This window comes from Mobula birostris, chromosome 20 (genome assembly GCF_030028105.1).
Source record: "Mobula birostris isolate sMobBir1 chromosome 20, sMobBir1.hap1, whole genome shotgun sequence".
In the NCBI taxonomy this organism is placed as follows: Eukaryota; Metazoa; Chordata; class Chondrichthyes; order Myliobatiformes; family Myliobatidae; genus Mobula; species Mobula birostris.
The window spans coordinates 59,702,444-59,774,532 of record NC_092389.1 but is presented as its reverse complement, the minus strand read 5'-3'; the positions used below and the strand labels follow the sequence as shown (position 1 = coordinate 59,774,532).

Sequence of the window (72,089 nt, the reverse complement as noted above, 5' to 3'; positions counted from 1 at the left end):
AAAAGCGTGGTTGGGACAGGTTGTTCTTTGGCAAGGATGCGATCGGTAAGTGGGAAGCCTTCAGAGGAGAAATTTTGAGAGTGCAGAGCTTGTAAGCTCCTGTCGGGATTAATGGCAAGGTGAATAGGAATAAGGAACCTTGGTTCTCAAGGGATATTGCAACTCTGATAAAGAAGAAGGGAGAGTTGTATGACATGTATAGGAAACACGGTGTAAATAAGGTGCTTGTGAAGTATAAAGAGTGCAAGAAAATACTTAAGAAGGATATCAGGAGGGCTAAAAGATGACGAGAGGTTGGCTTGGCAGTCAAAATCAAGTATAATCCAAAGAGCTTTTACAATTATATTAAGGGTAAAAGGATTGTAATGGATAAAATTGTTCCTCTCGAAGATCAGAGTCGTCGGCTATGTGTGGAACCAAAAAAAATGGGCGCGGTCGTAAACGTTTTTTTTTTGGCGTCTATGTTTACTAGGGAAGCAGGCATAAAGTCTATGGAATTAAGGGAAACAAGTAGTGAGATCATGGAAACTACAGATTGAAAAGGTGAGGTGCTTGCTATGTTGAGGCAAACTAAAGTTGATAAATCCCCAGGACCTGACAGGGTATTCCCTCGGACACTGAAGGAGACTAGTATTGAAATTGCAGGGGCCCTGGCAGATATATTTAAAATGTCGGTGTCTACAGGTGAGGTGCCGGAGGATTGGAGAGTGGCTCATGTTGTTCCGTTGTTTAAAAAAGGATCGAAAAGTAATCCGGGAAATCATATCCTGGTAAGTCTAACGTCTGTAGTAGATAAGTTATTGGAGGGGTACTAAGAGATAGAATCTACAAGCACTTGGACTTATTAGGGAGAGTCAACATGGCTTTGTGCGTGGTAGGTCATGTTCGACCAAACTATTGGAGTTTTTCGAGGAGGTTACCAGGAAAGTGGATGAAGGGAAGGCAGTGGATATTGTCTACATGGAGATCAGTAAGGCCTTTGACAAGGTCCCGCATGTGAGGTTATTTAGGAAAATTCAGTCGCTCGGTATACATGGAGAGGTGGTAAATTGGATTGGACATTGACTCAATGGATCAAGCCAAAGAGTGGTAGTAGAGGATTGCTTCTCAGAGTGGAGGCCTGTGACTGCTGGTGTGCAACAGGGATCAGTGCTGGGTCCATTGTTATTTGTCATCTATATCAATGATTTGGATGATAACGTGGTAAATTGGATCAGCAAATTTGCTGATGATACAAAGATTGGAGGCGTAGTGGACAGTGAGGAAGGTTTTCAGAGCCTGCAGAGGGATTTGGACCAGCTGGAAAAGTGTGCTGAAAGGTGGCAGCTGGAGTTTAATACTGACAATTGTGAGGTATTGCACGTTGGAAGGACAAACCAAGGTAGAACATACAGGGTTAATGGTAAGGCACTGAGGAGTGCAGTGGAACAGAGGGATCTGGGAATACAGATACAAAATTCCCTAAAAGTGGCTTCGCAGGTAGATAGGGTCGTAAAGAGAGCTTTTGCTAAATTCGCCTTTGTTAATCAAAGTACTGAGTATACGAGCTGGAATGTTATGATGAGGTTTTATAAGGCATTGGTGAGGCCGAATCTGGAGTATTGTGCTCAGTTTTGGTCACCAAATTGCAGGAAGTAGAAAATAAGGTTGAAAGAGTGCAGAGAAGGTTTACAAGGATGTTGCCAGGACTTGAGAAACTCAGTTACAGGGAAAGGTTGAATCGGTTAGGACTTTATTCCCCGGAGTGTGGAAGAATGAGGGGAGATTTCATAGAGGTGTATAAAATTATGATGGGTATAGATAGAGTGAATGCAAGCAGCCTTTTTGCGCTGAGGCAAGGGGAGAAAAAAAAACAGAGGACATGGATTAAGGGTGAAGGGGAAAGTTTAAAGGGAACATTGGCGGGGGCTTCTTCACACAGAGAGTGGTGGGGGTGTGGAATGAGTTGCCAGACGATGTGGTAAATGCGGGTTCTTTTTTAACATTGAAGAATAAATTGGACTGAAACATGGATGGGAGGTGTATGCAGGGATACGGTGCCTGTCCATGTCAGTGGGATCAGGCAGAAAATGGTTCAGCACAGCCAAGAAGGGCCAACAGGCCTGTTTCTGTGCTGTAGTTTCTCTATGGTTTCTATGTTTTCTAACAGTGTCACTTCACTCTTGAAGAAGTGAGGGAGGCAGAGGAAAGCAAACTAAAGGCCAGTTGGTCTGACTGCAATGTTTGGGAAGATGTTAGTTTCGATTATTAAGGATGAGGTTTCAGGGTACTTTGGGCAAATGATAAAACGGGCCGTAGTCAGCGTGGTTTATTGACAAATCTGTTGAAATTCACTGAAGAAATAACAAGCAGGATACACAAAGGACAATCAGTTGACATTGTGTATTTTGAATTTAAGGCCTTTGAAAAGGTGGCACACGTGCGGCTGCTTAACAAGCTACGAACCCACGATATTACAGAAAAGAGTTTAGCACAGATGAAGCAGTCGCTGATTGACAGGAGGCAGAACGTGTGAATAAAGGGAACCATTTCTGTCTGGCTGCAGATGTCCAGTGATGTTCCACAGGGGTCTGTGATGGGACCGATTATTCTATGCTATATGGCAGTGACTTGGATGATTTATTTGATGGCTCAGTTGCAAAATCTGCAGAGGACATGAACAGAGATGGGGGGAAAGGGAGATCCGAGGAAGTAGAGAGGCTACAGAAGGAGCTAGACAGATTGGGATTGGAAATGGCAAATGGAGTACACTGTCGGGAAGTGTATGGTCATGAAATTTGGAAAAAGAAATGAATGGTTGTCAATGTTCAGAACGGAGAGAAAATTATGTAGCCCCCGTGCCTGCCTCAGGGTCGCTCAGCTCGCTGTCGTCTGGGGAAACAGCCCTCGGCCCGGCCAAACTGGGTAATAGTTTGTGTGGATGCTGTGTGATGTACCACACCCCGCCCAAATAACAGACAATACACCAGAAACGATTAAATGATTTACAGTTTATAGATATTACTGGAACTGTATAATTAATAGAGAATAAAATATAAAAAGGAAAGTAAAAGGCGCCACGCTTATCAAAGTTCTGTCTCTTTGTGCACAAACAGTTGGCGCTCAGGACCCTCCTTCTTCACCCTGCGATCCCCTCGGACCACCTCAAAAAGCCGCCTGGGTCAACAACGTTTGTCGACCAGACTCTCCACAAGTGTCCGTCACAGTCTCCTCTCCTCGCCGAACTCCCTGAACCTCGGACTCCTGATCGGGGTCCGACCCCGTTAGCCGACTCACAGCACCTTGTCCATCCTCACTCTCTCCCTTGCGCCTTCTGCCCCCAAACCCAGGCATCACAATAACTTACAAACATACAGAAAGAATAACATCTATCCCAATTGTTCATAACAGCCTCTTATCAATAACATAATCCAAACAATCTGCTAGCGGTAGGACTTTCACAGCAGTTAACATAACAAAGGAGCCATTTCAGTTATAACATAACAAAGAAGCAATTTTAATTAGCCTACGCAGTAACATAAAAGAAGAAACTTCTTACACTCTCCCCCCACCAAATAAAGTCATGTTCTCATGACTTCTAAATAACTCGCCAACCAATACTACAGACACAAAAACCCAACCAGATACACAGAGTGACATTGCTCCCCGAACAGTAGACCTTCCGCCCGTCCACGGGCACGACATAGGCCAACATATCTGGGAGCTTCCTGATCCTCCGAGACCTCTCTACACCCTCACCTAAACCCTAACGGCTCGGACACTACTGGGGATACCTCGGGTCTGCTTGTCAACTCCTCTCTCAATCATGCTACCACTACAGCTCTGAGACCCCTGTCCCGTGTCCGGGGCCCCGCTTCTTTCCCCCCCCCCCTTTCTCTTTCTTTCCTCACTTCTCCTTACGCTCTTCCAATCTCCTTCCCACGATCTCAATTCTCCTCCACAGTCCCTCTCTCTCTCCACCCCACTTCCTCCTTCCCTTTCTCTCTCTCTGTCTCCCCTATCTCTCTTATCTTTCTCTGTCTATACACATACATTTCCTCAATTTCTCTATCTCCTCTCTTTTCCTCATCCGTTCACTTTCACACTCTCCCACTCTTTCCTCCATTCTTCCCTACACAGTCACTGCCCTGCATCTTTCCCTTATTGTCTCTTACTCCATTATGCCCAACCTTTTGCTCGCCTCTCGCCTTCTCCCCAATTCCCCCTTTCCTGTAGCTTGCTGTCTCCGCCACCCACCCGTCCAAACCAGCACCGCTCCCCCACCCCGCACCGTGATGACTGTTTCACACGCTCAGTGGATTGCAGATGTCGTATAATTTCTCGCTGGATGGAAAGATTCAATGTTTTCTCAGAAGATAAAGGCTTGTGGTATCAGGGAGAGGCCTGTTTGTTTCCGTTTAGTGTGCTACCGAATAGGCGGGGGAAGGGAGAGGGGGTGGGGAGGGGAGAGGAGGGGAGAGGGGGGGAGAGGGGGGGAGAGGGGGGAGAGGGGGGAGAGGGGGGGAGAGGGGGGGAGAGGGGGGGAGAGGGGGGAGAGGGGGGAGAGGAGGGGATAGGATAAATTGGGACATTTGCTTTCAGTGAATCAAGGCACAGTGATAACTTTAGATTCACATCCCCTCCATAAAGATCAATTCATCACCTCGAGACTGGGAGTGCGGTTTCGTGAAATGTAGGGGGACAATTAATTAAATTAACAAATCATACAGACCAATTAATCACAACACTGTGTGAGGTAGATTGTGAAGTTAGTTGTCCATCTCTCAGGAAGTCAGAATGTTCAACGTGTGTGGGGTCTTTGATAATTTGGACTGTTTTATTGAGGCAGAGAGATGTGTAAACAGTGTCCATGGTTTGCATGATGCACTGAACTTGTTCACAACTCTCTGCAGCGTTTCCGTTGGCTGCCTTAACCACACGACTAGTTTCTGCACAGAATGTATTCTGTTAAAACAGCCGATGGTGCTCACATCTACTGTGAAGTGCTTTGAGGAGTTGGTCATGGCTGTAATCAACTCCTACCTCTGCATGGACCTGGACCCACTGCAATTTGCCGATCGCCGATCGTCTCCACTCAGCCTCAGATCAGCAGGACAATAGCAATACACAAGTCAGGCTGCTGATTACAGCTCAACGTTCAACACAATCAGACACTCAATTGTAATCAACAAGCTCCAAACCCTGGGCCTCTGCAACTCCTTCTGCAACTGGATCCTCACCAGGAGACCACAGTCCGTGTGGATCAGAAGTAACATTTTCTCCTTGCTGACAATCAACACTGACACACCTCAACGATGCGTGCTCAGCCCACTGCTCTGCTCTCTCTACACCACGTCTGTGTGGCCAGGCTCATCTATAAACTTGCCGACGACACAACTATTGTTGGTGGAATTTCAGATGGTGACGAGGAGGAGGACAGGAGTGAAATGGCTCACCCTTTCCATTGCTGATCTCTGGACAAGGCCTGGTCTGTCTTCCCTCGACTTCCCCTTCCTTAACTCTCAAACAGTTCTTTGGTCCTGCTGACGTTCACTGCAATGGTTATTGTTGTTACACCACTCAACCAACTGATCTATCTTGTTCCTGTACATCTCCCTGTCACCATCTGAAATTTTGCCAACCGTACATTGAGTTACTGGCAACTTTATATATGGCACTTAAGTTGTGCTTAGCCACGTAGTCATGTGCGGAGAGAGTAGAGCAGTGGGCTAAGGATGCATCCTTGAGGTGCGTCGGTCTTGCCTCTCAGCACTGACTTCTCTGAATTCTACATGGACCATATCTCAGCCCTCACAAAGCAGACTTTTTCCACTTTCGAGAACAGAATGATCCTCCAGAGAATGCACCGTATAGAGTCAAAAAGATCAAACAATAAAGGATGAAGTGGAGAAATCAAGACAATGCTGAATATTGAGCTCATAATTCAGATTTGACGAGGAGGAGGACAGGAGTGAGATAGATCAGCAAGTTGAGTGGTGCCACAGCAACAACCTTGCACTCAATATCATTAAGACAAAGGAATTGATTGTGGATTCAGAAAGGGGAAGTCGAGGGAACACACACCAGTCCTCACCGTGGGATCAGAAGTGAAAAGGGTGAGCAGTTTCTATTTCCTGCCTGTCAACATCTCTGAGGAACTATCCTGAGCCCAACATATTGATGCAGTTACAATGAAGGCACAACATCGGCTATATTTCATTCAGAGATTGAGGGGAATCGGTCTGTCACTAAAAACACTTGCAAATGTCTACAGATGTATGGTGGAGAGCATTCTAACTGGCTGCATCACTCCCTGGTGTGGAGAGGCCACTGCACAGGGTCGGAAAATGCTGCAGAAAGTTGTAAACTCAGCCAGCTCCTTCATGGACACTGGACTCCACAGCATCCAGGATACAGTCAAAAAATGATGCCACAAAAAGATGGCGTCCATCATTAAGGACCCATCACCCAGGACAGGCCGTCTTCTCATTGATAACATCAAGGAGGATGTACAGGACCCTGGAGACACACTAAACGTTTCAGGAACAGCTTCTTCCCCACCATCAGATTTCTGAACGGACAATGAAACCATGAACACTTCCTCAGTATTTCCCCTCTCTTTTTGCACTACATTTTATATATAATTTTATACATACTTATTGTAATTTGTAGTTTTTATTACTGGATGTTGCAATGCACTGCTGACAGAAAACAGCAAATTTCACCACATATGCCGGTGATATTAAACCTGATTCTGATACACAAACACACACAGCTGGGCTCAGACACACAACACTCCCACATTCCTCCCTTTGTGACTCCCTGCTTGCTCCGTGGCCCCCGGTATGAAGCTCAAACTGTTGCAACACCTGCGTTTTAAATTCATGGCTGAGGGTGTGTTGGATCTGTTCGCTGTTTGCGATCCATATTAAGGATCTCAGATTAAAGATCTCCTCTGAAGGTATATGGGGTCCTGGTGAGAGCGTACATGGAACACTGTGCACAGGTCTGGTCTCCCTCCCAGAGTCAGCCTGTGGGATGAAGGGAATGAAGAGAAGGTTTCCCAGATTGATTTGGGGGGTCAGGTAGCATCCTCAGAGAGATTACACTGACTGGGCCTGTCTCAAAATTAGGAAAATAAAAGGTGGTCTGACTGAGACAGACAGAGTCTCACAGGTTATTGATAGGGTAGAGGCAGGAATGATGTTTCCTCTGGCTAGGCTGAGGAACCAGGGGTCACAAAATCTGAGGTCAGCTTAGCAGGACTGAGATGAGGAGAAATTTCCTCGCCCAGAGTGCAGTGAATCTTTGGAATTTGCTCCACAAGGTTTCTAAATTCAAAAAGTCAGTCGGATTGCACAGCGGAGCGCTGAGAGCACCGGAGATCCATCGGCAGCCGCTGCGGGGCAGCTCCCGTCTCCCAGCAGCAGGGATCGGGTCTGGGAAGCAGCTCCGGACAACAGGCCCCGATCCACGGCGGGAACGGCCGGGAACCCTCTGTGTGGCTGAGGCATCTCACTGAATCCCCGCCAGTCTGTTCACCTCTGCCATCAGAAGGGTTCAAGGCCCCGGCCGGTGTTGCAGCCTTTACCCGAGCTGCCGCTCCCGATCTCCGGCTTCTCCCCAGTCTGCTCTGAGCGCACACCGTCCCGCCCACTGACACTCCTCAGCCAATGGGAGCAACATTCCCCCAGCGAGACTCGCTGATTGGCTATTGGTGTGTCTGAGGGCGGGCTGCTGCGGTGAGCTGGAGCTGTCAGTCACAGTTTGTTCACAGAATCAGTGGAAGTTCCCCGAAGCTCAAAGTTAAAAGTAAATTTAATTATCAGAGTACATATAAATCACCACATATAACCCCACTAATTTTTGCTTCCTTGTACGATGTTTCTTTTGCTTTAACCTCTCTCGTTAGCCACATTTGTGCCATTTTTTCCATTCATGATTTTCTTTTTTCTTGGAATATATTTTCCCTGCATTTTCCTCATTTCTTGTAGGAATTTCATCCAATTCTGTTCTGCCGTCCCTCCGTTTAGCTGATTTTTCCAATCGACCTGGGCCAGTTTCTCTCTCATACCACTGTAATTTCCCCTGTTCCACTGAAATATCGATACACCTGATACCAGCTTCTCCTTTTCAAATTTGAAACTGAACTCAAGCATATTATGATCACTACTTCCAAGGGGTTCCTTTACCTCCATAATACTATCATTCCTTTATAATACTATCATGAAACTTAGGAAAGCTCCATTCGATACGATTAGGACTGACTGGGAAAAGGAATTGAGCCTTACTATCCCGGCTGATGACCGGGCTCATATTTTACAACTTGTTAATGCTTCCTCTATCTGTCCCAAACACTCCTTAATTCAATTTAAAGTTGTCCATAGAGCACACATGTCTAAAGATAAATTAGCTCGTTTTTACTCTCATATTAACCCTCTTTGTGATAGATGTCATGGGGAGATAGCTTCCTTGACCCACTTGTTTTGGTCTTGTTCTACCCTGGAAACGTTTTGGAAAGACATTTTTAATATTATCTCAAAGGTTTTGAATCGTTATATTTCTCCCCATCCTATTACTGCTATCTTTGGATTACCTAAAACCTCTAGTAATTTACCCACCTCAGCTCGTAGAATGATTGCATTTCTTACTGTAATGGCGAAAAGATTTATTCTACAACATTGGAAGGAGATTAATGCCCCAACTACGTTTTTTTTTCAGTTCTCTCAAACGATACTGTGTTTAAATTTGAAAATAAAAGTAATCTTTATGATACTTCAGTTAAATTTGAACAGACCTGGAGAACTTTTATTCAATATTTTCATTTAATGTAACTTTTGTTTTCTCTCTGATCATACACACATCCCCTTCGTGGATTCGGGTTTGAGGACGTGATTGTTTAATTTGTTCAAGTCTACTCTTTACCTAGTTAGCCCATTGCTTTGCTTTGTAGGTTAGTTGCAAGGTAGTTTTTTTTTGGCTTTTTTTGTTTTTTTCCTCGTTCTATTGATATATATGGAAAATTAGTGTACAACGATATTACCTTGTTATTGTATAACTAACAGGTTGTTTACATTTTTTGTATTAATATTACTTGTATATTTATATCTTAACAATGTATTGGTTGCTATATGTTTTACCCTTTGTGTACTAATTCAATAAAAAAGATTTAAAAAGAAAGAAAGAAAGAAATTGGTCAAAAACTATTTTCATGTAACGCTCCAGAATACCCACAGAGATAACTGAGAGTATTTAATGTTTCTTTATATTTCTCAATTATTTTCTGATCCGGTGCTTCCATGTCAAGTTATTATCCATCCACATACCTGGATATCTTACCACAAACGTATTTTAAGGAGTTTGACCATATCATTTCAAATCAAGTGGAGGTCCATTCATCCTGTTTGTTAAACACATAAATTGTCTTGTAGCTACCGAAAACTTAAATCCCATCTATTTGCTGACTTTTAAACCTTATTAGTTGCTAATGCATCCTATATACAGTAAAATTGAAATTGCTACCTCGAATCCATAAACCTCCATCATCTGCATATAGTGATTTACGCACTCTAAACCTATCTCATAAAAAATATTATTAATTGAAACATGAAATAATAAATGCTGCCTTGTGGGATCCCAATTTCTATCTCATAACAACCTGAATATAACTTTCCCACCCATACCTGACACAAGACATACAATCAAAAAAAAACTTAGAAAAAGTTAGATAATCCTCATTTCCACAATTTCATAAAAAGTCTTTCCTTCCATAAATACCATTTTCCTTTTGAATAGTAAAAATACAGCTGCTACATCATCTATATTTAACTGTGCTTTCCTAATATCATCTTCCAAACATAAAAACAAATTCAATGTCGTACTTGCCCACCCATACCTTTACAAGTCTATCAGAGGTTACAGCAGGACATTGATAAGATGTAAAACTGGGCTGAGAAGTGGAAGATGGAGTTGAACTCAGATAAGTGTGAGGTGGTTCATTTTGGTAGGTCAAATATGATGGCAGAATATAGTATTCATAGTCAGACTCTTGGCAGTGTGGAGGATCATTGGGATCTTGGAGTCCGAATCCATAGGACACACAAGGCAGCTGCGCAGGTTCATTCTGTTGTTAAGAAGGTATACGGTGTATTCTCCTTCATCAACAGAATTTAGGAGCCGAGAGGTAATGTTGCAGCTCTATAGGACACTGGTCAGACCCCACTTGGAGTACAGTGCTCAGTTCTGGTCGCCTCACTACAGAAGGGATGTGGAAACCATAGAAAGGTTGCGGAGTAGATTTACAAGGATGTTGCCTGCATTGGGGAGCGTGCCTCATGAAAACAGGTTAAGTGAACTCGGCCTTTTCTCGGAGTGATGGAGGATGAGAAGTGACCTGATAGAGGTGTGTAAGATGATGAGAGGCATTGATCGTGTGGCTAGACAGAGGCTTTTTCCCAGGGCTAAAATTGCTGCCACAAGAGGGCACAGGTTTAATGTGCTGGGGAGTAGGTACAGAGGAGATGTTGGGGGTAAGTTTTTTACGCAGAGAATGGCGAGTGCGTGGAATGGGCTGCCGGCAACGGTGCTGGATGCGGATACGATAGGGTCTTTTAAGAGACTTTTGGATAGGTACATGGAGTTTAGAGAAATAGAGGGCTATGAGGAAGTCTAGTAATTTCTGAGGTAGGGACTTGTTCGGCATAAATCTGTGGGCTGAAGGGCCTGTATTGTGCTGTAGGTTTTCTGTGTTTCTATGTAAGACGTCCAAATAAAAATTATTAGAAAAAAATGTACAATAGCCCCCTGAATTGCATTTCCAAATATTAATCAAAAGTCCATCCTTCAATAAATATCATTTTTTTCAAGATTAAAAAATATTGCTGTTACAACACCTTTATTTAACTGAGCTTGCCTAATGTGATCTTCCAAACCTAAAACTGATTCCAGTGTTATTCTACCCTTCCGAATTCCCCTCTGATAAAATGTGAAATCACCTCTTTTATCAAAAATATAATGGTACATGGAGCTTAGAAAAATAGAGGGCTATGGGTAAGCCTGGTAATTTCTAAGGTAGGGACATGTTCAGCACAACTTTGAGGGTGGAAAGGCGTGTATTGTGCTGTAGGTTTTCTATGTTTCTATGTTTTTAAACACTCGATTACCATACATTCCACACGTTTACATAAAGGAGACGTTATTGATATTGGCCTATAACAAGGAAGATCAGACGGGGAGCTCCAGGTATTAGAATGGGCACTACTACAACCATTTTCCATGAGGAAAGTCGATGGCCAAACCTCAAAATACGATTCAAAATGTTAATATTTTTTAAAAAAAAGGAAATCTGATACATACCTGTTGAATCAAGAATTTCTTCTACAAGTTCCTCACACATTTTGTTCCCATTCACAACTCTATACCCTGCCCTTTTCCTTATAAAACTAGCAACATCACCCCTCTGCCAACTAACCTGTCAAGCCGAACGACAATCTAATCCTACACAGGAATGAAAAAACTGAAAATGTGCAGGTTTCCTGAATAGATATAACATTGGAAAAATTTGACAAATGAGAAGTAAACTTCTTAAAGTCTTGACCACTATAAATCAGAGTTCTCACATTTCATTGCAACATTTTAATCCTATTATGCATGTTCACAGGTAGACTGGGATACAGACACCCCACCTAACAAAACTTCATTTAAAGCTTCCCACAAAACATCAGTTACACCAAGATACCTTTCTGCAGCTTTCACAATAATTTTAATTTACTCAGTAGGATGAGATGCCTGAGCAGTACAATTCACCACATCGGTTATAAACATCACAAACTTCATTTTATCCGGCAGTAAAGTATCTTTGCTGGGAGAACTGTGATGCTGGCATATCCACTGACATCACAGTCTGTGCTCTGACTGGGAACACTTTATCCAGTTTACCTGCTCTGCTTGCTGTACTTGTCCATAACAGGCCCTTCTGCTCCTTGTGTTGTTCTGAACCAACTGAACCGGACATTTCATGCGTTATCAAACCAATCTCTCTGCCTACACAAGGAACACATCCACTCTGTCTGTGCCTCCCACGATCCTGCAAAAGTCTGTCAGACCTCCCTCAGCCTCTGCCGGAGATTACCTGAGATTGTCCAGTCTCACTTTATCCGAGCAGCATCCTGTTTAGCCTCTTCCACTCACCATACAAAACCTCTGCATTATTCCTACATTGGAATGCAATTCTCCAGATGCAACATAACTGCCTGACACTGGAACCAGTATCTGGAGTAGTGAGCTCGGATTCCAAGCTCCCTCTGTAGATCGATACTGTCCAATCCTGCCCCATGAATATAACCGCAAGGGGATAATGCTGAGCCTTTATGAGACGCTAGTCAGGTCACACTAGGAGTATTGTCAACAGTGTTGGGCCCCATATCTCGGACAGGATGAGTTGTCATTGGAGAGAGTACAAAGGAGGTTCAGAAGGATGATTTAGGGAATGAAGGAGTTAACATATGAGGAACATTTGTCAACTTTGAGCACGTACACCCTGGAATTCTGAAGAATGCAGAGGGAATCTCATAGAAACCTGCTGAATGCTGAAAGAACCAGATAAGGTGGATGCGGAGAGGATATTTCCAATAATGGGGCTATCAAGATCTAGAGGGCACATCCACAAAGTTGAGGGGCCACCTTTTTAAACAGAAGTAAGGAGGATTATTTTTTTTATTAGCCAGGGAGTATTGGATGTTTGGAATGCTCCGTGAAAGACTGCGGTAGAGGCCAAGTCTGTGGGTATATTTAAGGCAGAAGTTGATTGTTTCCTGATCGGTCAGGGCATCAAAGGATATGGTGAGAGGTCAGGTGTATGGAATTGAGTGCGATCCGGGATCAGCCATGACAGAAAGTCAGCAGACTCGATGGGCTGAATGGCCTAATTCTGCTCTTATGATTTATGGTCTTATGGACACAAACCCCCTCGATCGTGATGAATCTCCTCTACAGTCTTCCAGCACAAAACACCCTTTGTACAGAATGCTAAGCAGAACTGAATGCAACTTTTCAAGAATTTTGGCAAGTCCGGCAGCATCTATTGAATGGAATAGAGTCGATGTTTGGGACAGAGCCCCTCCCTTACGGCCTGACACAGGCCCTTCGGCCCAACTTTTCCATGCTGTCCTGGTGTCCATTTAAACTAATCCCTCTGCCTGCCTTTGACACAGAACATAGAAATCTACAGCACATTACAGTCCCTTCAGCCCACAATGTTGTGTCCATCATGTAACCTACTCTAGAAACTGTCTAGGATTTCCCTATCGTATGGCCGTCTATTTTTCTAAGCTCCATGTACCTATCTAAGAGTCTCTTACAATATCCCATTGTATCTGTGTCTACCACAGTCACTGGCAGTGCATTCCACACACCGTCCAATCTCTGTGTGAAAAACTTACCCCTGACATCCCCCTTGTACCGATTTCCAAGCGCCTTAAAACTATGTCCCCTCGTGTTAGTCATTTCACTCCCTCTTTCATATCCACATTCTTTTTGTAGTGAGGTGACCAGAGTTGAACACAGTACTGCAAGTGGGGACTAAATGTCTCCTAATATAGCTTCAACATTCCCTCACAGCTCTTCAACTCAGTCCCACGGTTGATGAATCCATCACACCAGACGCCTTCTTAACAACACTGCCAACCTGTACAGCAGCTTTGAGTGTCGTATGGACACGGACCCCAAGATCTCTCTGACCCTGCACGCTGCCTAAGTGTCTTACCATTAATATTATAATCTGTGTTCAAAATTGACCTGTCGAAATGAACCACTTCACACGTATCTGTGTTGAACTCCATCTGCCACTTCTCAGCCCAGTTCTGCATCCTATCTATTTCCCGCTGTGATCTCTGACAACGCTGCAGACTACCCACAACACCTCCGATTTCTGTGTCATCAGCGGGGTCTTCTGGGAGTTGTAGTCATAGGCCTTCCTCCCCGCTAACTCCCTGCATTTTGTTTCTCAGCCACCACAGACATCACCGGAATGGACTCACCGAGGCGTCGGAGGAGAACCGCACCCGTCCCTGTGGGTGCCGAGACCGGCGACCACCGACCGCAGCGACTCGCTTAACTCCGCCATGGCGATGGAGAGGAGCAGCAGGGGCTGAACATGGGGCAGATTTTCACCAGCCTATCGTAGGTCAGACCCGCCTCTGAGCCCCTCTGTCATTGGTTGTAATGCGTGTCGGTCAAATGAGAACTCACACGGTGATTAGTTAATATGAACGTCAGTCAGCCTTCCTGTCTTTATGAGCTTGAGTTTGGATTTATATCGGGGATGAGATGCCACTTGTGGGAGGTGGAATATTTGGTAAAGCAAATTGGGAGAAATGTAAGTTTTTAATGTGATGATGCATCTGTCTCCAAGTGACATTATTAAGAAAAAAAGGGTGCAGGTCTTGGTGAGGAAGGATGTGATTTACTGGAGGTCATATTGACATAATATTTGAAGGGATATTTAACTTGGAGTTGTTTGGGGTATGATTTAGAAAATGGGGGGATTTAAAATGATATTAATATTTCAGGATTGATTAATGAGGGCAAAATGATTTTTATTGAAACAGGGAAGGTTGTGTTACTCTCTGGGTCATCTGCTGTCATTCTTAATCAAGATAATTTAAGTGAAGTTAAACAACGTTAGGATATGTTTCTAAGTGAATACCCTGATGTGTTGGAAGTCAGTTGTATCAATGATAGTATCATTGACGTAGAGTTTTCTTTGTACAAATTTTAAAAGTATTATTAATGCAAGTCAGACATCCCCAGGAAAGGGTGATATATGTAATTGTAGCTGTATGTAACTCTCTTTTGTGAAAATATTAACATTTTTGAATCGTGTTTAGAGATTGGGCCATCTCCCTCCCTCATGGAATATGGCAGCAGGATTGCCTGTACTGAAACCTGGCAGATCCCAGTTTGATCTTTCTAGTTATGGCCTATATTGTTAATGCCTCATTTATGTAAACTGATGGAATGTCTGGTAATCGAGCGCTTCAGTTCTATTTTGGAAAGAGAGATGATATAGTGTTTTATTGGAGTGGATTTTGGAAGGATAGAATGACATTGGAATGAGTTTTAGGTTTGGAAGATGATTATAGGAAAGCACGGCTAAATAAAGATGTTGTAATAGCAGTATGTTAATATTGTAAATACATATGATATGTTATGGAAGGATTTTTGATTGAAATTTGGAAATTAGGAGTGAGGGGAGATTGCATAATTTATCTGAGTTTATTTGGACGGACTGAGCGGGTACAGGTGGGCATGTTATGTTTGTGTTTCTATGAGATGGAAAATTTGACCCCATTAAGCAGTATTTTAGCCCTTCATTATTTAATATTATGATTAATGGCATTTTCTCTGAGATGGGTATGCTGGGTTAATCACTTTATACAGATGATATAGCTTTATAGATTAGAGGTAGCATTTCAATTTTACTGCAAATAGGATGAAATTTACAATTAATAGGTCAAACAGTGGGCAAATAGATGAAGATTTAAAGTTTACAGTCACTAAAACACGTTATGTGTCTTACAAACAGGATTAATAGACCTGCACTTGATTTGAAATTATATGGTCAAACTCCTGAAAATATGTCAGTGGTGAGATTTCCAGGCATGTGGGTGGATACTAAGCTGACATGGAAGCACCATATCAGTAAAATAATTGATAAATGTAAAGGAGCATTAAATATCCTCAGGCATCTGTGTGGGTATTCTTGGAGCGCAACATTAAAATCTTTGTTGACCATTTATATTTGTTTAATTCAATCTGTTCTTGATTCTGGCTGTGTGGCTTATGGATCAGTTTCATATTCAACTTTAAAATACTTGGGTGTGATATGAGCACAGGCTTTAAGATTTTGCTGTGGTGCAGTAAAGTCGTCCCTTGTTTCGGCTTTACTGGCTGAAATGGGACAATTGCCCTTCCAGCGACAGAGGTTGAAGCTGATGTTAACAAATTGGATTAATTTGAGAGTGCAAAGAAATTATCATCCTGTGCTAGAGGACATTTGGTTTTCAGTTTTAGGTGGCTGGGTTCATATCACGCTGGGAACATGGGTGTATTGTTGGGTGTACTGTACTCAGGTGTAACCTTGAATACACGGCGACGGTAGGAAACTTTGTCGCATGGTGTGAGCAGAATTATCTGCCGCTTAATGTGAAAAAGACTAAGGAGCTGGTGGTAGACCTGAGGAGAGCTAAGATACCGGTGACCCCTGTTTCCATCCAGGGGTCAGTGCGGACATGGTGGAGGATTACAAATACCTGGGGATACGAATTGACAATAAACTGGACTGGTCAAAGAACACTGAGGCAGTCTACAAGAAGGGTCAGAGCCGTCTCTATTTCCTGAGGAAACTGAGGTCCTTTAACATCTGCCGGACTATGCTGAGGATGTTCTACAAGTCCGTGGTGGCCAGTGCGATCATGTTTGCTGTTGTGTGCTGGGGCAGCAGGCTGAGGGTAGCAGACACCAGCAGAATCAACAAACTTATTCGTAAGGCCAGTGATGTTGTGGGGATGGAACTGGACTCTCTCATGGTGGTGTCTGAAAAGAGGATGTTGTCCAAGTTGCATGCCCTCTTGGACAATGTCTCCCATCCACTACATAACGTACTGGGTGGGCACAGGAGTACATTCAGCCAGAGACTCATTCCACCGAGATGCAACACAGAGCGTCATAGGAAGTCATTCCTGCCTGTGGCCATCAAACTTTACAACTCCTCCTCTGGAGGGTCAGACACCCTGAGCCAATAGGCTGGTCCTGGACTTACTTCATAATTTACTGGCATAATTTACATATTACTATTTAACTATTTATGGTTTTATTAATATTTATTATTTATGGTGCAACTGTAACGAAAACCAATTTCCCCCCGGATCAATAAAGTATGACTATGACTATTGGATGATACAATATGTCCCACTGTAGCTTTCTCCTTAACCCCATTTTGTGTTATCTTTTTTCAATGACTGTAGTTAATTTTAGGTTACACAAGTGGATTCTGTTCTGCCTGAGAGTCTGTTAGTCCATGAGTTTATTAATGACAGTTACTATCATACAGTAACCATTTTTACAGATGGATTGAAACATAATTTAACTTGGAATGTTAGTGTGACTGTTTTCTTTTTTCTGTGTGTCTGAATTGCAGGTAATGATAAAAAAAATCACTTACCAGCCATTTATGGGTATATGAAGCAGAATTCTTTGTCATCATTACAGTGGGTGGCGGAAATTGGTCCTTACAATCTTGTAATTTGTTCAGAATCCTTTTCGGGTTTGTGGTCTTTGCAATATCTTCAGGTCAGACATTTTTTACAAGTATATTTAAGTAATTTTCCATATATACAGGATTCTGACCTTATTTTAAAAACGAACCCTTTAGTGAAAGGCTTTATTGGGAAAATTTATAATTTACTGTTACAACAGGACAATTCTCCTTTCCTTAACATCAAGCAAGATTGGGAAAGAGAGCTTAATATGACCTTGATATCAGAGGATTGGTTGTGAATTTTGTGCCAGTCATTATCTAACTTAATTTAAAATTGTACATCATTATTATTTGACGAAGGAGAGATTGTCTAAAATTTTTCCTAATGTAAATAATCAGTGTGATAGATGCAAAACTGAGATAGCTACATTGACACATATGTTTTGGTCGTGTTCTGTATTGAAACAATTTTGGAAATCCATTTTTTCTATAATCTCTAAAGCTTTAAGAATCAATTTACAACCTAATAAATTGACGGTTTTGTTTGGTATAATTCCTCAACATATTCACGGTATTTCTATATCTGACCAGTATTGTCACATTATTGGCTAGAAGGGCTATTTTATTAAAATGGAATGATGCCTCTGCTCCCACTTTGATACAATGGTTCTTTCAGGTGATTTTATGTCTTAGTTTGGAAAAAATTAGAAGTGGAACTTTTGATCGTAAATTTGACTTTGAGAAAAGGTGTGGCTCTTTTGCCCGTTATTATCATTTGACTTGAGTTAATTAAGATGGTCCTTTTCTGATGCTTGGTTATATGAATTTGGTTGGTAGTTTGATGTCTTCTTTATGGAAGCTTGTATGGCGCAAAGCTCCGGGGTTGTGCTCCAAATGGGTTCCCCCCCCCTTTTTTTTTAGTTATTAGGGGTTTTCTCCGTTTTAGTTAGTAGGGGTTCCTTTTTATTCCTTCTTGCCTTTTTTCCATAAAAAAAAGCTTTAATACTTTGTTTTTTTGATTATTATTGTTTTTCTGTTTAGCCTGGTTGATAATTTAACTCTTACTCTATATATGGATATAGAAACATAGAAAATAGGTGCAGGAGTAGGCTATTCGGCCCTTCGAGCCTGCACCGTCATTTATTATGATTATGGCTGATCATCCAACTTAGATATGTTATCTTGATTATTTTGATGTATTTTTCTCTGTAGTTGATTTTCAATAATAATTAATAAAAAGATTTAAAAAGCAAGAAAAGGGTTTGATGAGCCTTAAAACATGTCATTCTAGCAGTAGGTCAGATTGACTGTTGGGACCTCGTCAAGCAGTATTTCATATGCAAATTTGGTTTATGTGTCTGCACCTTATGGGCCCTGCACATCGCACTGGTGAGGGAAATGATGGGGTTGACTGTTTAGCAACACAACACGTTAAAAGTTCAACTGTGGATATAGACTTTCCACTTAGCAAATCTTAGCTTAGGGGTTAGTAGTGTTAAGAGTTAGGGACTTATGGCAAGACTTGTAGGATACAGGACAGGCACCTTCACAGAATACATAAACCAATCGGGTTTATGGAAGAAGGGCCAAAAATAAGAATGGAAGAAATGATATTGACACGACTTAGAAATGCCCACACGATGTTTAATTATGCCTTGTATCTAACTGGAAAACATCATTCTGTGTCGTGTACATTTTATCATTATGAAACTGGTAAACACATACTATTTCAGTGTGAAGCAGATATGGCTGAAAAAAAATCAAATGCAGTCTCCAGTACAATCTTTGGTGGGGTTGGTTGTTTTCAGATAAAAACTTATTAAGTTAAGGGACTGGCTTTAAATTAATTCACAGTATGGAACGGACAAAGGCCTATAATAACGGTAGCGTCACAATTATATCGGGGACATCAATATGCAAAGGGTTGGGAAAATCAGGTTGTTGTTAGATCACGATAGGGCGTTTGTTGAATGCCTATGAGACGGCTTTTTAAAGCAGCTTGTGTTTGGGCTACTCGGGGAAAGTCCATCTAGGATTGGGTGTTGTGTAATAACCCTGATCATCTCCAGGAGCTGAAAGTAAAGGAACCCGTCAGAGGCAGTGATGATAATATAATTGAATTCATACTGCATTTTCATAGGGAGAAGCCCAAGTCACATGTATCAGTCTCGCAATGGAATAAAGGGAATTACAGAGGCATGAGAGAGGAGCTTGCCCAGGTCAATTGTAGAGGGATACTGTGGGGACGATGGCTGAACGGAGGTGGCTGACGTATCTGGGAATAGATTACAAGGCGCAGGAGAGACATGTCCCACAGAAGAATTTCTCAGATGGCAGCGGTGGGAATCCATGGCTGACAAGGGAAGTTAAGGACTGCGTGTTACCTAAGGAAATGGCATATAAGGGAGCAAAGGTGAGTGGGATGTTGGATTATTGGGATGCTCTTAAAATCCAACAAAAGGCAACGAAAAAAAAAGCCATAAGACTGCTAAAGATGAAATATGAAGCAAACTAGCTAATAATATAAAGCAGGACACTAAAAGTTCATTTTCAGTTACATGAAGAGTGAAAGGGAGATGAGAGTTGATATTGGATTGGAAAATGATGCTGGTGAGGTAGTGATGGGGACAAAGAAATGTCAGATGAACTTAATGAGCACATTGTATCAATCTTCACTGTCTTTTCCTGTCAGCACCGCCCCACTTGTCCCATTTAACCTGTCTCAGTGCTGGTGGACTTTAGGACCCGGGGGAGCTCAGGACCCGCCGCCCCGCGGCTGCGGCTGAATCCGCGGTGTTTCTGTTCTGTTGTCGGATGCGGTGAACGAGTTAAAATTAACGGATCGATAATTCTCATCTCGTGTTTATTTCACTCTCCGCACATTTATATTTACAGAGACTTTACTCCTGACGCCGGCCCCGGGACCCGACCCGTTTACAGACCCGGAGCGGAACCGGAGCAGATTCTCAGCCACTGGTTTTCATCCCAGGCCACGAAGAAAGGATAAAGTTTCCCCGTGAATTTATTCCCGGTGAAGGTGTGGAGATGGGACTTGGTCTCCGCGTTGTAAAATGAAACTGTCCCGGACTGGTAACTGAGATAAACTCCCACCCTCCCGGGGATGGGACCGTCAGGGAGACGGGGCTCGTCATCGAACACGTCACAATCCCGATGTAACACGTCACCAACCCGCCCGATGACCCAGAATCCGGTCTCCGGTCTCAGTCCGACCCGTGTCTTCCTCTCCACAGACTCTGCGGCGACTCCCAGACACCAGACCCGAATCCCCGTCACCTCCACCTCCCAGTAATGTCTCCCCGATGTGAATCCCTCCGATCCCAGCACACAAGCCCAGAATGTGAATCTCTTCCCGGTGTCAGGGAGATTCCTCCGGGTCACAGTGAATCTCACACTCTTCCGATCCTCAGACACCTCGAGATACGGACTCGCCGTTTCCACATCCAGGGTGACAGAGACTGGGGGGAGAAGCAGAGAATTAGAGAGTCCCCGGGGATCGGGGGGAGACTCGGGCAGCGCGGCCCCCGGGATCTGGGGGAGACTCGGGCAGCGCGGCCCCGGGGACCGGGGGAGACTCGGGCAGCGCGGCCCCGGGGATCGGGGGAGACTCGGGCACGCTGTCCAGGTGACCGGGGGGAGACTCGGGCAGCGCGGCCCCGGGGATCGGGGCAGACTCGGGCAGCGCGGCCCCGGGGATCGGGGTAAAGGCTGCTCGGCCTCAGGCGCAGTCGGGTGGCAGACACGGACTTTTCTCGTGGTTTGACTCGATGAAAGCGGATGGACAATTAATGTCTCCCCAAGGGTTTTGCGCAGGACGGAGAGCAGAAATTTCCCCATCAAACAGACACAAAATGCTGGAGGAGCCGAGCGGGTCAGATAGGAGGTGTGGAGAGAGATGGACAGTCTACGTTTCAGGTCGACATCTTCCCTCAAGAACGGAAATAGACAGCGAACGAGTGCTGGAAAGGAGTGGATTAAGATGGGAAGGGGGTGAGTGAATGTATTTAAACAGATCCACGTCCCTGCCAAGATGAATTTAGAAACATTGTGACTGTACCCACTTCTACAGTTGATCAAGGGCCCGGTGTAAACAGAGATAACCCTCTTTGCTGTCCACTGTACCATGAATTTTAGTGTCACCCACAAATCTACCAACTATGCCACCGACATTCGCACCCAAATCACTGAATGGATAAGAACCCCCAAACCCCCCCTCCCCGTACGGGTGCTGAGAATTCCAAACAGACAGTGACCCCTGACCCTTGACTCCTCAGACAGGAGAAACATCCTCCCTGTATCCTGCCTGTTGACCCCAGAAGAATTTTTTGTTTCCCTGAGATCTCCTCTCTTTCTTCTGAACAGGGAACAGAGAACATAGAATAGTACAGCACAGGAACAGGCCCTTCATTCAATGTTAACATTCATCACCCGCAGCCCCTCATTTGGACGGGGGATGAATTTCCAGGGACCCTGAAACAACACAGGTCCTGATGCAGGATTTCAGCCTGAACCATCAACAGTTCACTCTTTTCCATAGATGCTTCCTGGCCTGCTGAGTTCCTCCAGCATTTTGTGTGTGTGGCTTCACCTTAAATATACTCAATGAAATATATTCCCTGTGGCAGATTCACTCTCCTGTGGATAAAGGAATTACTCCTCATCTCTGTTCTAAATGGACATCCTCTGGCCGGAGGCTGTGCCTTGTGTTCTCGACCCACCCACTATATAGGAAACATCCTTCCGATATCCACTCTCTCCGGGTAGGATTCAGTGAGATCAGGCAAAGACCCTTCATCAGGACCTGTGTTGCTTGGATTACCAGCATCTGCAGATTTTCTCGTGTGTGATTTTTAAAGCAGCAGTTGATATGTAAACTTCTTGATTAGTCAGGGTGTCAAATGTTATGGGGAGGAGGCGGGAGAGTAGAGTTGAGAGGGATAATAAATCAGCCATTCTTCTAAACTCCCATGAGTACAGCCCAAAACCATCAAACACTCCTCATATGTTAACTCTTTCATTCCTGAAATCATTCTTGTGAACCTCCTGGACCCTTTCCAATGCCAGCACATCTTTTCCGATATAAGGGACCCAAAACTGCTCACAATACTCTGAATGTGGTCTGACCAATGCCTTATAAAACCTCACAATTACATACTATTTGAATCCTCTCGAAATGAATGCTAATATTGAGCTTGCCGATCTTAACACTGACACAAACTGCAATTAACCATTAGGGAATCCTGCACAAGGACACCCAAGTCCCTTCTGCGCCTCTGATTTTTGAATTTTCTCACTGTTTACAAAATCGTCTATGCCTTTATTCCGTCTACCAAATTGCATGCACGACTTCCCTACTCGATAATCCATCTATCACATCTTTGTCCATTTTCGAATCTGTCTCTGTCCTTCCCCAGGCTCTGAGCTTCTGCACCACTACCTTCCCCTTCACCTAACTTCATATCATCTGCAGACTTGGCCACAAAGGCAACAACTCTGTCATCCAAATCATTCTTTGTCTATCTTGGCTTTGTGTTCCTCGAAGAATTCCAGCAGATTTGTCGGGCAAGATTTCCCCTTCAGGGAAGACACGCTGTCTTTGCCCTATTTTATCCTGTGCCTCCATGTACCCAAAAGCAGTTCCATTAATACTGGACTCCAGCATCTTTCCAAGCACACCACATCCAGACTAACTCACCTGTAATTTTCTTTCCACAGCTGCTCTCCCGTCATAAAGAGTGAAGTGACCTTTGCAATTTCCATTCGTCTTGAATGTCCAATTATCTAGTGATTCCTGAATGATCATTACTAATGCCCCCATATTCTCTTCAGCTAACTCTTTCTGAACACTGGGGTGTAGTCCATCTGGTCCAGGTACCTTCAGACTTTCAATCTTCCCACGCACTTTCTCCTCAGTAACATCAACAACACTCAATTCTGTCCCCAGACACTCTCACATTTCTGACATACAGCTGGTATCTTCCACAGTGAGGGTTGACACAAAATATTAAATAAGTACTTCGACAATGTCTTTTGTCACATGTCTCCTCTCCAGTGTCACTTCCTTGGGGTCCAATATCCACTCTTGCCTCTCTTTTACTCTTTAGAGTTTTGTGTCCTCTTGAGTATTGTAGGCAAGCTTTCCCTCATATCTCATTTTCTCTCCTTCGGGCTTTGTAATTGCTTTCTGTTGATTATCAAAATCTCCTCAACACTTCAACATCCTGCTAATTTTTGCTCTATTGTATGCCCTCTCTTTCACTTTTATGCTGTCTTTGACTTCCCTTCTTAAACAAGGTTGCCACATCCTCCGTGGATAATACTCCTCCGTCTTTGGGATTTATCTATCCAAATTGCCCCCTGAAATTCCAGTCTTTGGTGTTCTGCTATCATCCCTGCTGGTGTCCCCTCTCTTATCTACTTTGGTCAGCTCCTCCCTCATGCCTCTGTAACTAACTTTACTCCACTCTAATACCGATACATCTGACTTTATCTCCCTCTCAAACTCTGGGGTGAATTCTATCATTTTATGATCACTGCTTCCTAAAGATTCTTTTCCCTTAGTCTCCCAAATCATATCTGGTTCGTTATACAAACCTCACTCCAGAGTTGCCTTTATTCCATTGGGCTCAACCACAAGTGGTTCTAAAAAGCCATCTTGGGGACATTCTACAAATTCCCTCTCTTGGGATGCAGCACCAACATGATTTTCCCAATCTACCTCCTTGTTGAAATCCCCAATTCCGACTGTCACATTGCATTTTTTTTTCCATTTCCTTGTGTAAGTTGTATCCCATTTCGATCCTGGCTACTATTTGGAGGTCTGTATATAATTACCATCAGTGTCTTTTTACCCTTGTAGCTTCTTAACTCTACCCACAATGATTCGACACCTTCCAATCCTATGTCACCTCTCTCTAAGGATTTTATTTCATTTTTTACAACAGAGCCTCCCCATCCCCTCTGCCTACCTGCCTGTCCTTTGAACACAAGGTGTATCCTTGGATGTTGGGCTTCAAGCCAGCATCTCCTTTCAGCCACAACTCAGTGACGCCAACAACGTTATACCTGCCAATCTCTACCTGTGCTACAACATCATCTACCTTATTCCGTATACTGGAGCAATCAAATATAACACCTTCAGTCCTGTATTCATCAGCCTATTCGACACTGTCCACATGAACTTAAGCAAGGTCTATGATATCAATGATAGACTACAGTTCGGGTATTGTCTGCATTTCCACGTCCCCGAATATAGTGAAACATAGAAACACAGAAAACATAGAACACAATACAGGCCCTTCGGCCCACAAAGCTGTGTTGAACATGTCCCTACCTTAGAACTACCTAGGCCTTACCCATGGCCCTCTATTTTTATAAGCTCCATGTAGCCATTCATGAGTTTCTTAAAAGACCCTGTCGTTTCCGGCTGCAGCACCACCACCAGCAGCCCGTTCCGCGCACTCACCATTCTCTGCATAAAAAACATACCTCCGACATCTCTGTATCTCCTTCCAAGCACCTTCAAACTATGCCCTCTCATGCTAGCCATTTCAGCCCTGGGAAAAAGCCTCTGACTATCCATAAGACCATAAGACCAGAAGACAAAGGAGCAGAAGTAGGCCATTCGGCCCATCGAGTCTGCTCCGCCATTTTATCATGAGCTGATCCATTTTATCCTATTTAGTCCCACTCCCCCGCCTTCTCACCATAACCCTTGATGCCCTGGCTACTCAGATACCTATAAATCTCTGCCTTAAATACACCCAATGACTTGGTCTCCACTGCTGCCCTTGGCAACAAATTCCATAGATTCACCACCCTCTGACTAAAAAAATTTCTTCACATTTCTGTTCTGAATGGGCGCCCTTCAATCCTTAAGTCATGCTCTCTCGTACTAGACTCCCCCATCATGGGAAACAACTTTGCCACATCCACTTTGTCCATGCCTTTTAACATTCAAAATGTTTCTATGAGGTCTCCCTTCATTCTTCTAAACTCCAAGGAATACAGTCCAAGAGCGGACAAATGCTCCTCATATGTTAACCCTCTCATTCCCAGAATCATTCTAGTGAATCTTCTCTGTACCCTCTCCAACGTCAGGACATCCTTTCTTAAATAAGGAGACCAAAACTGCCCACAGTACTCCAAGCGAGGTCTCACCAGCGCCTTATAGAGCCTCAACATCACATCCCTGCTCCTATACTCTTGTCCTCTAGAACTGAATGCCAACATTGCATTCGCCTTCTTCACTACTGACTCAACCTGGAGGTTAACTTTAAGGGTATCCTGTACGAGGACTCCCAAGTCCCATTGCATCTCAGAACTTTGAATTCTTTCCCCATTTAATATCCACACGATCATTTCCCCATATCCACGCGATCAATGCCTCTCATTATCTTGTACACCTCTATCAGGTCACCTGTTATCCTCAGTCGCTCCAAGGAGAAAAGGCCGAGTTCACTTCACCTGTTCTCATAAGGCATACCTCCCCCCCCCCCCACCACCCCGCCGGCAAAAACAGGCGACATCCTTGTAAATCTCCTCTGCACCCTTTCTATGGTTTCCACGTCCTTCCTGTAGTTGTAGTGAAGTGACCAGAATTGAGCACAGTACTCCAAGTGGGGTCTGACCAGTGTCCTATATAGCTGCAACATTACCTCTCGGCTCTTAAACTCAGTCCCACGATTGATGAAGACCAATGCACCGTCTGGCTTCTGAACCACAGTAAACCTGTGTAGGGCATCATTACACTGGACAGGAAGGTTCAGGAGGATGTTACCCGGACTGGGGGGCTTGGATTAAATGTAGAGAGTGGATAAGCTTGGGCTATTTAGCTGTAGTGTAGGATGTTGAGGGATGACCCCTTATCGAAATAAATACATTCACAATGGGCTGAGATAAAGTGAGTCTTTTTCTGAGAAATGGGAGTACAGAACCAGAGGGCTCAGATTGAAAGTGAGAGGGGAAGTTTTTATGAGGGATCTGTGGGGTAACATTCTCACAGAGAGGGAGGTGGGTGTACGGCATTTGTTGTCACATGCTGTAGAAACAGGTAAAATTAAAATATTTTAAGATGAAGTTACACAGGTACATAGATAGGAAATGGTTAGAGGGATGTGGGACAAATACACACAAACGGGACACGCTCAGGAAGACATCTCAGTCTTGCAGATGGATGAAGTGGGCCGTGGGTTCAACATCCGTCAAACCCTCCCAGATCATCCTCCTGAGGAATCTCACCCTGGAGTCTGTCTGTGAACTGTTGATGTGACGTCGCATCAGAGGGCAGCTCAGTGTGCAGAACAGACTGGGTAAGGACGGCAGATTTCATTCCTAAGTCAGAACGAACGTGGGCCTATTTCTTTGGCCATGTGTCACACTTAGATATTATGTGTGTGTGTTTGTGTGTGTGTGTGTGTGCGTGTGTTGATTGTGGTAAATATCAGTGTGTCTGTGCACATTGAAGTACTTGTGTGTTACAGTGTGTCATCACATGTCTGGTGTGTGCTGACAATGTGTGACACGTGTGAGTTGTTTAAGCAAATAAATTACCGTGTCTGAAGAGAATAGTTTCTAGGTTACTGAAGGAAATATCAACGTACATTGCTGCGTCTCTGACAACAATCTGCCAATCCTTCTTGTGTATATGTGTGTCGGGCTGTTTTGCCAGTCTGGTTATGCTGTGTGTGCTTCTCCTGAGATGAAATCCTGAATGATGTCAATGCTGGCTGGGTTGTCTGGGCTCATTCCCACAATGCTTCAATGTTGTGGTCTGATAACCACAAGACCCTAACGCATAGGAGCAGAATTTGGCCATTTGGCCCACTGTGACTGCTCCGCCATTCAATCATGGCTGATCCTTTTCTTCTCCTCCTCAGCCCCACTCCCCGGCCTTCTTGCCACAACCTCTGATACTGTGTGCAATCTAGAACCTGTCAAGCTCGGCCTTAAATATGCCCAACGACCTGGCCTCCACGGCTGCCTGTGGTAACAAGTTCTGCAAATTCACCACCCTCTGGCTGAAGAAATTTCTCTGCGTTTCTGTTTTTAAATAAGACGCCCCTGTATCTTGAGACTGTGCCCTCTTGTCCCAGACTCCCCCACTATGGGAAACATCCTTCCCACATCTACTCTGTCTTGGCCTTTCAACATTCAAAAGGTTTCAATGAGATTCCCCCATAATCTTTCTAAATTTCCAGTGAGTACAGGCACAGAGCTATCAAACGTTTCAAGTCTCATAACCCTTTCATTCCCGGAATCATCCTTGTGAACTTCCTCTGAACCCTCTAGGATGCCAGCACATCTTTTCTCAGATGAGGAGCCCAAAACTGTTCACAATACTCAAGGTAATGCCTCACCATTGCCTTATAAATCCTCAACATCACATCCCTGCTCCTGTACACTAAACTCCTGGAACTGAATGCTAACATTGCATTTACCTTCCTCACAACTGACTCTACCTGCAAGTTAACCTTCAGGGGGTTCTGCAGAAGGATTCCCACATCCATCTGAATCTCAGATTTTTGAATTGTCTCCCCATTTTAAATAATCTGCATATTATATCTCCTACCACAATGCATGACCATGAATTTCCCAGCATTGTGTATCATTTGCCACTTTCTTGCCCAGTCTCCTCATCCAAGTCCTTCCTCAGCCTACCCGTTTCCTCAACACTACCGGCCCCTCCACCAATCTTATTATACGCCAACGTGTCCTATCTTGTCCAGTATCACCAAGTATTCCATAACCTCATACTTAACAATTGACACTAATGTCTTCCCACCCACAGAGGTGAGGCTAACTGGTCTATAACTTCATTTCTGCTGCCTTCCTCATGACTAAGTGTTGGGTGACATTTGTAATTTCCAGTCCTCTGGCACCACACCAGAGTCCAATAACTTTTGAAAGATCATTTCAAATGCCTCCACAATGTCTACCGTTACCTCTTTCAGAACACTAGGGTGCAGTTCATCTGCTCCGGGTGACTTATGTCCTTTTCTGAGCACCTTCTCCCTTGTAACAGTAACTGCACTCACTTCTCTTCCCTCGCACTCTTCAGCACCTGGCACAGTGCCAGTGTCTTCCACAGTGAAGACTGATGAAAATACTCATTTAGTTCATCTGTCATCTCTTTGTCCCCTGTTATTACATATCCGGCCTCATTTTCTAGTGGCCCTATATCCACTCTCATCTCTATTTTTTTTTCACAATACTTGAAAATCAATTTGATATTGTTTGTTTCTTTGACCTGCTGCGTTCGCCAGCAACTTTGATGTGTGTTGCTTGATATTGTTTGCTTACTTGTTTTATAAAGGCAGGTGTGTAAAAAGGGCCTGAAGTATCATTGGAGACCCAGGTCACCCCAACAACAAACTGTACCAGTCGCTACCATACAGGAACTGGTACCACAGCATAAAAGCCAGAACCAACAGGGTCCGGGGACAGCTTCTTCCACCAGGCCATCAGACTGCTTAACTTGTGCTGAGACAACTGCATTTCTATGTTATATTGACTGGAATGTTATACATATTATTTATCATAAATTACTATAAACTGCACATTTAGTCGGAAGATTTTTCCTGCTCGTTTATAGAAAGGATGTAAGGATATATAAGTATTTTTCCTGCTCGTTTATAGAAAGAATAGAAAGGTGCTGAGGAAGAGGATTTCTTGGAATGTATGCGGGATGGTTTCTTGAACCAACATGTCGAGGAACCAACTAGAGAGCAGGCTATTCTAGACTGGGTTTTGAGCAATGAGGAAGGGTTAATTAGCAATCTTGTCGTGAGAGGCCCCTTGGGTAAGAGTGACCATAATATGGTGGAATTCTTCATTAAGATGGAGAGTGACATAGTTAATTCAGAAACAAAGGTTCTGAACTTAAAGAGGGGTAACTTTGAAGGTATGAGACGTGAATTAGCTGAGATAGACTGGCAAATGACACTTAAAGGATTGACGGTGGATATGCAATGGCAAGTATTTAAGGATTGCATGGATAAACTACAACAATTGTTCATCCCAGTTTGGCAAAAGAATAAATCAAGGAAGGTAGTGCACCCGTGGCTGACAAGAGAAATTAGGGATAGTATCAATTCCAAAGAAGAAGCATACAAATTAGCCAGAAAAAGTGGCTCACCTGAGGACTGGGAGAAATTCAGAGTTCAGCAGAGGAGGACAAAGGGCTTAATTAGGAAGGGGGAAAAAAAGATTATGAGAGAAAACTGGCAGGGAACATAAAAACTGACTGTAAAAGCTTTTATAGATATGTAAAAAGGAAAAGACTGGTAAAGACAAATGTAGGTCCCTTACTGACAGAAACAGGTGAATTGATTATGGGGAGCAAGGACATGGCAGACCAATTGAATAATTACTTTAGTTCTATCTTCACTAAGGAGGACATAAATAATCTTCCAGAAATAGTAGGGGACAGAGGGTCCAGTGAGATGGAGGAACTGAGCGAAATACATGTTAGTAGGGAAGTGGTGTTGGGTAAATTGAAGGGATTAAAGGCAGATAAATCCCCAGGGCCAGATGTTCTGCATCCTAGAGTGCTTAAGGAAGTAGCCCAAGAAATAGTGGATGCATTAGTGATAATTTTTCAAAACTGGTTAGATTCTGGACTAGTTCCTGCGGATTAGAGGGTGGCTAATGTAACCCCACTTTTTAAAAAAGGAGGGAGAGAGAAACCAGGGAATTATAGAACGGTTAGCCTAACATCGGTGGTGGGGAAACTGCTGGAGTCAGTTATCAAAGATGTGATAACAGCACATTTGGAAAGCGGTGAAATCATTGGACAAAGTCAGCATGGATTTGTGAAAGGAAAGTCATGTCTGACGAATCTCATAGAATTTTTTGAGGATATAACTAGTAGAGTGGATAGGGGAGAACCAGTGGATGTGGTATATTTGGATTTTCAAAAGGCTTTTGACAAGGTCCCACACAGGAGATTAGTGTGCAAACTTAAAGCACACGGTATTGGGGGTAAGGTATTGATGTGGATAGAGAATTGGTTAGCAGACAGGAAGCAAAGAGTGGGAATAAACGGGACCTTTTCAGAATGGCAGGCAGTGACTAGTGGGGTACCGCAAGGCTCAGTGCTGGGACCCCAGTTGTTTACAATATATATTAATGACTTGGATGAGGGAATTAAATGCAGCATCTCCAAGTTTGCGGATTACACGAAGCTGGGCGGCAGTGTTAGCTGTGAGGAGGATGCTAAGAGATGCAGGGTGACTTGGATAGGTTGGGTGAGTGGGCAAATTCATGGCAGATGCAGTTTAATGTGGATAAATGTGAAGTTATCCACTTTGGTGGCAAAAATAGGAAAACAGATTATTATCTGAATGGTGGTCGATTAGGAAAAGGGGAGTTGCAACGAGACCTGGGTGTCATTGTACACCAGTCATTGAAAGTGGGCATGCAGGTACAGCAGGCGGTGAAAAAGGCAAATAGTATGCTGGCAGTTATAGCGAGAGGATTCGAGTACAGGAGCAGGAAGGTACTACTACAGTTGTACAAGGCCTTGGTGAGACCACACCTGGAGTATTGTGTGCAATTTTGGTCCCCTAATCTGAGGAAAGACATCCTTGCCATAGAGGAAGTACAAAGAAGGTTCACCAGATTGATTCCTGGGATGGCAGGACTTTCATATGAAGAAAGACTGGATGAACTGGGCTTGTACTCCTTGGAATTTAAAAGATTGAGGGGGGATCTGATTGAAACGTGTAAAATCCTAAAGGGATTGGACGGGCCAGATGCAGGAAGATTGTTCCCGATGTTGGAGAAGTCCAGAACGAGGGGTCACAGTTTGTGGATAAAGGGGAAGCCTTTTAGGACCGAGATTAGGAAAAACTTCTTCACACAGAGAGTGGTGAATCTGTGGAATTCTCTGCCACAGGAAACAGTTGAGGCCAGTTCATTGGCTATATTTAAGAGGGAGTTAGATATGGCCCTTGTGGCTACGGGGGTCAGGGGGTATGGAGGGAAGGCTGGGGCGGGGTTCTGAGTTGGATGATCAGCCATGATCATAATAAATGTCGGTGCAGGTTCGAAGTGCCGAATGGCCTATTCCTGCACCTATTTTCTATGTTTCTAATAAAGTCAATTCAATTCAATTCCATATTTCATTTTTCCCCTCCCAATCATTTTTTTCAGTTCCTCTCTGTAGGTATTTAAAAGCCTCCCAATACTCTGTCTCCTATTAATTTTCACTTTGTTGTATGCCCACTCTTTGGCATTTACATTAGCTTGTCTTCCCTTATCAGCCACGATTGTACTATTTTGCCATTTGAGTATTTATTTATTTTTGGAATACATCTATCCTTCACCTTCCTCATTTTCCCAGAATCTGATACCATTTCTGCTCTGCTGTCATCCCAGACAACATCTCCCTCCAATTTACTTTGGCCAACTCCTCTTTCAGACCACTGTAATTTCTTTTACTCCTCTGGAATACTACAACGTCAGACTTTACTTTTTCCTTATCTGAACGCAGTCATGTTGTGAGCACGGCCTCCTCGGGTTTTTTTTTTTCTCTAAGATATCACCTCCAGTTCAATACATAACACCCAATCCAGTAGAGCTGTTCCCCGAGTTGGCTCAATGACAAACTGCTCTAAAAGGTTATCACATGGCATTCAACAAATTCACTCTCTTGAGATCCATTACCAACCTGATTTTCCCAATTGACCTGCATGTTGAAATCTCCCATGACTATCGTAACATTATCTGTTTCATTGGCCTTCTCTATTTCCAGTTGTAATCTGTGGTCCACATCCAGCTACTGTTGGGATCCTGTATGTGACTGTCATCAGTGTCATTTTCACTTCTGAATTTCCTTAACTCAACCCACAAGGAATCAACATCTTCCAATCCTATGTCACATCTTTCTATTGATTTACCAGGAGAGCCATGTCACCCCCTCTGCCTACCTTCCTATACCACCGATACAATGTGTAACCTTGGACATTCATCTCCCAACTACAACCATCCTTCAGCCATGATTCCCTGATGGCCACAGCATCATACCTGACAATCTGTAATCGAGCAACAAGATCATCCACCTTATTCTTTATACTCCATGCATTGAGAAATAACACTTTGTGCACCATACCTGCTACCTTTTTCATTCTGCATCCCTAATGCACTGATACTCACCCTGCTGGCTGCAGTTTTGTCCTCGTATCTGGCTGCCCCATCTGACTGTCTGACTGCACACTATCTTTGCATTTTTACCATCAATCCTACCCCTTCACTCGTTCCTAACCACCCCACCCCACCCCCAAAAAATTGGTTTAAACCCTCCCCAACAGCTCTATCAAACCTCTCTGTGAGAATATTGTTCTCCCTCGGGTCCAGGTGCAACCCATCCCTTTTCAGGAGGTCATTTCTCCACCAAAAAAGATCCCAATGATCCAAAAACCTGAAGCCCTGCCCCCTGCACCAGCTTCTCTGGCATGCTTTAATCTGCCAAATTATCCTGCTCCTACCCTCACCAGCACGTCGCACAGGCAGCAATCCGGAAATTATAAACCTGAAGGTACTGCTTCTGAGCTTTCCACCAAGCTCTCCAAATTCTATTTTCAGGACCTCTTTGTTTTTACTTCCAATGTCATTGGTCCCAAAATATACCAACATATCCAGCTGTTTTCTCTCACTCTCTAAAATGCTGCAGACACGATCCGAGGCATCCCTGATTCTAGCACCTAGGAGGCAACATACCATTCGGGTGTCCCGCTCACATCCACAGATTCTCCTGTCTGTTCCCGACTGAGTCCTCAATCACTTCCGCTCCCCTCTTTTCCCTCGATCAACAGTGAGACTTGCAGGTCCAGAAGGGGGAAGACCTGCGTCAATCAGAGTCTGCACTCACAGCGCATGAAGGACTTGTGTATGTTTCTGACAAGCCCGGTGACCACAGCCCACTTTTATTCCCTGCAATATCATCAAGTCAGTATTAATTTCCCAGCTCCTGTGGTAGGATTCAAACTCATGTCTTGGTGTGTAAGTGCAGTGGTCTGGGATCGGGACACAGTGGTTCATCGGCCAGTCCCGTGTATTGGTTGTATTGTGGCTCTGTGCTGGTGTGTTCAGGGGTCTGACTTCTCCAGCTGACCATGTGAGAGTGACGCCCCCCCCCCCCCAGTCGGTGAGGTTGATGTGGAATAAACTTCAGTTCCACTTCAACCCAATATTACAGCAATCTTTGTCTCAAATTTGAACTTAATTGTGATCTCACAAACAAGAAGAAATGAATCTTTGTAAGATTTACCTCGATTAATGGCATCAAGTGTTTCTCTCAGCACTGTGTTCAGCAAATAGAGGTGATCGAATTGTTCCACCGCTAGGGCCTCATCTGTCACTGACAATTCCGGGACATCATCATTAATCCTGTAAATAGTAAACTGATGGTGATAAACTGCTATTCTAAACTATTTTACAAATCCATACAGGGTTTCAGTAAAGAGCATGTCCTACCTCCTGTTCTGACGAGCTTCCTCCTGAAATAAATAAAACACAAATCTGAATAGACTGAGACTCTCGACATCTTGAATTTCATCCAAACCATTACAAGGTGTTGAAAATTCCCACTCCTGCAGTCACTCACACACACACACAATACAGAACCAGGGGTTGAAAATTCCCACTCCTGCAGTCACTCACACACACAGACAATACAGAACCAGGGGTTGAAAATTCCCACTCCTGCAGTCACTCACACACACAGACAATACAGAACCAGGGGTTGAAAATTCCCACTCCTGCAGTCACTCACACAGACAGACAATACAGAACCAGGGGTTGAAAATTCCCACTCCTGCAGTCACTCACTCACACACACAGACAATACAGAACCAGGGGTTGAAAATTCCCACTCCTGCAGTCACTCACACACACACACAATACAGAACCAGGGGTTGAAAATTCCCACTCCTGCAGTCACTCACACACACAGACAATACAGAACCAGGGGTTGAAAATTCCCACTCCTGCAGTCACTCACACACACAGACAATACAGAACCAGGGGTTGAAAATTCCCACTCCTGCAGTCACTCACACAGACAGACAATACAGAACCAGGGGTTGAAAATTCCCACTCCTGCAGTCACTCACTCACACACACAGACAATACAGAACCAGGGGTTGAAAATTCCCACTCCTGCAGTCACTCACACACACAGACAATGCAGAACCAGGGGTTGAAAATTCCCACTCCTGCAGTCACTCACACAGACAGACAATACAGAACCAGGGGTTGAAAATCCCCACTCCTGCAGTCACTCACTCACACACACAGACAATACAGAACCAGGGGTTGAAAATTCCCACTCCTGCAGTCACTCACACAGACAGACAATACAGAACCAGGGGTTGAAAATTCCCACTCCTGCAGTCACTCACTCACTCACACACACAATACAGAACCAGGGGTTGAAAATTCCCACTCCTGCAGCCACTCACACACACAGACAATACAGAACCAGGGGTTGAAAATTCCCACTCCTGCAGTCACTCACACACACAGACAATACAGAACCAGGGGTTGAAAATTCCCACTCCTGCAGTCACTCACACACACAGACAATACAGAACCCGGTGTTGAAAATTCCCACTCCTGCAGTCACTCACACACACAGACAATGCAGAACCAGGGGTTAAATTACAGGGTATTTCTCTGAAAGCTGGGCCATTACTGAGAGGATGAAACTTGCAAGGAAGACAGGACACGTCATGCATTTTCATCTGGATGAAGCGTTAGAATGATGAGATGGGCGAACTCAAATCAGTGATGGATTTGATAATGAATCCGATAAGAAATTTAGTGAAGAGGATGTGGAACTCACTGGCACAGGAGTGGTTGAAGTGGAACAGCAGAGATTGAATATCATGGGTAACCTAGAGAAATAGATGAGGGACCGTGGAGATCAGAGCACTGTCGCTGGGTGTGGTGTGTAGGTTGGTGGAGGTTTGTGAAGCAGTGAAATTGATAGCAGAATATGGACCGAATGGCCTGTTTATGATGGAGAATGGGATATAATCCCGTGTGAAACTTATCTGAAGATGTAGAATCGGTGAATGTTTCCATAATCTGGCGGAAACCGGATATTGCGGATAAATCTGATTTGTGGGTCACATTCTTTGTTCTCAGTGATTGACAGAGAGACCCTCACACCCACCGCACCAGACACACTCACAGCCCCTGACTGGAACTGTGTGTCAATGTGAGATTTAGAGAATATTTAATGTGATAATCAAAGACACAATCAGCAGCTCTGCGTTATAATCAGAGTAAATCATTTCAGAGAAGATTGGATTCTGTCCTGCGATGTACAGAAGTTGAAGAAGTCCAGTTTTGGGACAATAGTAGCACTGAATAGTTGTATCAATTGTCTGGTGAGACAGTTTACTGCCGTTTGTAAATGTTGTGTGTAGGAGCAACACATCTGTTTTCAATCTGCGTTGTATTTTGAGTTACATGGTTATTATGGTAACTAGTCACGTGAGTGGGGTGTGGTAAAAGGAAAAGGTGAGGTATTAGTACTTTGTTCTGGGCTGTTTTGAGCTGCGGACAGATGGATGGCATACCTTTTGTTGACCAATTCGTTGCAGTTTAATTTACGATTAATTACGCTTAAGTTTCATCGCTTCAATATTGTATGTTGCTATTGAAGGATCGAATATATATCTTCGACATTTTGGAACATGATTATTGGAGTGATCGGAAGGTGCAACTTACAAGTATAACAAACTGTGCGAGGTCGCCAGCAACGGCAACTGATTTGTTAGAAATGGCCACTGTTTACTTCAAATATTCCACTGTTCATTTAATGTCCTTTGACAGAAATAAATTGAAATAAAATCCCTCACCTTGAGAAATATCACACTGTCTTTTTGATCCATCTGTTCCTTTATCTTTGAGATTTCCTCCTGAATAATCCTAATATTCTTTTGAATCGCTCGAAGATTTTTCTCCATTGCATTTAGAATCTTTGCTTCTTCTGTCCTGAGATCCCTGAGTAAGCTCTGCTCTTTCTCAGTGATAATCTGGCGCAGTTCAGCAAACTGGGATGTGATGTGGGTCTGAACGCTGTGTAACTGTTTCTGTAGAATGAAAGGTGAAGATTAATTTAGTGTATTGCTGTGTTGTATTTGCTTATGACATTAAGGTGACCATTCGGTCCATTGAAATCCATGCTAGTTCTGAGAGCATTCCCGTCAACCTCATTCCCTCACGTTTTCCTGAAACCTATTCTCGCTCATTGACCCATTAACTCTCACTTGATTCACATACACCCTCCCCGACCTTCACGGGGTTAATTGTAATTAACCATTTGTCCAGTGTGCCTTGGGATATGTCTGAAACTGTCGTGGTCACAGGGGAAATATGCAAACTCCACACAGACAGCACCAGGGGCCAGAATCGAACCCGGGTCACTGGAGCTGCGATACTCTGCTATTCCGCATTAAAGTGAGCAAAACTATACAGTAATATCAGAAATTCCGCTCAGGAAGCCTCACCCGGACTCCGGAAATCTTCTCTTTCTGTTGCTGCTCCTTTTTCTGGAAGTCTGATTTCTTTTTTGTGAGAGAGTCTAAGGAAGATTCTAGCTGATCCTGGAAGTCAGAGAAGGATGGAAATAGAAACAAAGATGGATGAAAAGAAAACAGGTGATCAAACCCGATTATGGCACACAAAATCCCAGAGGAACTCAGTGAGTCAGGCAGCATCTATGCAGGGGAAATAAACAGTCGGTGTTTCGGGATGAGACTTTTCATTCGGACTGGGAAGGAATGGGGCAGGAGCCGGAATAAAAATGTTGGGGATGAGAACCAGCTGACAGGTGATGGGTGAGACAACGTGAGGGGGAACGTGGGGGAGGTGATGAAGTAAGAAGCTGAGAGGGAGCATGTGGAGGAGGGAAAGAGCTGAAGAAGAAGGAATCTAATACTAGAGGACAATCAAACATAGAAGAAACGGGAGGGATTGGGGGTGTTTGGAGTCCTGAATGGTGACGAGGGAGGATGTGTAGCACTTGTCCCGCTTTCAGGAGTCAATGCCAGGAGGTAGATCAGTGGGAAGGAGCGAGTAGATAAGCAAGTTACGTACAGAGTGATTCCCACAAAGAGCTGAGAGCTGTGGGGAGTGGGTGGGATGGGCTGTGGGAGGGAAAGCCGTGCTTGTTGGTAGAATCCTGATGGAGATGGCGAAAGTTGCGGAGAATAATATGTTAGTGACGGAGGCTCATGTGCTAAGTAGGACAGGACAAGGAAGGATGGGGTGAATATAAAATCCGGGTTAGTTTTACCTTGTAGATTTTAACGGCTTCTTTAATCGGCATGAAGCGGTGCTCTCTGTGTTTCTGCGCATCTCTACAGATCAGACAGATCAGTGTCTTGTCCGTTTCACAAAACAGCTTCAGTTCTTCCTCATGTTCCTCGCAGTGAAGTTTATTTTCCTTCCCTTTCTGATTCGGGATAAGATTTCGAAATTTTTCTGCCAGATTTACTAAGGCCCGATTGGCCCTGAGGTTGCGGTCAGTAAACACCAACCTACATTCCGGGCAGGAGTTTCTCTCCTCCCTTTCCCAATACTGTGTGATACAAGAGCGACAGAAGTTGTGTCCACACTCCAGTATAACCGGATCGGTGAAGAAATCTAGACAGATGGGACAGATTACCTCCTCGGTGAAACTCTCGACCTGTCCTTTCGAAGCCATGTTAACTCCCAGCACTTCCTGATTCAGAATGCTTTCACTTTCGGGGAGCTGCTGATCCCCTGCAGTACCGCGATTGTCCACTACACGCGCTGCAGACTCGGGGAATGAACATCATGTCGCTGCCTGTGTCAGTGGGGAACAAATCGTGGTGATTTTCATACAAGGGTGGGATCGGAAACACATTAAACAGGTCGGGAAAAAAAAAACTCGGCCATGGACAGCCCAGGCCCGGCTGCAAAAGCGGGAGGGGTTGTTATGGGGCTAGCAACCCCATCCCGTAAAATCCCAGTGCGACAGAAACGTCAACCGAATCTCCGAAGGCCTCAGCCCTGCGATTGGAAGCCCTTTCCCCTGGTAGTCCCCTGCAGGAAAAAAAAAAACACAGGACTGGACATTCGACGTCACAGGGTGGAAAACATTATTTTGATTTGTGAAGTCTTGAAGAAAATTCCTGACTTACCCATTTCTGTCTCCACTCCAATGGAAGTCCAGTTTCCACAAATCTGGACAGGGCCCAGAAGTTGATTCACCGTGAAACTTAATTCGCCATGAAATATTCACAAGGATAAAACGTGCAATGCCTTTACCGGAAGATCAGTGAGCCTCTGTCACACAGCTGCTGTGACACAGGCTCTTGCATCTTTCTCCACATATCTTCGCCAGTCCTCAGTCCGCAAAGGGGTGAGTGACCGTCTCGTCTCCACTGCAGTAATCTCGGGGCAGTGCGCTGTGCGAGTGATCTCCGGCCATGCAGCAAGGATCAGACTGGGAGCGGCCCTCTCGCCGCCAGCCAGGTATGATTTGTCACGATGATAAAATATTTTGATCGCCCTCCTGATAAGCCTACAGAAGGTATTGGATTCGGCCCGGTACATCACGGTAAAGCCCTCCCAGCCATTGAGCACATCTACATGAAACGCTGTCGGAGTAGAGCAGCATCCATCATCAGAGATGCTCACCACCCAGACCAGGCCCTTTACTCGCTGCTGAAATCAGGTAGAAGGTACAAGAGCTTCAGGACTCACACCACTAGGTTTAGGAAACAGTTCCTAGCCCACAAACATCAGGCTGTTGAACAACACAGGATAACCGTACTCACTTGCCGTTCATTGAGATGCTCCCACAACCAATCATCGTACTGGGCTTGTATCAAAATTAGTGACATTAGAGCTGGTTTGTCTGAGACAGATCTCACTGGGCCTGTCTCAGAATGAGAGGGATAAGAGACAAATACAATCTCACAGGATATCGACAGGGTGGTAGCAGGACTGATGTTTCATCCCGCTGGGGTGTGGAACCAGGGGTCACAGACTCAAAATCCGAGTTCACCTCAGCAGGACTGAGATGGGAAGAAATTTCCTCACCCAGAGTGCAGTGAATCTTTGGAATTTTCTCCACAAGGTTTCTAAATGGATTAGACATATCTGAGGGCTCAGCGGTGATGGGAACGTTGACGGAAAGTGGTGCTGAGGTGAAAGAGCAGGCATTTTCCGAGTGAATAGCAAAATAAGTACAAGGGGCCGAATAGCCACGCCTGCTCCTATTCATTATTTTCTAAAACACGAGTTTACCTTTGCTCCCTGTTTCCGTTTGCCTTCAGCCCTTCGGATTCCATGGGAGAGCGGTGAGAGCTCCAGAAATCAATCCGGTTATTTCATGTTCTCTTTATTTATTGTTATTGAGTTATATTTGCATTTGCAGTTTGTTGACCTCTGCACTCTGGTTAATCTTTCACTGATCCTGGTCTAGTTACTATTGTATAGATTTTCTGAGTATGTCCGCAGGAAAATGCTACTCGGGGTTGTATGGGGTGACTTATATGTACTCTGATAATAAAATTTAATTTGAACTTTGAGCTTCGGGGAGCTTCCTTTGATTCTGAGAACAAACTGTGACTGACAGCTCCAGCTCACCGCAGCAGCCCGCCCTCAGACGCACTCACATCCAATCAGCGAGTCCCGCTGGGAGAACGTTGCTCCCATTGGCTGAGGAGTGTCAGTGGGCGGGACAGTGTGCGCTCGGAGCGGACTGGGGAGAGGCCGGAGATGGGGAGCTGCACCTCGGGTAAAGGCTGCAACACCGGCCGGGGCCTTGAACCCTTCCGATGGCAGAGGTGAAGAGACTGGCGGGGACTCAGTGAGATGTTTCAGCCACACAGAGCGTTCCCGGCCGACCCCGCCGTGGATCGGGGCCTGTTGTCCGGAGCTGCCTCCCAGACCCGACCCCTGCTGCTGGGAGACGGGAGCTGCCGATGGATCTCCAGTGCTCTCAGCGCTCCGCTGTGCAATCCGACTGGCTGAAGGCCAAAGGAGAACGAGACACAAAGGTAAACTCGGACTTTAGAAAACAAGAAACAGGAGCAGGCCATTCGGCCCCTTGCGCCTGTTCTGCCTTTCACTCAGAACATGCCGGAACTTTGACCTCAGCGCCACTTTCCTGCAACGTTCCCAGCATCGCAGGGCCCCTAAATTTGCTCTTTGAATTTAGAAACCTTGTGGAGCAAATCCCAAAGATTCACTGCACTCTGGGTGATGAAATTTCTTCTCCTCATCTCAGTCCTGCTCAGCTGACCTCATATTTTGTGACCCCTGGTTCCTCACCCCAGCCAGAGGAAACATCATTCCTGCCTCTACCCGGTCAATAATCTGTGAGACTCTGTCTGTCTCAGTCAGACCACCTTTTATAATCTCTCTGAGGATGCTACCTCACCATCCAAATCAATCTGGGAAACCTTCTCTTCATTCCCTTCATCCCACAGGCTGACTCTGGGAGGGAGACCAGAGCTGTGCACAGTGTTCCATGTACGCTCTCACCAGGACCCCATATACCTTCAGAGGAGATCTTTATTCTTGTATTCAAACCTTCCTTCCCATTCAATGCTCTTCATTTAATATCGATCTCTAACAGTGAACAGATACAACACACCCTCAGACATGAATTTAAAGGGCAGGTGTTGCAACAGTTTGAGCTTCATACCGGGGGCCACGGAGCAAGCAGGGAGTCACAAAGGGAGGAATGTGGGAGTGTTGTGTGTCTGAGCCCAGCTGTGTGTGTTTGTGTATCAGAATCAGGTTTAATTTCATTGGCATATGTGGTGAAATTTGCTGTTTTGTGACAGCAGTACATTGCGACACATAGTAATAAAAACTACAAATTACAATAAGTATGTATAAAATTAAATTTAAAAGGTAGTGCACAACAGGATGGACAATCCTGAGGAAGTGTTCATGCTGCATTGTCCATTCAGAAATCTGATGACAGAGGGGAAGAAGCTGTTCCTGAAACATTGAGTGTGTCTCCAGGGTCCTGTACATCCTCCTTGATGTTATCAATGAGAAGACGGCCTGTCCTGGGTGATGGGGTCCTTAATGATGGACGCCACCTTTTTGTGGCATCATCTTTTGACTGTGTCCTGGATGCTGTGGAGTCCAGTGTCCATGAAGGAGCTGGCTGAGTTTACAACTTTCTGCAGCATTTTCCGATCCTGTGCAGTGACCTCTCCACACCAGGCAGTGATGCAACCAGTTAGAATGCTCTCCACAGTACATCTGTAGAAATTTGCAAGTGTTTTTAGTGACAGACCGATTCCCCTCAATCTCTGAATGAAATATAGCCGATATTGTGCCTTCATTGTAACTGCATCAATATGTTGGGCCCTGGATAGTTCCTCAGAGATGTTGACAGGCAGAGAATGGAAACTGCTCACCCTTTTCACTTCTGATCCCACGATGAGGACTGGTGTGTGTTCCCTCGACTTCCCCTTCCTGAATCCACAATCAATTCCTTTGTCTTAATGATGTTGAATGCGAGGTTGTTGCTGTGACACCACTCAACTTGCTGATCGATCTCACTCCTGTCCTCCTCCCCGTCACCATCTGAAATTCCACCAACAATAGTTCTGTCATCAGCAAGTTTATAGATGAGCCTGGCCACACAGACGTGGGTGTAGAGAGAGTAGAGCAGTGGGCTGAGCACACATCGTTGAGTTGTGTCAGTGTTGATTGTCAGCAAGGAGGAGATGTTATTTCTGATCCACACAGACTGTGGTCTCCTGGTGAGGATCCAGTTGCAGAAGGAGGTACAGAGGGCCTGGGTTTGGAGCTTGTTGATTACAATTGAGGGTCTGATTGTGTTGAACGCTGAGCTGTAATCAGCAGCCTGACTTGTGTATTGCTATTGTCCTGCTGATCTAAGGCTGAGTGGAGACGATCGGCGATCGGCAAATTGCAGTGGGTCCAGGTCCATGCAGAGGTTGGAGTTGATTCCAGCCATGACCAACTCCTCAAAGCACTTCATCACAGTAGATGTAAGCACCATTGGCTGTTTTTACAGAATACATTCTGTGTGGAAACTAGTCGTGTGGTTAAGGCAGCCACCGGAAACGCTGCAGAGAGTTGTGAACAAGTTCAGTACATCATGCAAACCATGGACACTGTTTACACATCTCTCTGCCTCAATAAAACAGTCCATATTATCAAAGACCCCACACACGTTGAACATTCTGACTTCCTGAGAGATGGACAACTAACTTCACAATCTACCTCACGCAGTGTTGTGATTAATTGATCTGTATGATTTGTTAATTTAATTAATTGTCCCCCTACATTTCACGAAACCGCACTCCCAGTCTCGAGGTGATGAATTGATCTTTATGGAGGGGATGTGAATCAAAAGTTATCACTGTGCCTTGATTCACTGAAAGCAAATGTCCCAATTTATCCTATCCCCTCCTCTCCCCTCCCCTTCCCTCCTCTCCCCTCCCCTCCCCTCCTCTCCCCTCCCCTCCCCTCCCCTCCCCCTCTCCCTTCCCCCGCCTATTCGGTAGCACACTAAACGGAAACAAACAGGCCTCTCCCTGAAACCACAAGCCTTTATCTTCTGAGAAAACATTGAATCTTTCCAACCAACGAGAAATTATACGACATCTGTAATCGACTGAGTGTGTGAAACAGTCATCACGGTGCGGGGTGGGGGAGGGTGCTGGTTTGGACGGGTGGGTGGCGGAGACAGCAAGCTACAGGAAAGGGGGAATTGCGGAGAAGGCGAGAGGCGAGCAAAAGGTTGGGCATAATGGGGCAAGAGACAATAAGGGAAAGATGCAGGGCAGTGACTGTGTAGGGAAGAATTGAGGAAAGAGTGGGAGAGTGTGAAAGAGAACAGATGAGGAAAAGAGAGGAGATAGAGAAATTGAGGAAATGTATGTGTATAGACAGAGAAAGATAAGAGAGATAGGGGAGACAGAGAGAGAGAAAGAGAAGGAGAAAGGGGGGTGGAGAGAGAGGGGGGGCCGTGGAGGAGAATGGAGATCGTGGGAAGGAGATTGGAAGAGCGTAAGGAGAAGTGAGGAAAGAAAGAGAAAGGGGGAAAGAAGCGGGGCCCCGGACACGGGACAGGGGTCTCAGAGCTGTAGTGGTAGCATGATTGAGAGAGGAGTTGGCAAGCAGACCCGAGGTATCCCCAGTAGTGTCCGAGCCGTTAGGGTTTAGGTGAGGGTGTACAGAGGTCTCGGAGGATTAGGAAGCTCCCAGATATGTTGGCCTATGTCGTGCCCGTGGACAGGCGGAAGGTCTACTGTTCGGGGAGCAATGTCACTCTGTGTATCTGGATGGGTTTTTGTGTCTGTAGGATTGGTTGGAGAGTTATTTAGAAGTCATGACAACATGACTTTATTTGGTGGGGGGAGAGTGTAAGAGGTTTCTTCTTTTATGTTACTGCGTAGGCTAATTAAAATGGCTTCTTTGTTATGTTATAACTGAAATGGCTCCTTTGTTATGTTAACTGCTGTGAAAGTCCTACCGCTAGCAGATTGTGTGGATTATGTTATTAATAAGAGGCTGTTACGAACAATTGGGATAGATGTTATTCTTTCTGTGTGTCTGTAAGTTATTGTGATGCCTGGGGCAGAAGGCGCAAGAGAGAGAGTGAGGATGGACAAGGCGCTGTGAGTCGGCTAACGGGGTCGGACCCCGATCAGGAGTCCGAGGTTCAGGGAGTTCGGCGAGGAGAGGAGACGGTGACGGACACTTGTGGAGAGTCTGGTCGACAAACGTTGTTGACCCAGGCGGCATTTTGAGGTGGTCCGAGGGGATCGCAGGGTGAAGAAGGAGGGTCCTGAGCTCCAACTGTTTGTGCACAAAGAGACAGAACTTTGATAAGCGTGGCTCCTTTTACTTTCCTTTTTATATTTTATTCTCTATTAATTATATAGTTCCAGTAATATCTATAAACTGTAAATCACTTAATCGTATCTGGTGTATTGTCTGTTATTTGGGTGGGCTGGGGTATATCACACAGCATCCACACAAACTATTACCCAGTTTGGCTGGGCCGAGGGCTGTTTCCCTAGAAGACTGCGAGCTGAGCGACCCTGAGGCAGGCACGGGGGCTACATAATTTTTCCTCCGTTTTGAACATTGTTAATCATTCATTTCTTTTTCCAAAGTTCATGACCATACTCTTCCCGACAGTGTACTCCATTTGCCATTTCCAATCCCAATCTGTCTAGCTCCTTCTGTAGCCTCTCTACTTCCTCAGATCTACCTTTCCCCCCATCTCTGTTCATGTCCTCTGCAGATTTTGCAACTAAGCCATCAAATACATCATCCAAGTCACTTATATAGCATAGAATAATCGGTCCCATCACAGACCCCTGTGGAACATCACTGGACATCTGCAGCCAGACAGAAATGGTTCCATTTTTTCACACGTTCTGCCTCCTGTCAATCAGCACTGCTTCATCTGTGTTAAACTCTTTTCTGTAATATCGTGGGTTCGTAGCTTGTTAAGCAGCCGCACGTGTGCCACCTTTTCAAAGGCCTTAAATTCAAAATACACAATGTCAACTGATTGTCCTTTGTGTATCCTGCTTGTTATTTCTTCAATGAATTTCAACAGATTTGTCAATAAACCATGCTGACTACGGCCCGTTTTATCTTTTGCCCAAAGTACCCTGAAACCTCATCCTTAATAATCGAAACTAACATCTTCCCAAACATTGCAGTCAGACCAACTGGCCTTTAGTTTGCTTTCCTCTGCCTCCCTCACTTCTTCAAGAGTGGAGTGACACTGTTAGAAAACATAGAAACCATAGAGAAACTACAGCACAGAAACAGGCCTGTTGGCCCTTCTTGGCTGTGCTGAACCATTTTCTGCCTGATCCCACTGACATGCACACGGACCATATCCCTGCATACACCTCCCATCCATGTTTCAGTCCAATTTATTCTTCAATGTTAAAAAAGAACCCGCATTTACCACATCGTCTGGCAACTCATTCCACACCCCCACCACTCTCTGTGTGAAGAATCCCCGCCAATGTTCCCTTTAAACTTTTCCCCCTTCACCCTTAACCCATGTCCTCTAGTTTTTTTCTCCCCTTGCCTCAGTGGAAAAAGCCTGCTTGCATTCACTCTATCTATACCCATCATAATTTTATATACCTCTATGAAATCTCCCCTCATTCTTCTACGCTCCGGGGAATAAAGTCCTAACCTATTCAACCTTTCCCTGTAACTGAGTTTCTCAAGTCCCGGCAACATCCTTGTAAACCTTCTCTGCACTCTTTCAACCTTATTTTCTGCTTCCTGCAATTTGGTGACCAAAACTGAGCACAATACTCCAGATTCGGCCTCACCAATGCCTTATACAACCTCATCATAACATTCCAGCTGGTATACTCAGTACTTTGATTAACAAAGGCCAATTTAGCAAAAGCTCTCTTTACGACTCTATCTACCTGCAACGCCACTTTTAGGGAATTTTGTATCTGTATTCCCAGATCCCTCTGTTCCACTGCACTCCTCAGTGCCTTACCATTAACCCTGTATGTTCTACCTTGGTTTGTCCTTCCAACGTGCAATACCTCACAATTGTCTGTATTAAACTCCAGCTGCCACCTTTCAGCACACTTTTGCAGCTGGTCCAAATCCCTCTGCAGGCTCTGAAAACCTTCCTCACTGTCCACTACGCCTCCAATCTTTGTATCATCAGCAAATTTGCTGATCCAATTTACCACGTTATCATCCAAATCATTGATATAGATGACAAATAACAATGGACCCAGCACTGATCCCTGTTGCACACCACTAGTCACAGACTTCCACTCTGAGAAGCAATCCTCTACTACCACTCTTTGGCTTGATCCATTGAGTCAATGTCCAATCCAATTTACCACCTCTCCATGTATACCGAGCGACTGAATTTTCCTAAATAACCTCACATGCGGGACCTTGTCAAAGGCCTTACTGATCTCCATGTAGACAATATCCACTGCCTTCACTTCATCCACTTTCCTGGTAACCTCCTCGAAAAACTCCAATAGTTTGGTCAAACATGACCTACCACGCACAAAGCCATGTTGACTCTCCCAAATAAGTCCAAGTGCTTGTAGATTCTATCTCTTAGTACCCCTCCAACAACTTATCTACTACAGACGTTAGACTTACCAGGATATGATTTCCCGGATTACTTTTCGATCCTTTTTTAAACAACGGAACAACATGAGCCACTCTCCAATCCTCCGGCACCTCACCTGTAGACACCGACATTTTAAATATATCTGCCAGGGCCCCTGCAATTTCAATACTAGTCTCCTTCAGTGTCCGAGGGAATACCCTGTCAGGTCCTGGGGATTTATCAAATTTAGTTTGCCTCAACATAGCAAGCACCTCACCTTTTCAATCTGTAGTTTCCATGATCTCACTACTTGTTTCCCTTAATTCCACAGACTTTATGCCTGCTTCCCTAGTAAACATAGACGCCAAAAAAAAAAACGTTTACGATCTCGCCCATTTCTTTTGGTTCCACACATAGCCGACCACTCTGATCTTCAACAGGAGCAATTTTATCCATTACAATCCTTTTACCCTTAATATAATTGTAAAAGCTCTTTGGATTATACTTGATTTTGACTGCCAAGGCAACCTCTCGTCATCTTTTAGCCCTCCTGATATCCTTCTTAAGTATTTTCTTGCACTCTTTATACTTCACAAGCACCTTATTTACACCGTGTTTCCTATACATGTCATACAACTCTCCCTTCTTCTTTATCAGAGTTGCAATATCCCTTGAGAACCAAGGTTCCTTATTCCTATTCACCTTGCCATTAATCCCGACAGGAGCTTACAAGCTCTGCACTCTCAAAATTTCTCCTCTGAAGGCTTCCCACTTACCGATCGCATCCTTGCCAAAGAACAACCTGTCCCAACCACGCTTTTTAGATCCTTTCTCATTTCTTCAAATTTGGCCTTCTTCCAGTTCAGAACCTCAATCCTAGGACCAGATCTATCTTTATCCATGATCAAGTTGAAACTAATGGTGTTATGATCACTGGAACCAAAGTGCTCCCCTGCACACACTTCCGTCATTTGTCCTAACTCGTTTCCTAATAGGAGATCTAATATTGCATCCCCTCTAGTTGGTACCTCTATATATTGATTTAGAAAACTTTCCTGAACACATTTTACAAACTCTAACCCATCTAGACCCCTAGTAGTATGGGAGTCCCAATCAATATATGGAAAATTAAAATCCCCTACCATCACAACTTTATGTTTCCTGTAGTTGCTTGCTATCTCTCTGCAAATTTGCTCCTCCAATTCTCGCTGGCTATTGGGTGGTCTATAATACAACCCCACTAATGTGGCCATACCTTTCCTGTTTCTCAGCTCCACCCATAAGTGCTCAGTAGACAAGCCCTCTAATCTGTCCTGCCTGTGCACTGCTGTAACGTTTTCCCTGACAAGCAATGCTACCACAGCCCTCCCCCCCCCACACACCTTTCATTCCTCTGCCTCCATCACATCTGAAACATCGGAACCCTGGAATATTAAGCTGCCAATCCTGCCCCTCCTGTAGCGAAGGTTCAGTAATTGCTATAACGTCATAATTTCACGTGTCAATCCACACCCACAACTCGTCTGCCTACCCCGCAAACTCCTAGCATTGAAATATATACACCCCAGAATATTTTTACCACCACTCACAACCTTTCTATTCGCGGCTTTGCTTGAACTTCTAACATCACTTATTTTCACCCCATCTCCACTGTCAGCTCTGGCACTCTCGTTTCTATCCCCCTGCAAATGTAGTTTAAAGCCTCCCCAATAGCACTAATAAACCTCCCTGAAAGGATATTGGTCCCCCTGTAGTTCAAGTGTAACCCGTACTCCCCTTTCTCCGGAATTCTGCTTCCATAGCACACTGTTCCTTATTCTTCACCTATTCCCTATTCTTCCTTATCTCTCATCATCTCCCCACTCTGTCTTCTCCCTTTTCCATCCCCAGTCACCCTTCTCTCTCTCCCTCTCTCCCTACACTTCCTCCCCTCTTTTACTACGCCGTCTCTTCTTTCTCACACCGCACCCTCACTTCTCTTCCTCACATACCCACTCTCCATTTCTCTCCCGGACCCACACTCCCTTCTCTCTTCTACTCCCCTCTCTCCCTAATCTCTCTCCTAGGCCCCAATCTCCCGTCTTTCTTCTCCCCACTCTCACCTCGTTCTCTGCCACTCCCCACTAACCTTTCTCTCTCCCACTCACCTTTCTCCCTTCTCACTTTCCCAAACCCCACTATTCCCACTCACTGACGCACTCCGTACATTTCCTTCTCTCCCATACACACTCCCCCACCTTCACTCCCCACTCCATCTCACTTCTCACTCTCCCTTCTTTCTCTCAAACCGCAAAAGATTCCTTCTCTCTCACACCGTCCCGACTCTACCTTCTCTCTCTCCCACACCCTACACTCACTGTGCTCTCTTCCACTCCATCTTCTACTTTCTCTCTCTGCAACTGGGCCCTCTCTCTCACACTCTCCAGCCCTTCCCTCTCTCACATTACCCGCTCCCCCTTCTTTCTCTATCATTCCACACCGCCTCTTCTCTGTGTCTCCAACTCCCCATGCTGCCCTCCCTCTCTCCCACTGCCCACCGCCCTCACTATCTCTCTCTTTCCTACTCCTCACACTCCATTCTCTCTCTCCGTTCTCTGTTCCCAATCCTCTCTTTCCCACTCTCCACTCTCCTTACTCACTGTCTCCCACTGCCCACACTCGCTCACGTGCACACTGTCCGATTTCTCTCACTTTTCCCACTCTCCCTCATTTTTTCTAGTCCTCGTTCATCTCCCATCTCTTATTCACGCTTTCTTCTCTTCCTTTGTCCCCAATCTCCCTTCCCTTTCTCTCACTCTACCCCTTTTCTCTCTTCCAGTCCACACTCTTCCTTCGGTCCTCTATTACCCCCTCCTATCTCCCTCCCCTACTTTCCCTTCTGTGTCTCACACACCCCTCTCCCATCTCTCTCTACCAAACTCCATTCGTGCTTCTCCCAACAGTGCTTTCTCTTTCCCAAACAAGAATATAAATTCCCTTTCCCCCACTCCACACTCTTCCTTATCTCGTTCTCTCCCCTCTCTCTTAATTGACTCTCTCCCAGCCTCAATACTTTCACTCGTTGTTTTAGACTTGGGATTGTGTTTTTCATTATATATTATACTTTTCACTTGCTGTGATCTTACAAACTATCCTGCAGCATCCTTGGAAAGTTCCTACTCCCCACTGATCGAATCTTGTCATCTTGCTGATCTCGATGCTGAAGAGGGGTCTTGGTCCGACAAGTCCACTCTTTATTATTTTCCATAGATGTTGCCTGACCTGCTGAGTTCCTCCAGCATTTTGTGTGCGTTATTCTCCGTTACACCTCCTCCCCTCCACCCATTTCTATTCCCATTTCCTGCACCTCTCTCCTTTCCTCCATTCTTACCCATCCCTCCCACGTGCTCTCACTCCCTCTGTACATCCCAACTGTTCATTGCAATCTCTCTCCCCCTTTATCTCTATCTCTCTCATACAAACACACAATCCTCTCCCCTCTATTGGTCTTGCAATCACTCGCACACTCTCCTCTGCCCCAGCCCTCTCCATCTCTTCCACCTCCATTCTAGTCCACCTTTCCTTTCTCTGTCTCTCCTTCCCTCCCACTCTATCCCATCCCTCTTCCAATCTCCTCCTCTCCTTCTCTCGTTTGCCAAAGTTTCTCTTAAAATTGTTCTTTGTCACTGCCTCCCCACCCTCTATCGCTGCTCACTTTCTTCCCCTCCACCTTCCCTCCTCCTTCCCTAGGTGCCTCTCTTCACCCTCTGTCACTGCACCCACTCGCCCTTCGTCCGCCTCGCACATCCACTCTCACCGTCTTCAACCTACTTGCCCGCACTCTCCCGTTCTTCCCCCTATATTCTACACTTTGTACCTTAACATCCCTGTCCTTTACTCCCTTTCTCTCCTCAACACTGTCACATCTGTCCTTCGGCCACCGAGAGAGGGGAAAGATTTGGGGAAAGAGGAAAGAGTTGGACTGAAGGTAGACAGAGATGGAGATGGGGGAAAGAGATGGACCGAGTGTAGACGGAGATGGAGAGGGGGAGAGAGTTGGACCGAGGGTAGACAGAGATGGAGATGGGGGCAAGAGATGGACCGAGTGTAGACGGAGATGGAGAGAGGGAAAGAGTTGGACCGAGGGTAGATGGAGATGGAGAGGGGGAAAGAGTTGGACCGAGGGTAGACGGAGATGGAGAGGGGAAAGAGTTGGACCGAGGGTAGACGGAGATGGAGAGGGCAAAAGAGTTGGGCCGAGGGTAGACGGAGATGGAGAGGGGGAAAGAGTTGGACCGAGGGTAGACGGAGGTGGAGAGAGGGAAAGAGTTGGGCCGAGGGTAGACGGAGATGGAGAGGGGCAAGTGAAATTGGCAGAGTCAGTAATTGATTGTATCTCGGCATTTGCCTCGTTCAGTGACCCTAACTCCGCCTTTATCCTCAGAATACATATCTGTCCCTCCACCCTGCATCTCTCCTGCCGATTGGCCTCCTCCTTTCTTCCATCTGTCTTTATAGTACAATGAGAGAGAGAGAGACAGAGAGAGAGAGAGAGAGAGAGAGAGAGAGAGAGAGAGAGAGAGAGAGAGAGAGAGAGAGAGAGAGAGAGTCACGGGGAGGGAGGAGAGAGGGGGGGAGGAATAATGAGAGGGAGAGGGTGAGAGTGAATTTCCTCTCCAGTCTGGTTCCACTCAGCCCTGTTTCCCCAGTTTCCCCACTACCTCCTACTTCTCAGCTTCCCCCAAGCTCTTTACCCATTCTAGCTCTCCTCCTTCTACACTCTTATCTCTCCCCACATCTCGTCAACCCTTAGTCTCCCTCCTCCCTCCCCCTCCCCCCTCCCCGACTCCCTCAACTGTGTTTCTCCCTCTTCCTAATGCCGTCTCTCTCCCTCTCCGCTGAGGGTTTGACAGTAAATCACAGTCACCGGAAGTTGACTCAATCCATGTCCTGGATAAAGCTTTTTGGCTGGATGAGGAGGGCGCGGGAAAAAGTATGTTTCATCTGAGTGATGCAGGATTCAGGAAGGTGGGGAGTAAGCAGAGGGTGAGGGGTTAGTGTGAGAGTGGTGTAAGGGGGAGGGAGTCGGGAGTAATGGAGGAGAGTGATGGGGAGAGATAGTAGAGCTTGGGATGAGAGAGGAGAAGCGGAGAGAGATAGAGAGAGGAAGGTGAGAGTGAGAAAAGTGAGGGAAAAGGACGGGATTCGGAGAAAGCTCATAAACAGACCCCTCAGTCCGTCTGGACAGTTCCAGCCATATTCACAGAGCCAGTGCTATTTGCACACAGTTGGAATTTACTCCTATTATCCTTCTCCATCCGCGTGTCGGGTAGGAGCTGGAGAGCTTTGTGACCTGGTATCAAGTCAACAACACTCCCCACCCCTCCATTTCACCAATAAAATAGAGCTGGCGACTGACAACAGGAAATCAGCCGGGGCGATGCACACATTCCTGTTTACATCAACGGTAGAGGATGAGAGGGTGGACAGCTCCAATTTCCTGAGAGTGAACACCACTAACAGCCTCTCCTTGTCCAGCCACAGGGACACCATCGCTAACAAAGCTCAGCGGCATCTCTGCTTCTTCGAGACACTGAAGAGAATCAGCACCTCCTGGACAAGCATCGTCTGTTTTTACAGAATACATCCTGTGCGGAAACTAGTCGTGTGGTTAAGGCAACAGCACTGCCAAGCACCGGAAACGCTGCAGAGAGTTGTGAACAAGTTCAGTACATCATGCAAACCATGTACACTGTTTACACATCTCTCTGTCTCAATAAAACAGTCCATATTATCGAAGACCCCACACACGTCCAACATTCTGACTTCCAGAGAGATGGACAACTAACTTCACAATCTACCTAATGTAGTGTTGTGATTATTTGGACTGTATGGTTCGTTAATTTAATTAATTGTCCCCCTACATTTCACGACCCCGCACTCCCTGTCTCGAGGTGATGAATTGATCTTTATGGACAAGATGCGAATCGAAATGTATCACTGTGCCTTGATTCATTGAAAGCAAATGTCCCAATTTACACTCACCTCTCCTCTCCTCTCCTCTCTCCCTCTCTCTCTCTTCCCTCTCTCCTTCCTCCTGTCTTTCCACCTCCCCTACCCTCTCTCTTCCCCCTCTTCTCCACACCACTCTGCCACCTGTTCTGTCGCACACTAAACGGAAACAAACAGGCCTCTCCCTGAAACCACAAGTCTTTATCTTCTGAGAGAACATCGAGTCTTTCCAACCAACGAGAAATTATACGATATCTGTAATCCACTGAGCTTGTGAAACAGTCATCACGGTGCAAGGTCGGGGAGCGGTGCTGGTTTGGACGGGTAGGTGGCGGAGACAGCAAGCTACAGGAAAGCGGGAATTGGGGAGAAAGCAAGAGGCAGCGAAAGGTTGGACATAATGGAGTAAGAGACAATAAGGGAAAGATGCAGGGCAGTTACTATGTAGGGAAGAATGTGTGGAGAAAGAGTGGGAGAGTGTGAAAGAGAACGGATGAGGAAAAGAGAGGAGATAGAGAAAATGGAGAAATGTATCTGTATAGAGAGAGAGAGGGAGAAAGGGACAGAGAGATAGAGAGAGATACAGAGAGAGAGAGGGAGAGAGACAGACAGACAGAGAGAGAGAGACAGAGAGAGAGCGGGAGAGAGAGACAGAGAGACAGAGAGAGAGGGAGACAGAGAGAGAGAGAGGGAGAGAGAGAGACAGAGAGAGAGATGGAGAGAGAGAGAGGGAGAGAGAGCGAGACAGAGAGAGAGGGAGAGAGAGAGAGACAGAGAGAGAGAGGGAGATAGAGAGAGGGAGAGAGAGAGAGAGAAGGAGATAGACAGAAGGGGGGGGAGAGAGAGAGAGAGAGAGAGAGAGTTAGAAAGGGACAGAGAGAGAGAGGACAGTGGAGCAGAGTGGAGATCCTGGGAAGGGGTTTGGAAGAGGCTAAGGGGAACAAGGAGTGAGAAGTGAGGAAAGAAAGAGAAAGGGGGACAAAGACAAATTCTCCCCATTCTCTGTCATTCCACTCTGCCGCTTCTCCGTGTCTTCCACTCCCCACGCTGCCTTCCTTCTCTCCTACTGCCCAGCCACCCACACTCCTTCTCTCTTTCCTACTCCTCCACCTCATTCTCTAGCTCTCAGTTCTTTGTACCCAATGCCCACTCTTCCTTGTCATTCTCCCACTCCCCACTTCCTTACTTCTTGTCTCCCACCGCCAACACACCACATTCTGTCTCGCACACATAGTCAGATTTCTCTCATTTTTTCCACTCTCCCTCTTTTTCCTCCTACTCCTTTATTTCCCAACTCTCTCCCTCACCCTCTGCCCTTCCTTCTCTCCTATACTCCCCACGCTCCCTTCCCTCTCTCCCACTCTACCCGTTTCCCCTCCATCTCGGTTCATATCGTCTGCAGACTTTGTGCCAAAGCCATCAACGACATCATCCATGTCATTGCCATATAGCATAAAATAATCGGTCCCAACGCAGACCCCTGCGGAACACCACTGGACATCTGCAGCCAGGCAGAAAATGTTCCCTCCATTCACACTCGTTGCCTCCTGGCAATCAGCCACTACTTTATCCGTGCTAGACTCTTTTCTGTGATGTTATGGGCTCGCAGCTTGTTAAGCAGCCTCCTGTGTGCCACCTTCTCAAAGGGCTTCTGAAATTCAAAGTACACAACACCAACCGATTGTCATTTGTCTATCCCGCTTGTTATTTCTTCAATTAAATCCTACAGATTTGGCTGCAAACCATGCTGACTACGGCCCTTTTAATCATTTGCCCAAAGTACCATGAGACATCATCCTTAATAATCGACTCTCACACAATCCTATCCACTGAGGTCAGACCGACCGGCCTTCAGTATACTTTCTTCTGCCTCTCACGCTTCTTGAAAAGTGGAGTGAAACTCTTGTACTTGACTCTCCCCGGAATCTCTCTTCCACACCACACCGTCCCTTCTTCCTCACCTATTCCCTATTCCTGCTTCTCTCTCTTCATCTCCCCGCTCTGTCTTCTCCCTCTTGCAGTCTCCACTTTCCCTTCTCTCTCTTCACTACACTTCCTTCTTTCTTTTACTACTCCGTCTCATCTGTCTCGCACCGGACTCTCCCTTCTCTGCCTCACAAACCCACTCTCCCAAACCCCGCTGCCCGCCTCTCTCCTGGACCCCACACTCCCTTCTCTCTTCTACTCCTCGCTCTCTCCAATCTGTCTCCCAGTCCCCACTGTCCCGTCTTTCTTAAGCCCACTCTCACCTGTCTCTCTGCCACTCCCCACTCACCATTCTCTCTCCCACTCCCCATTCTCCCTTCCCTCTCTCCCAATCCCCACTTCATAGGTATCTGAGTAGCCAGAGCATCAAAGGTTATGGTGAGAAGGCGGGGGAGTGGGACTAAATAGGAGAATGGATCAGCTCAGGATAAAATGGCGAAACAGACTCGATGGGGCGAATGGCCTACTTTTGCTCCTTTGTCTTATGGTCTTATGGTCTTTTCCCACTCCCCGACACACTCCGTACCCGTCCTTCTCTCCGACTACGGACTCTCCCTCTCCTATCTCACTTCTCAATCTCCCTTCTTTCTCTCCCACCGCACACGATTCCTTCTATCACACACACTCCCCACTCTCCCTTCCTTCTCTCCCACTCCTTGCCCTTACTGTTCCCTCTTCCGCTCTATACTCTCCTTTTCCTCTCTCTGACACTCTCCACCCCTTCGCTGTCTCACATTACCCGCTCCCCCTTCTTTCTCTATCATTCCACACCGCCCCTTCTCCGTGTCTCTAACTCCCCACGCTGCCCTCCCTCTCTCCCACTGCCCACCGCCCCCACTCTCCCTCTCTCTTTCCTTCTCCTCATACACCTTTCTTTCTCTCTGTTCACTGCACCCGATCCCCGCTTTCCCACTCTCCACTCTCCTTGGTCTCTGTCTCCCACTGCCCGCACTCGCTTTTCACTCTCGCTACACACTGCCCGATTTCTCTTACGTTTCCCACTCTCCCTCATCTTCTCTCCGGCTACTTAATCTACCATCTCTCTCTAACACTCTCTACCCTTCCTCCTCTCTCCCACTCCCCACTCTCCCTCACCTTCTCTCCGGCTACTTAATCTCCCATCTCTCTCTAACACTCTCTACCCTTCCTCCTCTCTCCCACTCCCCACTCTCCCTTCCCTTCCTCCTCTCTCCCACTCCCCGCTCTCCCTTCCCTTCCTCCTCTCTCCCACTCCCCACTCTCCATTCTCTTCCTCCTCTCTCCCACTCCCCACTCTCCCTTCCCTTCCCCCTCTATCCCACTCCCCACTCTCCCTTCCCTTCCTCCTCTCTCCCACTCCCCACTCTCCCTTCCCTTCCTCCTCTCTCCCACTCCCCGCTCTCCCTTCCCTTCCTCCTCTCTCCCACTCTCCGCTCTCCCTTCCCTTCCTCCTCTCTCCCACTCCCCACTCTCCCTTCGCTTCCTCCTCTCTCCCAATCCCCACGCTCCCCACCCTTTCCCCTCTCTCCCACTCCCCGCTCTCCCTTCCCTTCCTCCTCTCCCGCGTTCCCCACTCTCCCTTCCCTTCCTCCCACTCCACCCTTTTTTCAAATAAACATTTCAGGAAAAAAAAAATGATACTAGCTCCCCTCACTCCGAACTGAGATAACGTCCGCAAAAGTTATTTATTTCGTAATATATCACATGCCTTTTAAATACCAGAAAACTGGTAACTTCATTTACTTGTGCTTTCCCAATATTATTGTCTAAACATAAAGCTGAATCCAATAATATTCTACCCTTCCGAACGACCACTCTGATAAAACAGCCTTATCTCTCTTTCCGGAAATATCCTGGCGGGAGGTTTGCTAAGGATACTGGAGAGAGTTTAAAATAGAATCGTTAGGGGGTGGGAACCGAACTGAAGAGACTGGGGAAGAAGTGGTTAGCTCACAAATAGAGAAAGCTTGGAGACAGTGTGTGAGGGAGGATAGGCAGGTGATAGAGAAGGGACGCGCTCACAGCAACGGTTTGAGATGTGTCTATTTTAATTCAAGGAGTAATATGAAGAAAGCGAATGAGCTTAGAGCGTGGATCAATACTTGGAACTATGAAGTGGTGACCAATACAGAGACTTGAATGGCTCAGGGATACGAATAGTTACTTCAGGTGTCGGGTTTTAGAGGTTTCAGAAAGGACAGAGGGGGAGGCAAATGAAGTGGGGGCGTGGCAGTGTTGATCAGAGATAGTGTCACGGCTGCAGAAAAGGTGGGCGTCATGAAGGGATTGTCTACGGGGTCTCTCTGGGAGGAGGATAGGAACAGGAAGGGATCAATAACTCTACTGAGTGTTTTTTTTTATAAGCTGCCCAACAGCAACAGGGATATCGAGGAACAGATAGGGAAACAGATCCTGGAAAGGTGTAATAATAACAGAGTTGTCGTGGTGGGAGATTTTAATTTCCCTAATATCGAGTCTGAAATGGTCCCTTTTATTCCCACTCTTTGCTTCCTGTCTGCCAACCAAATCTCTATCCACATCAATACCTTACTCCCAATACCGTGTGCTTTAAGTTTGCACAATAATCTCCTGTGTGGGACCTTGTCAAAAGCCTTTTGAAAATCCAAATATACCACATCCACTGGTTCTCCCCTATCCACTCTACTAGTTACATCCTCAAAAAATTCTATGAGATTCGTCAGACATGATTTTCCTTTCACAAATCCATGCTGACTTTGTCCGATGATATCACCACTTTCCAAATGTGCTGTTATCACATCTTTGATAACTGACTCTAGCATTTTCCCCACCACCGATGTTAGGCTAACCGGTCTATAATTCCCCGGTTTCTCTCTCCCTCCTTTTTGAAAAAAAGTGGGGTTACCTTAGCCACCCTCCAATCCTCAGGAACCACTCCAGAATCTGAAGAGTTTTGGAAGTTTATCACTAATGCATCCACTATTTCTTGGGCTACTTCCTTAATCACTCGGGGAGCAGACCATCTGGCCCTGGGGATTTATCTGCCCTTAATCCTTTCAATTTACCTAACACCACTTAACTACTAACATGTATTTCTCTCAATTCCTCCATCTCACTGGATCCTCTGTCCCCTACTATTTCCGGAAGATTATTTATGTCCTCCTTAGTGAAGACAAAACCAATGTAGTTATTCAATTGGTCTGCCATGTCCTTGCTCCCCATAATCAATCCCCCTTCTGTCTGTAGGGGACCCACATTAGTCTTAACCAATTTTTTTCTTTTCACATATCTATAAACGTTTTTACAGTCAGTTTTTATGTTCCCTGCCAGTTTTCTGTCAATCTTTTTTTCCCTTTCCTAATTAAGCCATTTGTCCTCCTCTGCTGGACTCTGAATTTCTCACAGTCCTCAGGTGAGCCACTTTCTCTGGCTAATTTGTATGCTTCTTCTTTGGAATTGATGCTATCCCTAATTTCCCTTGTCAGCCACGGGTGCACTACCTTCCTTGATTTATTCTTTTGCCACACTGGGATGAACAAATGTTGTAGTTCGTCCATGTGATCTTTAAATGCTTGCCATTGCATATCCACCATCAACCCTTTGAGTGTCATTTGCCAGTCTATCTTAGCTAATTCACGTCTCAAACCTTCAAAGTTACCCTTCTTTAAGTTCAGGACCTTTGTTTCTGAATTAACTATGTCACTCTCCATCTTAATGAAGAATTCCACCATATTATGGTCACTCTTACCCAAGGGGCCTCTCACGACAAGATTGCTAATTAACCCTTCCTCATTGCTCAATACCCAGTCTGGAATAGCCTGCTCTCTAGTTGGTTCCTCGACTTGTTGGTTCAAAAAACAATCCCGCATACATTCCAAGAAATCCACTTCCTCAGCACCCTTACCAATTTGGTTCGCCAAATCTATATGTAGATTGGAGTCACCCATTATAACTGCTGTTTCTTTATCGCACGCATTTCTAATTTTCCGTTTAATACCACCCCCAACATCACTACTACTGTTAGGTGGCCTGTACACAACTCCCACCAGCGTTTTCTGCCCCTTAGTGTTATGAAGCTCTACCCATATCGATTCCACATCCTCCCGGCTAATGTCCTTCCTTTCTATTGCGTTAATCTCCTCTCTAACCAGCAACGCCAACCCACCTCCTTTTCTTTCATGTCTATCCCTCCTGAATATTGAATATTCCTGAATGTTAAGCTCCCATCCTTGGTTACCCCGAAGCCATGTCTCTGTGATCCCAACTATATCAGATTCATTAATAACAATGTGCTCTTTTAATTCATTCACCTTGTTACGAATGCTCCTTGCATTGACACACAAAGCCTTAAGGCGCGCTTTTACAACTCCCTTAGCCCTTATACAATTATGTTGAAAAGTGGCCCTTTTTAATGCTTGCTCTGGATTTGTCGGCCTGCCTCTTTTACTTTTCACCTTACTACTTTTTGCTTCTACCCTCATTTTACACCCCTCTGTCTCTCTGTACTGGTTCCCATCCGCCTGTTGTGAACTAACCTCCTCTCGCCTAGGCTCTTTAATTTGATTCCCACCCCCCAACCATTCTAGTTTAAAGTCATCTCAGTAGCCCTCGCTAATCTCCCCGCCAGGATATTGGTCCCCCTAGGATTCAAGTGTAACCCGTCCTTTTTTGTACAGGTCACACCTGCGCCAAAAGAGGTCCCAATGATCCAAAAACTTGAATCCCTGCCCCCTGCTCCAATCCCTCAGCCACGCATTTATCCTCCACCTCATCGCATTCCTACTCTCACTGTCGCGTGGCACAGGCAGTAATCCCGAGATTACTACCTTTGCGGTCCTTTTTCTCAACTCCCTTCCTAGCTCCCTATATTCTCTTTTTAGGACCTCTTCCCTTTTCCTACCTATGTCATTGGTACCTATATGTACCACGACCTCTGGCTCCTTACCCTCCCACTTCAGGATATTTTGGACACAGTCAGAAATATCCCGGACCCTGGCACCAGGGAGGCAAACTACCATCCGGGTCTTTGGACTGCGTCCACAAAATCGCCTATCTGACCCCCTTACTATTGAGTCCCCTATCACAACTGCCCTCTTCTTCCTTTCCCTACCCTTCTGTACGTCAAGATCTCGCTGATATTCCACACTACCAAAAGGCATAGCATTAATATTATATTCTGTCCTGAAATTTGACTTACTGAAATGAACCAGTTCATGCTTACCTGGTTTGAACAACATCTGCTACTTCTCAGCCCAGTCCTGCATTCTATCAATGTCCTGCTGAAACATAGACAACCAGACTATCCACAACACCCCCAACTTTTGTATCATCAGCGAACTTACTAACTCACCCTTCTACTTCCTCAGCCAGGTCATCGATAAAAATCACAAATAGGAGGGATTTCAGAGCAGATCGATGCCGAGCCGTCTTTAATGCAGAATCATCCAGAACCACGCCTTGCCTTCTGTTGGCAAGCCAATTCTGGATCCACATAGCAAAGTCTCCTTGTATCCCATGTCCCTTTTATTTCCGAATGAGCAGAATGGGGAATCTTATCAAAAGCCTGACTGACGTCCATATACACTACATCCACTGTTCTACCTTCATCAATGTGTTTTGTTACATCCTCAAAGAGTTCAATGAAGTTCGTGAGGCACGACCTACCCTCGACAAAGACATACTGACTATCCCTAATCAGATTATATCTCTACAACTTTTCATAAATCCTGCCTCTCAGGATGTTATCCAACAACTCGTCCGCTAAGGAAATAAGATTCACTGGTCAAGTATTTCCCCGATAATCTCTCCTCCTTTTCTTGAACAAGAAAACAACATTTGCAACTTTCCAATCCTCCGGCACTTCTCCCGTCCCTATTAATGACAAAGGCTCAGCTTCCCACTATAGCAAGGGTACAGTTCGTTCTGTCCCAGCGACCCATCGAAATTAATACCATTCAAAATATACAGCACATCCTCTTTCTTAATGTCTATACGCTCAAGCGTTTCAGTCGGCTGTAATCCATCCCCATAACTGCCATGGTCATTTTCCATGGTAAATATTGAAGCAAAGTATTTATTATGTACCTTCGCTACCTGTTCGGACTCGAGGCGCGCTTCTCCCCGATCACACCTGATCGGTCCAGTTCTCAAACGGCTCATCGTCTTGCCCTTCACATAGCTGTAGAATATCTTCGGACTTCTTTAATCTTGCTCGCCAAGGCCTACTCATGGCCCCTTCCAGCTGTCAAAGTTTCTTTCTTGAAATCCCTGCTGGCAACATTTTAATTCTCTAAAGCTCTAGCAGTACCTAGTCTCTTGAACCTTTTGGAAGATTTTCTTATATTGCAAATTAGTTTTTCCATATCCTTTTTTACACCATGGTTCTTTTACCTTACCATCCCTTCCCTGTCTCAGTACAACATACCTATGCAGAACGCCACAATTCTGCCGTGCATTTCCCTGAGAACTTATGCTCCCAAGTTCCTAGCTAATAACACACACATGACAGAAATTGTTGCTCATCTGAACTGCTGCATACAATTCACCTACGCCCGCTTTGATGAGGAAATACAACGACAGCCGGGCAACGCGCGGAGAGGCCGCGGGACCTTCTGGAAGTTGTCGTCGTTGGCCTCGCCTTCTCGCTGGCTCAGGGCAAAAACATTTTTCTTCAATCACCACAATCATCGCCGGAACGGACATACCGAGACGTCGAAGTGGAACCACGCCCATATTCGTGGACGACGTGGCCGGCGACCACCGACTGCAGGAACTCGCCGAACTCTGCCGTGGTGATGGAGCAGGAGAGGAGGGGTTGAGTATGAGGCAGATTTCCACCGTCTCCTACTGTCACAGGCAGAGGGTCCTGTCGATGACATGAATACTGACACTCGGTAGAGTCCCACGGACTCAATGTCCAGTGCCTATAAAAGCTATTCACCCCGTCGGAAGTTATCATGTTTCATTGTTTTGCAATATTACAACAGTGGATTCAATGTGTCTCTTTGACACTGATTAACAGAGAAAGACTCGTTCGTATCAACGGGAAACCTGGTCTCTACAAAGTGATCTAAATCAATTACAAATATGAAACACAAAACAATTTATTGTGTAATTATTCACACCTTTCAAGTCTGTATTCAGTAGATGCACTTTACAGCCTTGGCTCTGCGTGGATAGATCTCTATCAGTTTTGCACATCTGCATAACTCAATACTCCCCCATTACTCTTTTCAAAACTACTCAATCTCTGTCAGATTGCTTAGGGCTCATGAGTGAAACGCGCTTTTCAAGTCCAGCCGCAAATCCTCACTTGGACTGAGGTCTGTACTCTGACATGACTGCTCATTAACCTCGCTCTTTTAAGCCATTCCTTTGTACATTTGGATTTATGCTTGGAGTCATTGTCTTGCTTGAAAACAAATTTTCTTCGAAGTCGCAGAAATCTTGAAGACTGCAGCAGATTTTCACCCAGGAATTTCCTGCATTTTGCTGCATTAATTTTACCCTCTCCCTCCACAAGCCTTCCAGGGCCTTCTGCAGTAAAGTATCCCCAGAGCATGATGCATCCACTGTAATGCTTCAAGGTAGGGTTGGTGTGTTTCTGATTCTGGGCATGCACCAAATATAGCGTTTAGTCTGATTGCCAAAAAGCTCAATATTGGTTTCAACAGACCATAGAAAGTTTTTTCCAGCTGACACTAGAATCTCCCACATATCTTCTGCAAAACTCTACCCCAAATTGCATGTGCGTTTTCTTCAACAGTGGGTTTCCCTATGACAAGTTCCTATAAGCTGCTGCTGGTGAATATCCAAAGCAGTCTCTCCCATCTCACCCACTGAAGCTTGTAAACTCTCCAAAGTTATCATATGTCTCTTGGTGCCCTCCGTCTGCGGAGTGCTTCTTGCAAGGTGATTCAGCTTTTCAGGACGGCCTGCTCTAGGCAGATTCACAGCTCAACCATATTATGTCCCTTTCGTGATGATAGAGTTAATTGTCCTGCGAGAGATATTCAGAGATTTGGAAATCCTCTTTCATCCATCTCCTAACTTGTGTTTTTCGATAATATTTTTGTGGAGTTGCCTGGAGTGTTATTTTCACTTCATAGTGCAGTTTCTACCAGCATACTGCCTCACCGGCAGGTGGAAATTTCAAACACAGGTGTGTTTTTACTTCATTCACTTAAAACACCTTGACTGCACATAGGTCTCCAAACTAAGTATGTGATTTCCAAAGCAATTGGCTACACCTTAAAGGGGTGAATACTTAAGCAATCAATTATTTTGTGTATTATAATTGCAATTAATTTAAATCACTTTGTACATTTTTTTTTTACTTTGACATGAAAGTCTTCTTCTGTTGATCAGTGTCAGAAATCCAAATAAATTCCACTCTGAATCAATGTTCTAAAACAGTAAAACATGTAAACTTCCAAGTGGGGAAGGGGTGGGTGAATATTTTTCATCTGCACTGTACAACATGCGTTCATACCCTTGAAGAGAATGGTAACAGTCGGTGATTCAGTACAATTTCACAAGCTACAATGACATACATGATTTCAGTAATTTTTCCTGGGAAATTGCTTATTCGGGGTACATATTTAGAACGGAAGCATACTTAAATGGGCAAGACATGATCTGACGGCTCAGATTAATTTTGGGGGACAAACTAACTCAGACAAATGGTCCGACAATGATGAGAGCCATTGATCGTGTGGATAGTCAGAGCCTTTTTCCCAGGGCTGAAATGGCTAATACAAGAGGCACAGTTTCAAGGAGCCTGGAAGCAGGTCAGGAGTGATGTCAGGGGTAAGTTTTTTTTAGGCAGAGAGTGGTGAAGCGTGGAGTGGGCTGTTGTCGACCGTGATGGAGACAGACACGATAGGGTCTTTTAGGGGACTCCTGGATGGGTAGATGGAGCTGAGGGTTATGGGTAACCCCAGATAATGTCTAAGTAAGGACATGTTCGGTACAACGTTGTGGGAGAAAGGTCCTGTATTGTGCTGTAGGTTTTCTGTGTTTCTCTATGACAATTGTTTTACGAAATTAAGCCTTGTCTGTCACTGCGGAGATTGCATTGGTCTGATGTTTTCGGTTATAAATAAGTTAAAATTCTTTATTTTTAATCTGTTGAAATCCGTCCCAGAGGAGACGCTAAATGGTAATAAAAACCCCAGAAATGTGCTGCCTGAACAGTTCATTCCGAGAGATCGCCTGTAACACAGCGGGACAAATCTCTGGACGGAGAAAATCTCTGGAATGTTGGACAGTTACAGAACTGCGCAGAAAATACTGTACGTGTTCATCGCCGTTATTGGAGTTCCTGGTGAGTGAGCAGATAAATTCATGTTTGGTATTTCTGTTTGTTAACCGGAGTGAACCTGTTCATGATCATTTGACAAGCTTCCAACTTGATGATTATTGCACAAATATCCGACAGAGATAGCGATTCTGTGAATTCAGCATTCTACTTTGTTCACTTTCAATGAAAATGGAGACTAAATCTCTCTCTCTCCGTCCCTCTCTCTCTCCAGTGAATTTAGTGGCGATTGTGATCCTGTCCCGGGGAAAGTGCGGCCTCTCTACCTGCACCACTCGCTACCTGGTGGCCATGGCAGCGGCCGATCTACTGATCGTTGTCACGCATGTCTTCTTGTATCGAATCAGTGTGTATTATTTCCCGTGGAGTTTTCTGAGCATCACTCCTGTGTGCAGTGTTACGAACGTACTGAAGTACACAGCCACAGACTGTTCTGTCTGGTTCACCGTCACTTTCACCTTTGATCGGTTTGTCGCCATTTGCTGCCAGAAGCTGAAAACAAAATATTGCACCCGGAAAAATGCAGCTATGATTCTAACAACAACTGCCGGACTGTTAATTGTGAAAAACGTTCCCCGCTATTTTTCGTTAGTACATGGTGTGATAATCGAGAATATACCTTGGTTCTGTGTGACAATCGACGATTATTTCACTGACCCCGGGTGGGTGGGATATGACTGGCTCGATACGGTTTTAACTCCGTTCCTCCCTTTCGCTGGGATCCTGCTGCTCAACGCTCTGACAGTCAGACACATTTTAGTGGCCAGTCGGGTCCGTAAGGGGCTGAAGGGTCAGAGCAAGGGGGAGAACCACAGTGACCCGGAGATGGAGAGCAGGAGGAGGTCTGTGGTTTTACTCTTCACCCTCTCCGGCAGCTTCATCCTCCTGTGGATGACGCTGGTTGCAAACGTCATATATTATCAGGTTTTGGGAAAAGGATTTCAGTTCACTTCTTCTGAGTGGATCTTCCACTTCGTCGGGATTTTGCTGAGGGATTTCAGCTGCTGTACGAACACATTTATTTACGTGGTAACTCAGTCGAAATTCAGGGAGCAGGTGATGAACCCGGTGAAATATCCGGTCAATTCGGTGCTTCAGTTCATTAATAAAGCCACGTCCTAAGCACAACACAGCGGCGGCCTCAATGTCTCCACTCCGGGATCCAGTACCTCACATTCACCACCAGATCTCCCAGTTGCTACTGCCGGGCGGATTGTCCCATCGACCGTCTGCTCCGGAATTTCAAGATAGTGCCAGGTGTCTGTCAAAGAACCATTCCAGGATGTCGATCACCAAGCGCTCTGCGGAAATGTCCAGCCATTCCCTTTCATGCCCAGTAACCTGACCGCTGACATGTCCAGAGGACGGCAGAGCTACTCTGCCGCTGGGTAGTAATGCGATATCAATCAATCCGGTTTCCGCCTTCTACATGATTTACTGGCAAACGTGAAGAGAAGATGTATATGTCTACAGAGAGTGAGGAAGAGGGGAGGTAAGAGTGTTAGGAAAGAGAGAGACTGAGGCGGGGGCGAGAGAGGCAGAAAAGGACAGAGAGAGAGAGGACTGTGGAGCAGAGTGGAGATCCTGGGAAAGAGTTTGGGAGAGGGTGAGCGGAACAAGGAGTGAGAACTCAGGAAAGAAAGAGAAAGAGAAACGGGGACAGAGACTGATAGATAAAGGATCCGAGATAAACAGCGACGGGGTAGTGAGGGTAAGAGAGACGGGCGGGGGGTTGCGGAAGGGAAGGACGAGAGGGATTGAGGGGAACTGGGGAGAGAGGAGCAGACAGAGTGGAATTGTTCAGGAGACGAATGTAGGTGAAGGGAGAGGGGGAAGTGGGAGGAGGAGGCAGTGGGAGACAGAGAGTGGGAAAGAGACAGTGGGAGACAAGAGATGGAGAGAAAGACAGGGATAGGGAAAGGGGACAGGAAGTGGAGATAGTGAAAAGTGCTGCGGGGAGAGTTGGAAGAAATGGCGATTTTTTGGCTGCGGGATGAAGGACAAGGGTGTGTGTGCGAGAGGGAGAGAGAGAGAGAGAGAGATAAAGAGAGAGAGGGAGAAACGCAGGGAACGAGATGCATAGACTGGAGCAAAGGATGGAGAGAGAGGTAGAGAACGGAAGTTAATGTGGAGTCGGAGAATCACGGTGAATGACCAGACCCCGTGGAGTACCGGGACACAGTTAAACACGGATAGACGGGGCGGTGAAGGAGGCGGACGTGGTACAGGAGTCGGGACGTCACGTGAACATGACGTTAGAACATAGAACATAGAATAGTACATTACAGAACAGGCCCTTCGGCCCACAATGTTGTGCCGACCCTCAAACCCTGCCTCCCATATAAGCCCCCACCTTAGATTCCTCCATAAGTCTAGTAGTCTTTTAAACTTCACTAGTGTATCTTCCTCCACCACTGACTCAGGCAGTGCATTCCATGCACCAACCACTGTCTGAGTAAAAAACCTTCCTCTAATATCCCCCTTGAACTTCCCACCCCTTACCTTAAAGCCATGTCCTCTTGTATTGATCAGTGGTGCCCTGGGGAAGAGGCGCTGGCTATCCACTCTATCTATTCCTCTTATTGTGTGCGGTTCTGGTCTCCTAGCGACAGGAAGGCTGTGAGAAAGCCAGAAAGGGCGCAATAAACATTCACGGGGAATGTTTGGACAACCGATGATACGGCAGAGGAAGAGGCCCCGAACCCCGGGATGTTTGACAGACACAGCAATTTGTCTGTGAAAAAGCCTCTTAAAACCCCTTATCGCATCGATCTCCCCCAGTAGCCACGGCAACACATTCCAGGCACGCAGCGTAAAAAGAAACTCTCTGAACTGACCCACACTCACCTTGAAATCATGTCCTCTGGTAATAGAGATTTTCACCTCGTGAACAAACGATGTCGGTTCTCTTCTCCCAGATCTCTTCTCAGCCTCAGTCTGCCTCAGGTCTCCCCTCAGCCCCCATCGCTACAGAGGAAACAACCGAGTCTGTACGACCTTTCATTCCCTCTGATCCATGAGGCAACCCCTCCATTTCCAGAATATTAGCTCTCACACGATCCTCTCTCCTCCGTAACAGGGTTAGAGTTCCTCCTGTTGTCAACTAGCGACCCATGGTTCTGTGGTGGTGATGGAGACACCCGGATGGTAAGATGTGTCCAGGTGCCAGGGACAGGGATGTCTCCGATCAGGCCCGTGTCATTCTAAAGGGGGAGGGTGAGAAACCAAAAGTTGTTGGTACACATTGGCACCAATGACAGGTAGAAAAAGGTGAGCAGGTCCTGAAGAGAAATTTTGGGAGCTGGGTAAGGGGTTTGGAACCGATGTGCTAGCGCCGAGGATGAGGTAGTTGGTTTGTAAACAGAGACAGTATGTTGTGAGACTGCTGGCAATGAGAGGCTGCTGATAGGGCAACCTGGCAGTCAACAGGATGAGTTGCAATGGGAAAGACGCACAGAATCTAAATGACTGAATACTGGACTGAAGGCGTTAGATTTGAATGCGCGCATCATACGAACTGACGTAGAAGAGTTACAGGTTGGCAGACATAAAGTTGTGGGCATCACTGAAAGCGTGGCTCTGTTGGTAAACATAATCAAATCAAACCATCAGAAAGAGCTGACAGTGGGTCGGAAGGTGCTGAGTCGTTGTGGGTTGAGCTAAGGAACTGCAAGTGCAAAGAAACCCCTGGTGGAAGGTATGTACGGACCCCCACACAGTAGTAAGGATATAGCCTACAAGCTACAACGGGAGATAGAAAATGCATGTCAGCAGGACAATGTTACTATAGTCATGTGGGATTTCAGTATACAGATAGATTTGGAAAACCCGGTTGGTGCTGAATGCCGTGAGGGAGAATTTCTGGAATGCCTGCGAGGTGGCTTTGGAGAGCAGCTCGTGGTTGAGCCCGCTAAGGGATCTGCTATTCTGGGCAGGGTGTGATGCAATGAGGCGGGATAGAATCTGCAATTTGATAAGGGGAAGCTGAACGTAGATGCAGTGTTGCAGTGGAATGATGGAAACTGCAGAGGCATGAGAAAGGAGCTGGCCAAAAGTGATTGGAAAAGACCAATGTCACCGATAACGTCAAAGCAACAATGGCTGGAATGTCTGGAAGCAATTCAGAAAGCGCAGGATAAACACATCCCAAAGAGAAAGAAGTATTCAAAGCGCAAGATAGTCCATATGACCATAGGATGCAGGAGCAGAATTAGGACATCTGGCCCATGGACTCTACTTCACCATAACACCATATCATCCTGGTTGATCCAATTTTCCTCTCGGACCCAATCTCCTGTCTTCTCCCCGTATCCCTTCATACCCTGAACAATCAATAATATATCACCTTCGGTATTAAATGTACAAAGAGACTTGGCCTCCACAGCTGCCCATGGCAAAGAATTTCATAGATTCACCACACTGGCTGAAGAAATTCCTCCTCATCTCCGTTCTAACAGGATGCCCTCTGTTATGGGTCATCCGGTCTTAGACTCATCGACCATAGGAAAAATCCTGCCCGCATCCACTCTATCAAGGCTCCACAACGTTAAATAGGTTGCAATCAGTTCACCCCTTATTTTTCTGAATTCTGGCCCAGAGAAATCAATGGTAATATGACAACCTATTCAATACTGGAACCGTTTTCGTGCACCTCCTTTGAATCGCCTCCAGATTCAGCACATCCGTTCTAAGATAAGGAGCCCAAACCTGTTCAAAATACTACAAGTGAGGCCTCACCAGAGCTTTATAATGTTTCAACATTTCGTCCTTGCTTTAACCTTTTAGTCCTCATGAAATGAATGCGAACAATAGATTTGTCTTCCTCACCACAGTCTCAACCTACAAATTAACCTTGACGGACTTCAGCACGAGTTTTCCCAGTTTCCTCTGCACCTCGTTTTTTTTTTAATTTTCTCTCCGTTCAACCATTCATTTCTTCTTCCAAAGTTCATGACCATACACTTCCCGACTCTGTATTCCATCTGCAATTTCCAGTCCCAATCTGTCTAGCTCCTTCTGTCGCCTCTCTACTTCCTCAGAACTACCTTCCCCCAGCCCCCCATCTCTGTTCATGTCCTCTGCAGATTTTGCAACAAAGCCATCAAATACATCATCCAAGTCACTGCTATATAGCATAGAATAATCGGTCCCATCACAGACCCCTGTGGAACACCACTGGACATCTGCAGCCAGACAGAAATGTTCCATTTATTCACACGTTCTGCCTCCTGTCAATCAGCACTGCTTTAGCTGTGCTAAACTCTTTTCTGTAATAACATGGGCTCGTAGCTCGTTCAGCAGCCTCATTTGTCCCAGCTTTTCAAAGGCCTGAAATTCAAAGTTCACAGCATCAACCGATTGTGCTTTGTCTATATCGCTTGTTATTTCTTCAATGAATTTCAACAGATTTGTCAATAAACCATGCTTTCTACGGCCCTATTTATCATTTGCCCAAAGTACCCTGAGTCATCATCCATAATAATCAAATCCAACATCTTCCCAAACACTGAGGTCAGACCATCTGGCCTTTTGTTTCCTTTCCTCTGCCTCTCTCGCTTCTTCAAGAGTGGAGTGACACTCCTGTACTACCCTTCCAAACCGCTCTGTTCCCTATTCTTCACCAATTCCTTGTTCTTCCTTATCTCTCTTCATCCATTCTGTCTTCTCCCTCTTTCACTCCCCACTCTCCCATCTCTCTCTCTCCTTACACTTCCTTCTCTCTTTTACTCCCCCGTCTCTTCTGTCTCGCACCGCTCCCTCTCTTCTGCCTCACACACCCACTCTCCGTTTCTCTCCCGGACCCCACACTCCCTTCCATCTTCCATTCCCCTCTCTCCCTAATCTCTCTCCCAGGCCCCGCTCTCCCGTCTTTCTTCTCCCCACTCTCACTTCGTTCTCTGCCACTCCCCACTAACCTTTCTCTCTCCCACTCCCCATTCTCCCTTCTCACTCTCCCAATCCCCACTTTTCCCACTCTCTGACGCACTCCGTACCCCTCCTTCTCTCCCATACACACTCTCCCACCACCTTCACTCCCCACTCTCTCTCACTTCTCACTCTCCCTTCTTTCTCTCAAAATGCAAAAGATTCCTTCTCTCTCACACCCTCCCGACTCTACCTTCTCTCTCTCCCACTCCCTACCCTCACGGTGCTCTCTTCCGCTCCATCTTCTACTTTCTCTCTCTGCAACTGGTCCCTCTCTCTCACACTCTCTAGCCCTTCCCTCTCTCATATTACCCGCTCCCCTTTCTTTCTCTATCATTCCACACCGCCCCTTCTCTGTGTCTCCAACTCCCCACGCTGCCCTCCCTCTCTCCCACTGCCAAACAGCCCCGACTCTCTCTCTCTTTCCTACTCATCACACTTCATTCTCTCTCCGTTCTCTGTTCCCAGTCCACACTTTCCCACTCTTCACTCTCCTTACTCTCTGTCTCCCACTGCTCGCTCTCGCTTTTCTTTCTCACATGCACACTTTCCGATTTCTCTCACTTTTCCCACTCTCCCTCATTTTTTCTCATTCTTGTTAATCTCCCATCTCTTTCACTCTCTCTACTCTTCCTTACTCCCCATTCTCCCTTCCCTTTCTCCCACTCTACCCTTTTTCTCTCTCCCAGTCCACACTCTTCCTTCAGTCCTCTATTACCCACTCCCATCTCCCTCCCCTACTTTCCCTTCTGTGTCTCACACACACCTCTCCCATCTCTCTCTACCAAACTCCATTCGTGCTTCTCCCAACAGTGCTTTCTCTTCCCAAACAACAATATAAATTCCCTTTCCCCCACTCCGCACTCTCCCTTATCTCTTTCTCTTCCCTCTCTCTTAATTGACTCTCTCCACCGGCCAGGCCATCCATTCCCCGTCACTCACTCCCCACTCTTCCTTCTTTCTGTCCCCACTCCCCTTCTCTCTCTCCCACACACAATCCTTTTACTCTCTCAACCACCACTCTCCTCTCTCCTTCATCTCCTATTCGCCGTCTCTCACTCCCACTCCACCCTCTCCTTATTCATTCCTACACGGCAAACTCCCTTCTCTCTCTCTTATCCGCACTCTCCCTTCTCTCTCCTGTACCCGCACTCCTTCTGACTCTCTGTTCCCCAATCTCCCATTTCTCTCTCCCACTCCCAATTCTCGCTTTATTCTCTCCATTACCGCGCTGTCTTCTCTCTCTCTGTTCCGTACCCCTCTCCCTTCTTCATCTCCCTTTCACACTCTCCTGTCTCCCTCCCACTCTGCTCCCTTCCCTCTCTCCCCCTCTCCGTTCACATGCTCTCCCCACGCGCACGTGTCTACCTCCCATCCTTCACTCTCCCTTTTGTCTCTCCCACACCCCACACACCCTTCGCTCTCCCATTTCCCACTCTCCCTTTTCTCTTCCACTCCACGTTCTTCATTCTGTCTCCCTTCCCATTGTCCCTTCTCTGACTCCCGTCCCCCTCTCTCTCTTCTCTCTCTCCCGCTCCCCACTCTCCCTTCTCTCTCTCCTACTCCCCAATCTCCTTTCTCTCTCACCCACACACCACTCTCCCTCCTCTCTCTCCCACTCACCACTCTCCCTTCTCTCTCGGTCAATCCCCACTCTCTCTTCACTCTCTCCCCCCCCCCCCACTGTTCCTCCTCTCTCGGCCCCTACTCACTCTCCCTTCTCACTCACCCACACACCACCCTCATTTCTCCCTCCCCCACTCTCCGTTCTCTCTCGGCCACTCCCCTCTCTCCCTTCTCATTCACCCACTCACCACTCTCCTTTCTCCCCCACTCCCCACTCTCCTTACTTTCTCTCCCCCCACTCTCCCTCCTCTCTCTCCTACTCCCCATTCTCCCTTCCTCCTGTCCGAGTGCCTTATTCCCTTCTCTCTCACACACTCGCTCTCAGATTTATCACTTCCTTTCCCGACCCACTCTCCGAATTCTCTTTCGCATTCCTGACTCTCTCTCCTCACTGACCCACGCTGACGCTTGTTTCTTTCTTTCCCACACCCCCCGTCCCTTCCGCCCTTTCACTTTCCAGTCTTCTCTGTCACCTACCGACGTTCCCCTTTCTCCTCCACATAATCATCTCTCCCATCTCTCCGTCCCAATCACCACACTCTCTTCTCTCTCTCTCACTCCCACCCTAACTTATCTTTCTCCCACTCTCCACACTCCCTCTCTCTCTCTCTCCCATTGCACATTCTCCTGTATCGTTTTCCAACTCCTCACTGTCCCATCTCTCTCTCTCACACTTCCTACACTTCATTCTATCTCACCCACACCCCACTCCCCACCCCCACCAAGCCTACGTTCTCCCTCTCTGGAGTCCACCTCCTCTCTCTCTCCATTAACTTTTCCGACTCCCCACTCTCCAACCATCTCTCTTCCTTCTCCGTCTACCTCTCCTCATTCCCCCTTCTCTTTCTTCCTCCCCACTCTCTGTTCTTTCTCCCCACTCCCCATTCCCCCTTCTCTTTCTTCCTCCCCACTCTCCG

General features: G+C 45.8%; 2 protein-coding genes across 5 annotated transcripts; one reads left to right on the top strand and one right to left on the bottom strand.

The window, feature by feature from the left end:
- Nucleotides 1-18,879: 18,879 nt before the first annotated feature.
- Nucleotides 18,880-42,411, bottom strand: LOC140185307 (zinc-binding protein A33-like). Of its 4 annotated transcripts, none has more exons than XM_072238699.1 (7): nt 38,434-42,411; nt 37,563-38,335; nt 36,775-36,870; nt 36,124-36,357; nt 33,731-33,753; nt 33,525-33,643; nt 18,880-20,712 (listed from the first exon to the last, which is right to left on the bottom strand). In XM_072238699.1, exons 2-7 carry the CDS (start codon nt 37,971-37,973, stop codon nt 20,171-20,173), a joined length of 1,425 nt encoding a protein of 474 aa, XP_072094800.1. In that variant the 5' UTR covers nt 37,974-38,335; nt 38,434-42,411; the 3' UTR covers nt 18,880-20,170. The 4 variants fall into 4 exon arrangements, with proteins under 4 accessions (XP_072094800.1, XP_072094801.1, XP_072094802.1 ...); XM_072238700.1 differs by having other exon boundaries at nt 39,545-42,411; XM_072238701.1 differs by having other exon boundaries at nt 37,563-38,096; nt 39,545-42,411.
- On the top strand, nt 39,243-64,743 carry LOC140185016 (probable G-protein coupled receptor 139). Its single transcript, XM_072238242.1, has 3 exons — nt 39,243-40,299; nt 63,448-63,627; nt 63,836-64,743. Exons 2-3 carry the CDS (start codon nt 63,561-63,563, stop codon nt 64,741-64,743), a joined length of 975 nt encoding a protein of 324 aa, XP_072094343.1. The 5' UTR covers nt 39,243-40,299; nt 63,448-63,560.
- The last annotated feature ends 7,346 nt before the right edge of the window (nt 64,744-72,089 follow it).

Bases quoted from the DNA above. Each gene is read 5' to 3' on its own strand.
- LOC140185307 (XM_072238698.1), bottom strand. From the start codon at position 37,973: ATGGCTTCGAAAGGACAGGTCGAGAGTTTCACCGAGGAGGTAATCTGT. The intron at 36,358-36,774 runs GTGAGGCTTCCT...TTCATTCTACAG, and splicing joins AGAAGATTTCCGGAGTCCGG to AAACAGTTACACAGCGTTCA. The intron at 33,754-36,123 runs GTGAGGGATTTT...TATTTATTTCAG, and splicing joins ACAGTGTGATATTTCTCAAG to GAGGAAGCTCGTCAGAACAG.
- LOC140185016 (XM_072238242.1), top strand. From the start codon at position 63,561: ATGTTGGACAGTTACAGAACTGCGCAGAAAATACTGTACGTGTTCATC. The intron at 63,628-63,835 runs GTGAGTGAGCAG...CTCTCTCTCCAG, and splicing joins CGCCGTTATTGGAGTTCCTG to TGAATTTAGTGGCGATTGTG.